This window comes from Herpailurus yagouaroundi, unplaced genomic scaffold (genome assembly GCF_014898765.1).
Source record: "Herpailurus yagouaroundi ecotype Mexico unplaced genomic scaffold, PumYag 166, whole genome shotgun sequence".
NCBI classification, from domain to species: domain Eukaryota; kingdom Metazoa; phylum Chordata; class Mammalia; order Carnivora; family Felidae; genus Herpailurus; species Herpailurus yagouaroundi.
The window spans coordinates 35248691-35320779 of record NW_024412407.1 but is presented as its reverse complement, the minus strand read 5'-3'; the positions used below and the strand labels follow the sequence as shown (position 1 = coordinate 35320779).

General features: G+C 40.7%; 2 protein-coding genes across 4 annotated transcripts in view; one reads left to right on the top strand and one right to left on the bottom strand.

Annotated features, from left to right (window-relative positions):
- Nucleotides 1–32390: 32390 nt before the first annotated feature.
- On the top strand, nucleotides 32391–59976 carry CREBL2 (cAMP responsive element binding protein like 2). The gene is made up of 4 exons (XM_040488895.1): nucleotides 32391–32689; nucleotides 52260–52457; nucleotides 53870–54014; nucleotides 56853–59976. Exons 1-4 carry the CDS (start codon nucleotides 32675–32677, stop codon nucleotides 56855–56857), a joined length of 363 nt encoding a protein of 120 aa, XP_040344829.1. The 5' UTR covers nucleotides 32391–32674; the 3' UTR covers nucleotides 56858–59976.
- An 11015-nt stretch (nucleotides 59977–70991) lies between these two features.
- Nucleotides 70992–72089, bottom strand: part of GPR19 (G protein-coupled receptor 19) — a 40094-nt gene continuing 38996 nt past the window's right edge. For all 3 annotated transcript variants that reach the window (XM_040488891.1, XM_040488894.1, XM_040488892.1), the window contains one exon: nucleotides 70992–72089. This exon is cut by the window's right edge and continues 492 nt beyond it. In XM_040488891.1, coding sequence (XP_040344825.1) covers nucleotides 71312–72089 — 778 coding nt within the window. In that variant the 3' untranslated portion in view covers nucleotides 70992–71311.

The following is a 72089-nucleotide window of genomic DNA, read 5'->3' as shown; positions in this document are numbered from 1 at the left end:
GTATAAGTAATTCAAAATAGTATTATGAGCAATGCCACCATCTTGGAATGCACATCTGTGATTACTGGTCAAACTTAGATAACGTGCTACAAAAGTTGGAACAAATGAGATTTCCCTGAGCTGGGGAAGAGACAGCCATCCGCAAATTCCAGCTCTATCACATACTGGCTGGGTGACTTGAAGGAAACTTAGTTTCCTCATCTGTAAAATGAAGGTAATTAATGCCAACTGTCAAGAGCTGTTGTGAGGTTCCAATGAATACCACATAAAGCACCAAATATAGTACATAGCCCACATGGTGAATACTGACTACTGATTCCTTCCTCTTCAGGAAAAGCTGTATGTAGAACTCACTTAGATCTGGAACAATAGATTGAATTGGGATATTAAAAGAGAATGGGAAAGCTCATTCCAGGAAGAGAAAACACACAGTCAGAGACACAGCAGGGAAAATGTGCTTAAAATAGTTTAACTGAAGCAGAACATTTGTATTGAGTAGTATATAATAAGCCTGGAAAGCAGTTTGGAGCCAGATTACATAGGGCCTCAGCCAAAGAATTTAGCTTTTATATTGTAAGTAGCAGGGAATGATGGAAAATGTGGTTCCTTTTTAAAATCACGCTTTATTAGCTTTATTTTCTATTATAAAGCAGTACCTGTGCATTGCTAAAAGTCTGTAAGTTACAGAAAAGTGTGAAGAAGGAAGTACAAATCACCTTATTCAATCTTGGGAAAGAAATGTTTTTGTTATATCCTTTGGTGGTATTGTGTTTCAGTGTTTCTTTTACCATGTACATCAGTTATTTTAATACTAATAATGATGTTTATAAATACATGGAAAACACTAAGCATATTTACATAACTACTATGTTCGTCCTAGGTTACTACGTTACTAACTATGCGAAAGCTTGTCTCTAAAAAATGGAATTGTATATTTAGGATGGTCAGATAACTAGTGAGAACTCTCTAAACTAGTGTTTGCTTATCTTTGTGCTGTATCTTGTCCTATAATTTCAACCTAAAAATTGTAACATTTTTTTCCTTTTAATTGTAATCTAATAAAGTTATTTAATTTTTCAAAAAAAAAATATTGCTACCATCATACTAAGGATGATGTCTGGGGACATTTGGCTATATGTCCTCTAGTTTAAAGGTTTGAACTTGGAAATGGATGGGATAACTGGGTTTTTAGGTGGCTTAGTCTGACCGAAGCATATTAGAAAGATCTAAGGAAGGAAATTGTGGAACATGAGAGACCATATTGGGCGCTGGCAACAATTCAGACCTAAGTCAAAAAGGGCTAAGACTGGTGCAGTGGCAATGGACAGGGAAGGAAAGCAACGAATGCAAGAAATAGTACAGAGAGAGAATTGAGAAGACTTGGTGATTCATTTGCTATGGAGGGTGGAGATGAGTAATGAAAGATGATGCTAAGGTGTCACCTTTGGCGGTTTACATAAGTTTCAATTTACGCATCTATAAAATGGGGCTAATACTTGTACCTTCCTCATAGGGTTGTTGAGAGGATTAAATGGATGATGTCTAAGATGCTTAGCACAATAACTGGAATGTGTTCTCAGGAAGTGTTAGCTGTTATTGTTTATATAGCTGTTGAGTATAGATGACTGGATTAACAATGACATTCTTAAAAGAACTAGAGGGGTGCCTGGGTGGCTCAGTCTGCTAAGCATCTGATTCTTGATTTTGGCTCAGGTCATGATCTCGTGGTTTGTGAGATCAAGCCTCACATTGGGCTCTGCACTGACAGCACAGAGCCTGCCTGGGATTCTCTTTCTCTCTCTCTGTCTGTCCCTACCCTGCATGTGTGCTTTCTGTCTCTCTCAAAAATAAATAAATAAACTTAAAAACAAAAAAAAAGAGGGGCACCTGGGTGGCTCAGTCAGTTAAGCAGCTGACTCTTGATTGGGCTCAGGTCATCTCATGGTTCAGTTGGTGAGATTGAGCCCAGCCTCAGCACAGAGCCTGCTTGGGATTCTCTCTCTCCCTCTCTCTCTCTCTCTCTGTGCCCCTTTCCTGCTCTTGCACACACGCGTGTGCACTCTCTCTCTCTCACTCTCAAAATAAATATTTTTAAATTATTTTTTTAATGTTTATTTATTTTTGAGAGAGAGAGAGAGAGAGAGAGAGAGAGACAGAGCATAAGTGGGGGAGGGGCAGAGAGAGAGGGAGACACAGAATCCGAAGCAGGCTGCAGGCTCTGAGCTGTCGGCACAGAGCCCGATGTGGGGCTTGAACTCATGAACTGTGAGACCATGACCTGAGCTGAAGTCAGACACTTAACTGATGGAGCCACCCAGGTGCCCCAAAATAAACAAACATTTAAAAAAAAAGAAATAGGAAAGTCTTGGTTGGAGGTCTGATTAGGGTAGGGGAGGTGGGTTGAGCTATATTTTAAACATGTCAAATTTAGGTTTTTGGTGAACAGTGAATTAAAAATGTTTGCAAGAAACTACTACTGGTCAGTGATGTTTTTGACAATAGGTATATTTGAGGAAGATTCATGAAAAGCAGACATCTGGAGGATGGATGTTCACTGCTAAGTATTCTCTGCACCTCTCCCCACAACTTCCATTTATTAGTAGAAACTACCCTGACTAATGCACAGCCCCTACGTGAGTTGAGTTCCTGGCCACGCAGCTCCAGGCAGGACAGATATCAAAGTAGTGAAATGCCTAGGCTCTGTAGTCAGATCTGTTTGGATCCCTTCTCTTCCACTTACTACTGTCTGATTTCAGGAGAATTAGCAGTCTAAACTTCAGTTTTCTTATTTACAAAACGGAATAATACCAGTTTCCATCTCATAGGACTGGTGGGAGGACTAAATAAGACTATTTCAGCATAGTCCTTTATAAAGACATATAAGATGTGATGTAAATAGTGAGTATGGCTATTCACAGACAGGAGGCTGTGAGTTGTATTTATATTTTGTATCCATCCCTTGTGGTGCCAGACATGAGAAGCACTCTCTTCTAACTGCTGATCACTTTGCCCCCTTAACAATGGTCTTCTGCCTCTACCTACCTCTCAGGCCCTTTGGAAACCTTGTTGCCTACGATTGTGTGAAATCCTTGAATGCGAGGCAGCATCTTTGGGGCAGGATAGTCTGTCAGCCTTTGGAGAAACCCACTGTTGTGGTTTTCTATGGCTGCTCTAAACAAATTACCACCTGCTTAGTAACTGAAAACACCACAAATGTATCTTCTTATAGTTCTGGAACTCACACATCTGAAATGCGTCTCAGGGCACCTGGATGGCTCAGTCGGTTAAGTGACTGACTCTTGGTTTTGCCTCAAGTCATGATCTCATGGATTTGCGAGATCAAGCCCCACATTGGGCTCCATCATGCTGACACTGCAGAGCCTGTGGGAATCTCTCTCTCTGTCCCTCCCTGGCCCGCATGCACACACACATGCGCGTGTTCTGTCTCTTTCTTTTCTCTCTCTCTCTCTAAAAAAAAAAAAAAAAGGGGGGGTCTTACTGGGCTAAAGTCAAGGTGTCATAGGCTATTTCCCACTCTAGGGGGAAATCCATGTCCTTATTCTTTCCAGCTTCTACATGCTGCCTTCATTCCTTGGCTTGTGGGCTCTTCTTCCATGTTCAAAGCCAACAATGGTCGATTGGGTTCTTCTTACATCACCAACCCTCTCTCTGGGTCTCCTCTGTCCCTCCTTCCTCCCTATCAAGGACCCCTGTGATTACATTGGGCCCACCTGGATAATCCAGAATATTCCCCTTATGTTAAGGTCGACTAATTGGCAACTTTAATTCTCCCCACCCCTTGCTATGTAGCCTAACATTCACAGGTTCTGAGGATTAGGACAAGGACTTTGAGGGATGTTTATTCTGCTTACCACAACTTCTATGAAGAAAACTTCAGGGAGGTTTCCCCTGCTTTGTCCCTCCGCCTTGTAGGACCTAACTGATTCACCAAATAATGAAACATCAATCACAATTTGGTAATTGTAATAGTCATAATTAAGAGACATTTCATGTTAAGATTTTTCTTCTGGTCTGATCCTGATTCTGCTTAATGCAAAGATATATTTGCAGCCAAACACAGTGAATACTAATTAAAATTTTTATTTAATTTGTTTTCATTTTTTTTTAAGCTTATTTATTTTAAGAGAGAGAGAGAGAGAGAGAGAGAATCCCAAGCAAGTTCTGCACCACCAGCACAGAGCCCCACACGGGCTCGAATTTCCAAACTGTGACATCATGACCTGAGCCAAAATCAAGAGTTGGACGCTTAACCGACTGAGCCACCCAGGTGCCCCTTAGCTAAAATTTTTAAGAGAAATAATGACCCCCATAAACCTTCTTCAGCATGGGAAAGAAACGTTCACCATAAAGTATTAAATTTTATAAATGATATGAATGTCCATTCCATTTCTGAGACTAAACCACCTTACCAGTCTGCCATGATCATTACCAGTGCATTTCTTATATCTTTACCAGAACCTCAACAGCCATGTTTTCATTTTAGCTGCAATTAATGATTAATGGACTGCAGAGTATGTCTTAAGAAAGACAGGTGAAAAATATCAGGTTGCAAGGCAAAGCATGTAAATATATCAGAGAATGGAATTTTTTTAAGGGGTAAAAGGCCATCAGTACTATTTTAAGACACCAAGAGCTCAAACACTGTTGCTGAAAAATGGGTAAAACCTCAACACCTTTGAATTTCACTCTGAAATTCAGTATTCCTGTCTTTTAAGCTCTTTCATCTCTAAGTAATATAAATGTGCTCAAAATATATTGGTCCAAACGCTCAGTGAAGATAACTTGTAATCGCTGATACTAATTTTCCAGCAGGTAGAAGGCCAGCCTTAGTATGTGGCTGAAAAATATATTTAACTTGAAAAACGGGAGAGGCCAGCACTTTAAATTTGGGCAGGACACTCAAGAAAAAGTAAGGAGAGAGAGCCAACAAGTATGAAGCATCTCTTATTGCCAAACACTGCATTTACATGTATGATCTCACTCAATTCTCACAACTCCAGGCGGTAGGCATTGTTCTCCCCCACTTCAAAGATGAAGAAATTGAGCTTTCAAGATGTGAAGAGACTCTTCCACAATCACACAGCTAGAAAGCGGCAGCACTGGGATTAGTGTCCAATTCTACCTGACTCAATGCCCATTCATCCTCTTCCTACCACCTTCAGCTATGCTTCCCTGAGTCCCAGTTTCCTCATCTACAAAATAAGGGAGTTGAGTCAGATGATCTCCCAAGGTCCCTCACGGCTCTGACTGTATGGCCTCTGTGATTGGGAGCAGAATGGGGAGTCAGGAAGGGGTCTCAGGCACCAGGCAGAACATCCTTCTCTCTTAAGTGGGAAAGCACTGGGACCATGTGTCCCACCTGTATGTCTTGAGTCCCTGACCTCTGAAAGGAGGCTGCCACTGAGGACTGCACCACAAATGATGAGGGGACTGCCAACACCTGCCACTTAAAAAAAGAAACCAGTTCCCCCTAGTGGAGCTACTTTTTGTGAATTTACATTTTCAAAAACAAATCCATCAACACTCATTGTTGGGAATCTTGCTGTGCCCAATAGAGTTAAATTGTATCGAGAGGCTCCATAGGGGACACCAAAGACAGAGAGATGGTCTGCATTCTCAAGAAACTGAACTGGGGGACACAACTCGTAAAGCAATGTTCAGAAGACAATGTGTAATGCAGGACTGAACTGGGTGGTCAAGACAGTAGGTAGTACAGGAGCCCAGAGATGGGAAGATCATCACAGGCTACAGGACAGAGAAGGCTCCGTGAGAACTAGGGCAAAGACCACGTTCTTTACCTTGCATCCTGCACTAGTCTTCCTTGGCCTTCTCTGAGATCATTGTGAAATGCTGGTATGAACCTTTCGCATAGTTCAAACATGCTCCGTTTTGGAGGCTGCAGTGATTCCCTTCATACCACGTCATCTGAATGTCGCTTCATCTTTATTGGCACATTTGGGAGGGGTAAAACCCCAATGGTATGCAAACACCGTCATGGATACTTGCTTCAAGCCATGGGAAGTTTCACACAAAACCAGTTTCTCAATAGGGCAAGTGTTGTGTAAGGTGTAAGAAGCTTGAGAAACTAGTTAAAGGCAAAGCCTGTCACAGCAAGAACCAGATGTGAATGGGGACACTTTCCTTGTCTTAGTCACCTCTTAGTCTGCCTCCAGCCCCTTACCTGCTGAGATGCCATGCTTAGGTATTTCTTCAACACTTTGCCCCCAGAGGCCATAGGACCTTGTCCCATGTAGTGGGAACTCCTTATCTCTATAACCATCTACCCCCAATCTGCCCACCCTCATGTGCACACTACTGATAAGTGACTCTAAGTCTGAAAAATTGGTTCAAAATTCTGGATCCTTCCTCACCCTTGGACAACGAAGTGTGTGTCCCTCTCTCCAAATTCTACCCTAAATATAATTAAGGAATGTGATCCCAAGAGGTGGGCTGAGTTGATACAGTAGTCTAGGAGATTAAATATTCACTATATTTACTGTGTCTTCTGAAACAATGCTGAAACAATACTGCGTATACTGAAACAGTGCTAGAGGAATATTCTCCAAACTAGTTGAAGACACAAAATGAATATACAGGAAATAGTATCTAAGTGTACCAGATGCTAAATCAAGGGTAACTGGTTCAAAAGAGTGAGAAATTGGTTAAGAACAAAAATACTAAGAGGGATGCCTGGGTGGCTCAGTCAGTTAAGCGTCTGACTTTGGCTCAGGTCATGATCTCATGGTTTGTGAGTTCGAGCCTGGCATTGGGCTCTGTGCTGACAGCTCAGAGCTTGGAGCCTGCTTCAGATTCTGTGTCTCCCACTCTCTCTGCCCCTCCTCCGCTCGCACTCTGTCTCTTTCTGTCTCTTTCTCTCTCTGTCTCTCTCTCTGCCTCTCAAAAATAAACATTAAAAAAAATTTTTTTAAAAGAAGTACTAAGAAAAAGATTTATGGAAGCAAGATTTAGAATAGACCTTGAAAAACAGGAAGAATTTAGATAGGCAGGGAAGAGAAATCATGACATTCTAGAAAAGAGAAATACTATAACCAAAGGCAAGAGAAGTGGAAGATGTATTCATGGAAAACCAAGATAGTAGGTCTGGAGGAAGGGTGACAAGAATGTGCATAGTAAGAATTAGTGGGAAATGAGATCATATAGATGTGATGAATTCATCAACAAAGTTAGCAAATATTTTTTAGGTGCCTGATTAGGTGTTCAGCACTGTACTAAATCTCTTGCACATAATCCTAATAGCTTACACCTATTAGAGTTTATAGTGTGCCAGGAACTGTGTTAAGCACTTTAATATATTGTCTCAATTTAATCATCACTATGGACTATGACATATACATTGTTAATATCTCCATTTTGCAAACAAAAAAGATGAAGCCCAGCGAGGTTAAGGAACTTTCTCCAGGTCACATAGTTATTGAGCGGAAACGCCTGAATTCAAACCTAGGGAGTCAACTTAAATGTGGTTCTAAGCACAATGTTAATTTGCTTCCACACACATTATCTCATTAAATCCTCATAAAGTTCCCTATGACAGAACCATTATTATCCCCATTTTGCAAATGGGGATCCAAGGCTCTGAGAGTCAGTGAATTGCCCAAGGTGGTTCTGCTGAGTACAGAGCTGGGATTTGAAAGCAGGCCCACTAATTCCAAGTCCATTAGACTTTCCATTACAACATAGCTGCCTGGCAGAAAGATTGTCTAGCATGGGAGCAAATTAGAGGAAACCTGAATAGCTTGAAAAGGACAAGAAACCTGTATGATAGGACAAGTTAAGAACTTCAGGGTTTTGAATAGGCATGACTTGATTAATAAAGATAGGTCTAGGCCTGGCACGGGAAATTGAGTGGGGGAAAGAGTAGATGTGAGCACTAGATGATATGAGAGGTGGTAAGGACCTAAAAATGGGCATGGGGGGAGGCAGAGGAAGGACAGAAACAATGATCAATATTTGAAGGAAAATCTGAGTGTTCTTAAGGAATGAATGGCTAAGGGCAGTGAAGGGAGATTAAATCAGAGAGGATGTTGCTTCTGGTCTAAATGACTTAATGGACTATTGACAGGGAATGAGAGGTTATAAAAGCAGCTGGTTTGTGGCAAAAAAAAAAAAAAAAAAAAAAAAAGAAGGTTGTGTTTAAACATGTTGCAATCTGGTTGGCAGAAGAATGACTGGCACATTCCAGAGGAAATGACCAGTGGGCAGTCAGAGGTGTGGGGCTGAAGCTCAGGTAGAGAGCAGAAGCTGTCAGTCACATCTGACAAATAAGCTATGCGAGACCACTGAAGGGGCAGACAAGTCAGATCCCAAGGAAAATAGGTTTTTCAGAGTCAGAATAAGCCAGGAGTCTGCAGAGAACAAAAATGCAGCATAACAAAAGAAAGCAGGCCCAAGGGCAAGCCACAGGTCTGGACAAGTTGTTAGGGCCAAGGCAGAGAGATAAAAAATTAAAGGGACACAGCAAGAAATGAGATCTCCCTCACATCAAGGAGAAATGACCCCTGAATGATTTCCTGTCACATTTCTGGTATTTTTGAGGACTTCCCTGTTGCAGGAGCTAACTAACCCAGCTTAACTGAGGAGCCCCTGCGATCTGACCCTGAAGAAATTTGCTAGCAAAGGACTATACAGTCTACATCAGTTTGGGGAGAGAACTGAAGTCATCAGAAAAGTCCTCTCCACTGGAATGTACCCTTAAAACCAATTACGATGGTAAAATTCAGGTTGTGTATCTTGTACCACAGTTTAAAAAAAAAAAAAAAAAGGAAGGAAGGCCTTCCCCCGCCCCCGAAAACAATTGTCTGTGGATCCCACAAAAATTTCCAGAAGTCCATTTAATTTAGCATCTCTTGGACTTACCCTTTTTTGTCCAAGATCTCGATTTCCCAAGTTGGTAGCTGTGCAGCTGAGGGAATGAAGGTAACTGAAGAAGTCAGGGGTGCTATAGCAGTTCTTACCTCCCTTCCAATCTGGAAAGAGAATGGACTGTGGTCAATTTGCAGTGGAAACTCCTCTCCTGGACTTTCTGCTACCTCTGTCCTTTTTCCAGAACGTTGAGAACATGATCCATTGGCCATAGCCCCACCCTCTCTGACCTCTTCTGCCTGACAGAATTAAGAAAGTGAGACACAGAGCAACTCAGCCAATACCTGGGAGGGACTGATGTGAGACAAGAACCTGGGAATCCTGTGATTTCAGTTCTTGCGTATTGCTTTTCGGACACTTCTTTTTAAAGTTCTAGGGTGCTTTTTAATAGGTCTCACAGAGATCACCTCCAAGCCTACATACGTTTCCTTTCCTGCTCAGGATACAAGCTGGTCCTAGTTCGGGGGTCCTAGGCTCTTGGAAGTAGCTAGGTAGGGTTCCTCACCATTTACAAGTAAGGAAACAGGGCCCAAGGTTGTTGAGTGGCTTGCCCAAGGGCATGCACCTGCTTAATTGCAGGACTAGAAGGAGATTCAGGCTTTCTGATCCACTGTCTAAATCTCTCTTAGCTAGACAAAGAGCTCCCAGCTGAAATATTTGGAATTCTATTTTTATTAAAGCTTTGCTGTCCCCACGATTGGTCTCTTCTGCTGCCTTTTTCTAAAAAGATGTTTGAAATGCCTGAAAATGCCAGATGAGGGGTCCAGAAGAGAATGGTAGCAGCAAGGATGGAGTGAGGGAGCTCATTGGTAACCCATAGATTACCTAGTATGTTGTGGCTAAAACTCAGGTCCATACCCTCCCTCAGCCCTCATACAGCGGAGCCTAGTAAGGGGACCTTGGGTATGAGGGCTCTCTAGTCCTTTCTGCCGTTGCCCCATATTGACCTTGATCTCTGCCTCTGAAATCCTTGATTACCAAAGTCAGTAAGCAGCCGGTTGGCTTGGGAGGGGCCCTCCGAGGCTATGGCAAGATAGAAGGATGACAGTACAGCTCATCATAAACATATTTATCAGGCAAACTTCAGGAAAAACTGGTTGCTCAAGCTCGCCACCTCAAGAAAAATAGTTTTGTATAAAGCTTGACATGATGTGAACTAGATGTACACAAGTTTATTCCATTGCCACACTCATTTTGGGAGCTCTCTGTGGGTCTCTTCACACAAAAAGATTATTTTTTTTTTCCTGGAGATAATTCAAACTGTGAAGTTAATCAGAGAAATGGATTATCTGTTTTCATCAAGCCTATAAATCTTTTCCATGGTCATTACCTGAAAATGTAGGAATTCAAGTTTAGAACTTGAAAGTCATAGTCATATACTAATAAAATAATAGAGCTGTATGGGACTTGGAAGCCATCTAATCCAGCCCTTAATTTTGCAAATGAGGAAACCGAAGATTTTCATTACTAAGGCATGCAGCCTAAGATTACACTCATTTCTTTATTTTATTTTATTATTTGTTTGTTTGTTTGTTTTTGAGAGAGAGAGAGCAAGTAAGGGAGAGGGGCAGAGAGAGAGAGAGAGAGACAAAGAGAATCTTAAGTAGGTGCCATGCTCAGCACGGAGCCCAACATGGGGCTTGGTCACATGACCCTAGGATCGACCCAAGCCAAAATCAAGAGTCAGATGCTTAACCAACTGAGCCATCCAGATGCCCCTATACTCATTTCTTTTTAAGCCAAAATTGCACTGTTGGCTCCATTTTTCATATAAACACTCCTCAGCTAGATTTTTCCCACCCCAGGTTTATACCATAAATTTTCTAAAATTTTGTTCAGGAGTTTACATTTTCCTTTTCCATTCCTTTTTTTTTTTTTTTTAATAGTTTTAACTCCATATTTCAGTCTATGGTTTGAATTCTGATTCCGTCTTGAGTTTCCTAAGGGTGTTTTGGAAAGGGGAGGATCATTTGCTAATACACACTTTGTAGTGTGCTTGGTGTCATATTTAATAGCTCAATTGTTATAAATAAAGCTCTATAAAAAGCACTCAATTTGGAGGATCTTTTAGATCCTCAAGGAAGGTGGATAATTTTTCTCCCTTGTTACACGAAACAGCTTTAGAATGAGCTTTTCCTCCACAGGGCAAAAGAATATTCTCACAGCTAGTATTTTATGGGGAACAGCTATGCCTGGGGTAATGTAGAGAAGGTCCACCCTCTCAAGTCCGGAGTAAAGGAATCTTTTTTATGTCCATTTTGATGTATCATTTAGTGATTTATATTCCATTAGCCATGAAATCTGGAGGAGGCAAGAAATTTAGGAATACGGAGGAACAAGGTTTTCCTAATCTCTTTTGTACTCAAAAGGATTACCTGTTGTATGCAAAAGGAGAATTAACTTGAGAAAATACTATGATTAGTTAATATATTATAAATAGCCAGCAACCTAAGAATTACCCTGACTTCTTCCTCTCCTTCATCCCCCATCTCTGATAATAAGAATGGCTAATACTTAACAGGTACTTGCTATGTGCCAGATGTTGTGCTAAGTACTTTATAAGCCTGATTAATTTAGTTCTCACAGCAGTTATCATGATTTAATAGATGAGAAGACTGGTACTTTGATGAGATTGAATTATTCACTTGAACTCACATATTTAGAAATGATACGACCAGGTTCATACCCAGGTTGTTGTGACTCTGGAGCCTCAAAGCTTATCCACCATAAGTTTGGTCCAGGTTCTCCGGGAGAGCATCAAACTATGATATAGGTTGGACCCTTATGAATCATGGAAGAAGTGAAGGAAGGAAGGAAGGAAGGAAGGAAGGAAGGAAGGAAGGAAGGAAAGAAAGAAGGCAGGAAAGAAGGAAGGAAGGAAAGAAGGAAGGAAAGAAGGAAGGAAGGAAGGGAGGGAGGGAGGGAAGGAGGGAGGGAGGGAGGAAGGGGACAGGGAGGGAGGAAGGGAGGAGGGAGAGAAGTATAGAAGATTGGTTGAGTGGAAAAATCTTAGAAGATTGGTTGAGTGGAAAAATTGGTTGAGTGGAAGATTGGTTGAGTGGAAATTGGTTGAGTGGAAAAAACTGCAGTGCAGTTCTGTGAAAGTTCAGCAAAGCTGATGGAACATTTGGAGCTAAAACTGCTTATCAGACAAGCCCCACATCTCCCAGGAACGGGCCTGCCTTAGTATCCCTCCAGTACTCAGTAATAAAGCAGCCTGCTAGAAGCATGACCTAAGCAAGAAGCAGTGATGGGCTTCAGACCACAGAAGCTGGGCTTATCAATCAATTGTGATTCTTTCTGAGGTACAATTTCATTGCTGCCTTATTATGTTATTATGTTACACTAACAGTTCAAGCAAATCTGCTGATTTTGTCCTCAACAGATACCTCTACCTACTTTCCTAGTTCAAGCCTATGTCATTGCTTACCTAGACAATTACAATAATGCTTTAAATTATTTCCCTACTTCCAATCTCAATTCCCTTAAAACGTTTTCCTGCAAGGCTACCAGGATGATCTTTCCAGTACATAAATCCAACTATGTCAAAACCCAGTTTAAGAAGCTAGGTAGAGACTTAATCTTAGAATAGGTGTGATGATCCTCTAACATATAAATGGCAAAAATCCCACCAGCTTTCATTAATTAGGCTAATTTCAAAATTGTCTTGTATTTTTTTGGTAAGGTCATCATTACGATATTTATATGGGGGCTATTCCAGTTACCATATATCATTCATCTGTTTAAAAACCTTCAGTCAGTCAAGCATCTGACTCTTGATTTCAGCTCAAGTCATGATCTCATGGTCCGTGAGGTCGAGCCCCACATCAGACTCTGTGCTGACAGTGTGGAGCCTGCTTGGGATTCTCTCTCTCCCTCTCTCTCTGCCTCTCTTCCTGCTCACATGCTCTCTCTCAAAATAAATAAATAAACATTAAAAACCCTTCAAACATTTGTAAGATAAAACCCAAGTTTTTGATCATGGCATACCAGGACCCTTAGGACCTAAGTACCCCTTACTTCTCCAACATCATTCCAACCATATCTTACCAGGGATTCATTGCTCCAGAAATAAAGTACTGAAGTATTTGTAGTTCCTGCTATACTGTATTGCATGTCTATGCCTTTCTTTATATTCTTCCCTCCATTTGGGATGCTAGTCTCTCTTCTTCCTCTCCCTTCCTTTTGTGCTTAGTTGAATCCCATTCTAGATTTGGCTCAGCTGCCATCTTCTTGGGGAAGCTTTCTATGAGCCATACACACCCCAACTCAAAGATCAGTTACTTCAGCTTCTGGCCCAATTCAGGAATTCTATCTAAGGAATCCAGGCAGAAGGCAATCAGAGGGAGAGCTCATGACTTCACAAGGCAACTGGCTTTGGCCTGTCCTCATGGTCGTGTGAAAGAGTCAAAGCTACTTCTTACTCTGTTTCATGAGGGAATCTATCTGTTCCTGTTTCCCCAGATCTTGTGTGGATAATGGTTACAATAGTACCCACCTGAAACTTCAAGATGAATGGGAGTTAGAAGTTGGAAGCCAAGGGGCGCCTGGGTGGCGCAGTCGGTTAAGCATCCGACTTCAGCCAGGTCACGATCTCGCGGTCCGGGAGTTCTGGGCTGATGGCTCAGAGCCTGGAGCCTGTTTCCGATTCTGTGTCTCCCTCTCTCTCTGCCCCTCCCCCGTTCATGCTCTGTCTCTCTCTGTCCCAAAAATAAATAAACGTTGAAAAAAAAATTAAAAAAAAAAAAACAAAGAAGTTGGAAGCCTAATGAAGAAATTCTCTTGGCCAATCCTGTAGAGGTAATATCTAGCTTTGAACTTCCAGATTTTGTTGAGGGGAGAGGGAAGAGGGGTGGTGGAAACGATGATGAGGAAAGACAAAGGTTGCCAAGAAGCTATTTGTCATTTCCTTCAGGTTGTAATTTCCGAACTTTTTGGTTTTGCATTTCTGAACCTCCTAAGTGTAACTCAGAGCTGTTTCAAGAGACCTTCAGAATGTCTGTGGACTTCAAGAGGTAGGATGTAGCCTATAAACCACATAAGGGTTACAGTTTGGCCACAGTGACTGCAGTTTCTGAGATTTCAGATGGTGCCTTTGTGCTTTTTAGTAAAGCTGTCTTCTACCAAGGCTAAAAATCTGCATCTCTAACTAAATACACAGATGGAAGATACCTGGTATGGAGAAGATAGTGAACAAAAGCTGATTCTGGGACCCTATACTTACTGGGATTGTGGGGTAAGAAACATGAGGAACATGAGCTTTCTTTTTTTTTTTTTTAAGTTTTTATTTATTTTTGAGAGAGAGAGAGAGAGACTGAATGTGAGCAGAGGAAGGGCAGAGAGAGAGACACAGAATCTGAAGTAGGCTCCAGTCTCTGAGCTGTCAGCACAGAGCCCAACTGTCAGCACAGAGCCGAAGTCAGATGCTTAACCTACTGAGCCACCCAGGCTCCCCAAGAACGTGAGCTTTTTTTATCCACTTTCTAGCACAGATCTAGAGTTTCCAATTTTCAGTAGGCACTGCCTGCTTTCATGAATTTTAAAGGGTTCAGTATGGTGGTGGAATAAGCACTGGGATATCATCCAGGACTCTCAGCCAAAAGTTTATTTACACAAGAAGAAATTATAATACATACTGTCAAATCAGAAAAATAGATATGAATCAATGTTGTTTATACTGCAATATTGGAAATGAAAACAACATAAAAATCACATGGGCTATAAAGAATCATTAAATTATGGGGGTGCCTGGGTAGCTCAGTCGGTTAAGCATCCAACTTCAGCTCAGGTCATGATCTCACGGTTCGTGGATTTGAGCCCCACCTTGGGCTCTGTGCTGGCAGCTCAGAGCCTAGAGCCTGCTTTGGATTCTGTGTCTCCCTCTTTCTCTGCCCCTTCCCTGCTTGCTCTTTCTCTCTCTATCTCTGTCAAAAATAAATAAAAATAAAAAAAAAATTTTTTTTAAAGAATCATTAAATTATCTCACCATCCATTGTTACTCAGCACAAACATATCATACAATTACGTTTCTAAAATTTTTTTTCAACGTTTTTTATTTATTTTTGGGACAGAGAGAGACAGAGCATGAACGGGGGAGGGGCAGAGAGAGAGGAAGACACAGAATCAGAAACAGGCTCCAGGCTCTGAGCCATCAGCCCAGAGCCCGACGCGGGGCTCGAACTCACGGACCGCGAGATTGTGACCTGGCTGAAGTCGGACGCTTAACCGACCGCGCCACCCAGGCGCCCCAACGTTTCTTATTGGCATTTGAGTACAGATCATCTGGAAGTATAAACATGGAAATAAAGTGATGAAAGGGAATTAGTTCTGTTAGAATTTTTAAATTTTAATTTCATTTAGCTTTTTAAGACTTTATTTTTCCAGAGCAGTTTTAGGCTTACGACAAAACTGAGAGGAAGGTACAGAGAATTCCCATATACCCCTACCTCTCACACATGCATAGCCTCTCCCATTGTCATCACTCACCAGAATAGTACATCTTTAAAGAAAATGTTTATTGGGGCGCCTGGGTGGCGCAGTCGGTTAAGCGTCCGACTTCAGCCAGGTCACGATCTCGCGGTCCGTGAGTTCGAGCCCCGCGTCAGGCTCTGGGCTGATGGCTCGGAGCCTGGAGCCTGTTTCCGATTCTGTGTCTCCCTCTCTCTCTGCCCCTCCCCCGTTCATGCTCTGTCTCTCTCTGTCCCAAAAATAAATATAAACGTTGAAAAAAAAATTTAAAAAAAAAATAAAGAAAATGTTTATTTATTAAAAAAAAAAAATCTGTACCCTACAGTATATTAAAAAAAAAATGTTTATCTATTTTGAGAGAACAAGTGAGCAGGAGAGAAGCAGAGAGAGAGAGAGAGAGAGAGAGAATCTTAAGCAGGCTCTGCACTGTTAGTACAGAGCTCAAAGTAGGATTTGATCCCACAGTCCTGGGATCACAACCTGAGCCAAAATCAAGTCAGATGCTTAACTGACGGAGCCACCCAGGCACCCCCAGGATAGTACTTTTTTTTTTTTTTTTTTTCACCAAGGAAGAACCTACTTGACACATCATAATCACCCAATTGCCATACTTTACTTTAGGGTTCACTCTTGGTATTGTAGTCTATGAGTTTTGACAAATGTATAATGACATATATCATTATAATATCATACAGGGTATTTGCACTGCCTTAGCCATTAGATTTTTTTCAATGTACTATAAAGCTACACTAATTAAAATAGTTGATATAGTGCTGAAATAGACAGATCAATGGAAAGAGGTAGACGGTCTGGAAATGGATCCAAGTGCAAACAAAATAAGTTTATGATAAGAGAAGCATTCCAATAAATAGGAAAAATATTCAATAAATGGTGTTGGGATAAGTGGTTCATTTTTTAGGAAAAATAAAAGTAGATCTGTACTTTTCTCTGAACATCAAAAATAAATCCCAGGTGGACAAAAGACATATAAAAATGAAATCATAATAGTACTAGAATAAAACAGTGAATTTTTTATTAAATTATTTTTTTCAACATTAATTTATTTTTGGGACAGAGAGAGACAGAGCATGAATGGGGAAGGGGCAGAGAGAGAGGGAGACACAGAATCGGAAACAGGCTCCAGGCTCTGAGCCATCGGCCCAGAGCCCGACGCGGGGCTCGAACTCACGGGCGGCGAGATCGTGACCTGGCTGAAGTCGGACGCTTAACCGACTGCGCCACCCAGGCGCCCCAACAGTGAATTTTTTAAATAATCTTGTCATGGAGAAGACTTTTTCTAAGTATGACATAAAATCCAGGAGTCATAAAGAAAAGATTAACAAATATGACTACTTAAAAATGGAACCTTCTGAATAAGAAAAAAAACAATCAACAAAGTCAACAATCTGGGCAAAAAAAAAAAAAGGTTAATACATATAATATCAGTGTAATTCCTTTAGTATATAGACAGCTTTCAGAAATCTATAAGAAAAAGAGCAACCACCCATAGAAGAATGAGCAAAAACATGAACTGGTAGTCATTAGAAAAAGAAATATGAATGCCCCACCACACACACACAAAGAATAGCTAACCTCACTGCTAATTCAATACATGCAAATTAAAATAGCACCAAGATACCATTTTTAATGTATCAAATTAGCAAAGCTTTAAAAGTTTGATAAAACGCATTGTCTGGCAAGTAGGGAGACATGTACGACTGGTAGAAGATTATATTTTGTTATCCTCTTGGAAGAAAACTTGGCAACATCTGCCAAAATTCAAGTGCACATATACTTGACCTAGAGACTCCTCTTCTAGAAATCTGTCCTACGGAAAAGTTCACACAAGAACAGAAAGATCTATATTTAAAGTTGCATATTTCTGCATTGTTTAACTAGTAAAAATAGAAACTAGAACAAAAAGTAAATTCTGAAAGGAAAGAAAACAATGCTGAAGGAAGAAGATAGTGTCTCACACACAGTGATAAGGAATAATATCCAATACATGTTATTAATTGAAATATGCACAACAGTGTGTTTTATGTAACTCTATTTGTGGGGCACCATCTGTGGTTCAGTCAGTTAAGTGGCTGACTCTTGATTTTGGCTCAGGTCATGATCTCACAATGGTGAGATGGAACTCCACATTGGGCTCTGTGCTGACATCATGGAATCTGCTTGGGATTCTCTCTCTCCTTCTCTCTCTGCCCCATCTCCCACTCACTCTCTTTCTCTCAAGATATATAAAACTGTTTTTAAATGTTAAAAAAATTAATGTTTATTTTTGAGAGAGAGAGAGACAGAGTGCAAATGGGGGAGGGGCAGAGAATGAGGGAAACACAGAATCCAAAGCAGGCTCCAGGCTCTGAGCTGTTAGAGCAGAGCCTCACGCAGGGCTCGAACCCACAAACCACAAGATCATGACCTGAGCTGAAGTCAGATGCTTAACTGACTGAGCCACCCAGGTGCCCAAAAAGTTTTAAATTAAAACCAAAAGGTTTTTTAAATTAAAAAAAAAAAGTTTCTCTCCCTCTCCCTCTGCCCCTCTCCCACTCGTGTGCGCATGTGCACATATGCACACGTTTTCTCTCTCTCTCAAGTAAAAAAAAATTCCATTTGTATTAAAATGAAAGGGAGATACCTATACTTTTTGTAGTGTGTAGAAACTTTCTGGAAAGATATACAGTGGTTAACTCTGGCGAGTGAGAGAGATGGAGTAGAGGTTTTCACCATTGACCTTATAACTTTATTGCTTGAATGTTTTATCAGGAGCACATGCTACTTTTGCAATAGAAAGCTAACTTTTTTTTTACTTTTACAAATGAAAAAGAGAAATTCCATCTGGTTAAGGAAAATTTGTGTAGAGAACATTGAGTTTTCTTTTATTTTGTCACCTTTCTTTAATATATTTTCAACTCTAATGAATAAATGGAAGATTCTAAATTCAGTCCCTCTAATCTATCACCGCCTCCATCTGCTCATCCGTCACTTGTTGGTAGTACATGTTATAGGCATGGCGTGGGGAACTGAAGAGCATTGATAATGTTTAATCCGTCTTCTATATGGTCATTATAGGTATCATCCACCTTGCAAAATGGACATAGTTCAGTAAAGCTGGGAATAAAAGGCTTCTCTGGAGTGAATTCCATGACTTACTAACATTTTCAAACTTTCTGTCCTTTCCCAGAGATATAACGTTAAGTTGAATTACAATTCTGGGTGACAGAGGGGTTAAAGTAATCTCTGGAACATACATTTGGCATGGTCGTGTAGCTGCAATGGAGACATCCCAACACTTCTTTGTCACCTGTTGCTTGTGCATGATAGACCCTATCGAGTCAGGCGGTTTGGCTTACGGCTCTGCTAATACTACTCACATCTGACCAAGAGTGAGAGACTTATGTCAGACTCTTCATTCGGTCATCACATAGTAAGAGTATAGGCCAGGCCGTTATACTCGAATATTAAATTCCATATGCCATATACCACACCGTCATATAGCATATACTACGAATATGGCATGACATAGTATAAAAAATGTTTTAAAATAAATAAAAAGTACTAAGGAGGTGTCAATTGCATGTGGAAGAGCCACGTCCCCCCAGATTTAATTATTACTCTCCTGCTTAAACTCTTTTTTTAAGTTTATTTATATTTGAGAGAGAGAGCGCAAGTGTGAGCGGGGGAGGGGAGGAGAGACAGATGGTGAGAGAATCCCAATCTGCGCTGTCAGCACAGAGCCCAAGGCAAGGCTCCATCTCACTAACCTCGAGATCATGACCTGAGCCGAAATGAAGAATCAGATGCTTCACTAACTGAGCCAACCAGGCGCCTCTCCCCTGCTTAAACTCTTGAGTGCTTCCCATACACCCTCAAATTAAGTCCCCCCTCTTGACGTTCTCTCCCGTCTACTTCTTTGGCCCTAGCTCTTTTTTTTTTTTTTTTTTTTTCCCAGCGTTTGTTTATTTTTGAGGGACACAGAGAGAGACAGAGCACGTGCAGGGGAGGGGCAGAGAGAGAGGTGGACGCAGAATCTGAAGCAGGCTCCAGACTGTCAGCACAGAGCCTGACTCCGTGCGGGAACCCACAAACTGCGAGATCATGACCTGAGCGGAAGTCAGATGCTTAATCGATTGAGCCACCCAGGCGCCCCTTTGGCCCTTGCTCTCGACACTACTCTTCCCATTTCCTGAGATGCCTGAGTTACAAGGTAACCAAACTGTTTGCAGTCCCCCATTGTTATTTCACACCGGTATGCCTTTGCCAATGTTTCTTTGCTTGCCTGCTTGAAAAACGTGTACCCACCCTTTGAGACCTGGCTCAGAAATCAGCCCTTTCAGCAAAGACTTCCCCTAGGTCCTCTTTATATTTTATATATACCTTTGTTATTACACTTAATGCGCTGTCATGCACTTATTCATTTACATACTTTAGAGAAGTATGCAAATGAACCCCCCTTTAGTGTGTAAGCTTCTAGAGGGCAGATCTTTGTGTATCTAGCTTTTGGCACAATGCCTGGTGAGAAGGAGCTACCCAGTACATTTCTAAATGAGTGGATGGATTAAAAAATGAATTAATCATACTCCAACTGAAGGATTTCTTGGTAGCATGACACTTCTTAATAGTATAGTGACAAATCTGATAAAGTCACATCTCTCTTGGATTCTGTCTTATCTCTACCTCAACCCCAGTGGAACAGGCACCACCGAAGTCATTATAGTGACGTTCTTGTAACAATTGCTTGCGTGTCAACTGTTTGCGGGTGCAGTCTTGCATAGGGAAAGGTTAGCTTAAAAACACAAGTCACCAAGTATATATCATTTTAATCTTGACAGTGTACTTTTAAGCAGATGCCCAAGTTTTTCTTCCCTCACATAACTAGCATCTCTCCAAACAAGCTTAGATAGCAACCTGTTTTCTTTGGCAAATTGATTAATGGGGACATTACTCATATGCCTGGCTGTATGACATGTCCAATAACATTGTCATTTTGTTTATGGGGTGTTGGGTAAAAATATCCAGGAATTCACCTCCAGTGGAGTGACCACCTGTTTGCTGGAAACATTAAACAGGGAAATCTGGGGAGGCAGCTCCCTTGAAGAATGCCGAGGGGGCTCTAATTCCATCACCAGCCAGCCTCCTCCCCCACAACAAACTAACTGCCTCCTCCAAGCTTAGCAGTAGCACCTGTGGAAATAAGAGAAGCGCCGTGCTGGGTACCTTACTTAGCACTTTGGTTGGCTGGGAACTGAGCTGCCCTGCAGGCACCTGGGCAAACTGCTCAGGGACCTCTTCCCAAGCCTGAAGGATGGCAGAGCTGGGGGAGCGGCCAAGTGTGCTGCGTCCGTGGCAAGGAGAGAAGTGTTCTTGATTTAGGAGTGAAACAAGGGAGGAAAGTGTGAATGAGAGAAGACATTGGAAATGGGGAGGAAACACAGCTATAGGGCAGAACACTGGGCCAGCGATCCCTACTTCCTCCTTTCCTGAGGGATCCTACAGTGTAGGTGGGAGAGGGGGAGGGAGGAGAGGGGTTACCATGAAGAGAAGGTGTGATCTTATCCTCTGGAAGCCATGGCCAGGTTCAAGGGAGCAGGCATGTATTTGCACCTCACCTGAAGCCGCCAGAACTGACCAGGTCAACAGACAAATTCCATGCTGAGTGGGAAAAGAGGCTATCTAAGGGAAACAGAAAGCCTGAAGCTTTCTAGACAAAACAGACTGGAGAAAATCTTACAGGATTAGGGAAAGGATAACCCTCTTCCAGAACCTGCTGTCTGAAAACACAAAAGGGCAAAAACAACACAGCACAAGAGCCATGTGGAAGAGGGGAGAGGGCCAAGCACAGAGGGGAGAGGGTAAGAGTCCAGGCTGACAACTGAGGTACAAACATGCAGCAAAAGATCAACGTTACTTGCACAATCCCTAGCTGCATGTGCGTCAGCCAGCACAAGGCCATCTTGAACTGGCACCGGGACAACTCAAAAAGCATATTTGAGGGGCGCCTGGCTGGGTCAGTTGCAAGAGCTTGCGACTCTTGATCTTGGGGTCATGAGTTTGAGCCCCGTGTTGGGTGCAGAGATTACTTAAAAAAAAATTTTTTTTTTAATAAAAAAAAAAAAAGGCAGCTTATTTGAGGAAGGCAGCATTACTTAAGACAAAATGACTTTCTATCCTAGTTTAGAAAGCTATCTAGAGGCCACAGCTTAGATGTAAAGTAAATTGTATAAAATTCACAATGACATGTATGTACTCCTGGTAAAAAGTGGGAGGAGGGTGTTGTTACTTTTGTGTTTCGAGTCTCATAAAGGCACCAGGAGGGTCAGGAGAGGCTCTACCACCAAATTCTTAAGACTTTTACATTCCTAAAATGAAGAATGAGAATTATGAAACGAGAATAGTTGTATGAACTCTCAGTTCTGATAATACTATCTGGTTGGAGACACAAGGTGGCTGTCTAAAGATCTAATTTAAGGGGAAAAAATGAAAGGGAGCATGGGTGGCTCATTCAGTTAAGCATCTGACTTCAGCTCAGGTCATGATCTCCTGGTCTGTGAGTTCAAGCTCTGCGTCAGGCTCTGTGCTAACAGCTCAGAGCCTGGAGCCTGCTTGATATTCTGTATCTCCTTCTCTCTCTGCTGTCCGCCCCCCCCCCAAATAAATGAATAAACATTAAAAAAATTTAAAGGGGAAAAATAGCTTAATATTTGCGTTGAAAATATATAGATGCCTATGCCAAGTTCCTATAGATCACCCAGCTATGTGGTTATGTGCCCTAAAAGTTCCAGTAGAAGGCCCCAGAAAATGTAGGGCAGAATCAAGTCCAGAACAGAAATAAAAACAGAATAACTATTTCAATCAGATTAAAACACAAACAAACAAACAAACGAGAACAACCTTGGTTCCTCCACACATCCACACACAGGGGATGTTATTGATGTCTTGATGTCCTGAAGAAGAGGTGATGGCATCAGAAACTGTTCTGAAAAGGCCACTGCAAAACTCTACAGGACTCGGGCACGGGGAAAGACTTTTTAAAACGGTATGTTTCGGGGCGCCTGGGTGGCGCAGTCGGTTAAGCGTCCGACTTCAGCCAGGTCACGATCTCGCCGCCCGTGAGTTCGAGCCCCGCGTCGGGCTCTGGGCTGATGGCTCAGAGCCTGGAGCCTGTTTCCGATTCTGTGTCTCCCTCTCTCTCTGCCCCTCCCCCGTTCATGCTCTGTCTCTCTCTGTCCCAAAAATAAATAAACGTTGAGAAAAAAAAAATTAAAAAAAAAAAAACAGTATGTTTCATCTTGGATAGGTGAAGACCGAGAAATAGCATAGTGTGAATCTGTAAAAATCATAAACAGTGAGGGTAGAATCAACATAGACTTATTTACAATACAAGGATCAAAGGGTGTCCTTTGAACCTTGATTGAGATAAATTTAGAATACTTATTTTAAAGTTCATTTATTTAAGTAATCTCTACACCCAATGTGGGACTCAAACTCACGACCCTGAGATCAAGAGTTGCATGCTCTTCGGACTGAGCCAGCCAGGCACCTCTGGAATACACATTTTATTTTTTTAATTTTTAACATACTTTTTAGGGGCACCTGGGTGGCTCAGTCTATTGGGCGTCCGACTTCGGCTCAGGTTATGATCTCACAGTCCGTGAGTTCGAGCCCTGCGTTGGGCTCTGGGCTGACAGCTCAGAGCCTGGAGCCTGCTTCGGATTCTGTGTCTCCCTCTCTCTCTGCTCCTCCCCTGTTCATGCTCTGTCTCTGTCTCAAAAATAAGTAAAAACATTAAAAAAATAAATAAAATGCTTTTTAAATGTTTATTTATTTATTTTGAGAGAGAGAGAGAGAGAGAGAGAGAGAGAGAGAGAGAGAGAGGCAGAGAGAGAAGGAGAGACAGAATTCCAAGCAGGCTCTGCACTGTCAGCACGGAGCCCAACGCAGCCTCAAACCCATGAACTGTGAGATTCTGACCTGAGCCCAAATCAAGAGTCAGACACTTAACTGACTGAGCCACCCAGGTGTCTCTGGAATGTACTTTTTAAAAGGACTATCTCACATAGCATGGAAAGAAATCTTTTACTGATTTGGACACGTTTACGAATGACAGAGACCGAAATGGCTACCCAGCAGAACTCTGCTGTCTAGCTGTGAAGGATAACCTTAGCTAGAACAAACATGCCATTCTCCCAAAGGACTGCTGTTGGTGGGAGAAATACTGTTAGCACAATTGGTTGGATTCCATGTGGTAAGACTTTCATTCTTATCAGATAATATCCGCACAGACCTTTTTGGAAACTGTCAGGTGACACTACCACTACTAGTACTATATGTTATCACACAAAATGTTAGGTGCTATGCCGTTCAGGTAACATTGTCTTGACCCAAGAAATTGACATTAGCCACCTTCAGACTGAAATGTTTTTTGGAAACAACTCTAGGTATAAGCAAAAAAAGTTTAAAGCTATATCCTGGAATGGAAGTCTTACACAGATGAGAGAACCCTTAAAATCAAAGGAATTGAAAATATGCTTTACAAAAATTCTTAACCTAAATATGTAAATGATCAAAAAATAAATGAAAATCTATGATACCAAACAGAAAACTCAAAATATCCATAATATTAAAAGATAATACCAGAAAGAAAGAATCAAAAGTATTTACATCTAGAGGCACCTGGGTGGCTCAGTCGGTTGAGCGTCTGACTTTGGCTCAGGTCATGATCTCAAGGTTCGTGAGTTCAAGCCCCGCATTAGGCCCTGTGCTGACAGCTCAGAGCCTGGAGCCTGCTTTGGATTCTGTGTCTCCCTCTCTCTCTCTGCTCTTCCCCTGCTAATGCTCTGTCTCTCATTCTCTCAAAAATAAATAAACATAAAAATTTTTTTTAAAAAAGTATTTACATCTAGCAACAGATAGCATCTAAGCAGATGCATAAAACATTGTTAACACTTACATTGTCATAAATATTGTTTGTGCCTTCTTGAAAATATCTTTAGGGTCATAAGTAGGTCTGATAGGATCCCAATAGTAAATTTCAGGTTGCGTTTTGTTTTTTATTTTTCTTAGAAATGGAGAAGAGGGGCGCCTGGGTGGCTCTGTTGGTTAAGCGTCCGACTTCGGCTCAGGTCATGATCTCATGGTCCGTGAGTTCGAGCCCCGCGTTGGGCTCTGTGCTGACCACTCAGAGCCTGGAGCCTGTTTCCGATTCTGTGTCTCCCTCTCTCTCTGCCCCTCCCCTGTTCATGCTCTGTCTCTCTCTGTCTCAAAAATAAATAAACGTTAAAAAAAATTAAAAAAAAAAAAGAAATGGAGAAGATTGGGGCGCCTGGGTGGCTCAGTCAATTAAGCGTCCAACTCTTGATTTTGGCTCAAGTCATGATCTCATGGTTCTTGAGTTCAAACCCCATGTCAGCCTCTGCGCTGACAGTGTGGGGGCTGTTTGGGACTCTCTCTCTCTCTCTCTCTCTCCTTCTCTCTCTTCCCTCCCCCTTCTTCTCAAAATAAATAAATAAACTTAAAAAAAAAAAAAAAGAAATGGAGAAGATTGAAGCAAAATTTGGTGCAGTGAAGGCTATTCATAAAACAAGAGGTAGTTCCCCGGCTGCTCTCCTGGAATCTCCAGGTATCAAAGCCATGCTTCCTCCTGGATAACCCAGGAGTCATTGTTCCTTAAGAACGCAAGATCCAGAAAAGGAGCCCTGTCAGATTTCCATTCAGCAAACAACTCTAGGTTTACCAAAGCTTATGCCGGAAACCGTAACGTCAAAAATGAACTTTGAGGGGCGCCTGGGTGGCGCAGTCGGTTAAGCGTCCGGCTTCAGCCAGGTCACGATCTCGCGGTCCGTGAGTTCGAGCCCCGCGTCAGGCTCTGGGCTGATGGCTCAGAGCCTGGAGCCTGTTTCCGATTCTGTGTCTCCCTCTCTCTCTGCCCCTCCCCCGTTCATGCTCTGTCTCTCTCTGTCCCAAAAATAAATAAACGTTGAAAAAAAAAAATGAACTTTGATGGAAGAAAGCTGTTTTAAAAAAAAAAAAGGCATTGAGCTTTCAATGCAGGTTGAGTTTTTTTTATTTACCCCATTACATGTGTCATGGTAAGTTTACACTTCTACGGGTCTGAGTCAATAGAGTAAAATGTGCCTGTCTTATGTGTGTCTGTTGGGTAAGCCCTCAGGAGAATTGTGAAAGAAGGTACCTTGGTCAGCTCTTCATTCTTTATCGCTCTCCTATCTCCACTGCCCTAATCCTCATTAGCCATTTACTGCTTTTTAAATGCTCAAACCCGTGCCATGGCAATCAGATCTACCCAGATCTCTTCCCCTCTTATGACACCTATCCTTCAAAAGCACATATTCCTCTTTTCCCCCACACCTCAATCCCACGTGAAACTAATCTTTAGGCAGCAAATAAGAAGGAAAATAAAGAGGTACATTCACACTAAAGTGTAAGGGACTAATAGTGATGCTTAGCAAGCCATCTCTTACAAAGAGCAGTTCAGCTTTAAACAGTTGCTTGCTGGCCAAATAATATCATATTTCTTCAAATAAGGACACACTTGATTCTTTCCTGCTGGGTAAGGTATACTTTTGGCTTAGGAATAGCAACGGTATTTAAGTAGAAATGGAGGGTAGGACATATTAAGAAAAGCTGTTGTTTTGAGAGAAGTTCTCTATGTTGGTGAAGGGGAAGAGGTAAGGGAAAGTTTGAACATGGAAGGTTTTGGTTCCGTGAGCTCCAATTTCTCTTCCTTATTTTTATGCTGATTAGGCCTTTTTTTCCTTCCTTTTCAGCAGACTGTTTTAGTCCTTCTTGGCCTTATTTATTTATTTTGCTCCTGCTGACAAGCTGCAGGCTGAATTATGCACTCACTCTTAAAATGTTCCTTTAGGTTCTTGCCTCTGAGCTTTCTAGCCAATGTGAAGAGTAAATAGGTACTGTGCTGTATGCAAATGTAGACATATTTGTCCGTGTAGGCCAAAGGAGGGGAGGCATTTTGCAAAATGCCTTAAGGACAGAAACCAACTTCTGAGTTGGAATACTTTATAGCCTCATGAAAATAAGCTCAACTTTTCAGAAGCAAAAAGTACAGAGGAATACTTATCTATAAAATAAATTGGAAAAAAACCACACACAAAACGAAACATGACTAATACTTCGGCAGTGAGTTCACCTCAAGCATTTCATGAATTTCACATGACCCACCCACTTTTTCTCTGTACCTCTGAAGATTACCATATCAGCAGCAATAATACTCTGTTGTTCAAGTGCCAGATTTACATATCAACGTAGCCATGGCATTCCTGAATGTAGAATATTGTACTGTTCCCGTTGTTTGTGGTTTCTATAATAAGGTTAATTTTTGTTCCCTTGCCCTCCTCACTTAATCTCATGCCACCCCCTACCTCTCTTCAATCAGTGGTTTGTTTTTTCCTTTGAATGAATAGTGATCCTCCTGTCCTCTCTCAGCCCGTGTCATAATTGGAGCTACCCACAAATTCACTGTACAACCACGCTGCATTTTAAAATCTTTATCATTCAGGGGCGCCTGGGTGGCGCAGTCGGTTGAGCGTCCGACTTCAGCCAGGTCACGATCTCGCAGTCCGGGAGTTCGAGCCCCGCGTCGGGCTCTGGGCTGATGGCTCGGAGCCTGGAGCCTGTTTCCGATTCTGTGTCTCCCTCTCTCTCTGCCCCTCCCCCGTTCATGCTCTGTCTCTCTCTGTCCCAAAAATAAAATTAAAAACGTTGAAAAAAAAATTAAAAAAAAAATCTTTATCATTCAGCCACAGATGATCAACTCTTTGAAAAGACAAGCGAGGGACAGAGAAGTCAAAATGGGTCACTTCTGGGCTGACTCTGGGATACCTTCTTCCCCACACGTATGGTGTGTGTTAAGGTGGGTCAGAAGTTACCATGGTAGATTTCATGGCCACCTTCGTTTCTTTCTTGATAGCCTTTGTTTTTAATTATTGCTATTTCTAGATTGGAGATGGGTCCAGCAAAAATCGCCATGCCAGAACTGAATCAAACAATCTTCATTCCCAATGAAACTTTGGAAAGGGCTGGATAATTTTTAAATTCTTAGACTCGTGTGTCAAACTTAGTGGGAAGCCAGCTGGAGCCTAACAAGTTATTTTAATGAGCTTCCTTTCTCTCTGATGTTCCCCAGGGGATATGTGCCAAGCAGACCCATGTGGCTCAGGGAGCAACTTGATCGTCTTGGCTCTGTTTAGACACCTGTGCTCTTTTAGCCTAGTGGTAAGGGGAACAGGGGAGAGAGAGATGAGGGCATGGAAGGCATGCACACTTAGTGGCAGTGGGTGTGTGCCATGCTGCTTAGGAACTCACTGCAAGAAACTCCACAGCAGCAGAGGCTTGATGCATCATAGGCCAACAGTGCCTCTATGTGGGGTGTCTGGGAGTATATGAAATGTGCTTGTGTGTGTGTTGGGGAGGGAGGAGTGTGGAGGGGAGGGAAGAGAAAATTATATGCATTTTTAGAAGGAATTGCATGCCTCAGAAGTTCCTTCTGAGAAGGCAAGATAGGAAGAAAAGATTGAAAACCACGAATACAAAGCAGGCCCAGCACCCTGAGAAAAGATTCTTCCTCTAAGCTTCGTTCTGCTCCTTCAAAAATAAAAAAATGCATTTGCTGTGTTCACTTTACTTCTTTCAGGGATCAGTCTGACGCTCGGGGCTCCCTACCCCCTCCGAACAATTTAGCACATGGATATTAAACTTGGTCTGTATGATTTTCACTGGATGCCTTGTTTGGTGATTGTTCAGAGTCCCTTATACGTGTGAATTTCTCCTTCTTGGATTATAAAGTCCTTGAGGATTTATACTTATAAAAACTAATACTCTCTTGTTCTCCCTCCCCTCTTCATTACCAATTCTGGGTACTTTCAGCAAATGTTTAACATATGACTACACAATACTTCTCCTTGAGAATTTCTTTCCTTTACAAAGTCTTATTTTATGATGTGATTAAGATTTATTTTTATAAATTAAATTAAAAAAATTAAAGTAGTTCCACACCTTCTAAAGTGAGCCTATTTATAATTCTTAAACTTAAATTTCTACTTTAATTGTATAATATTTCAAATGTACAGAAATATAAAGACAAAAATACAACACACACTCCACTTCCAGAGTTAACACATTTGCTTCATCTCTTTAAAAGTTAAATATAGGGGCGCCTGGGTGGCTCAGTCGGTTGAGCATCCGACTTCGGCTCAGGTCATGATCTCACGGTCTGTGAGTTCAAGCCCCGCATCAGGCTCTGTGCTGACAGCTCGGAGCATGGAGCCTGCCTCGGATTCTGTGTCTCCCTCTCTCTCTGCCCCTCCCCTGCTCATGCTCTGTCTCAAAAATAAATAAAAACATTTAAAAATAAATAAATAAATAAATAAATAAATAAAAGTTAAATATAGGGGCGCCTGGGTGGCTCAGTCAGTTGAGCGTCCGACTTCAGCTCAGAAGTCATGATCTTGCCATGCATGAGTTTGAGCCCCACAATCGGGCTCACTGCTATCAGCCTGTCAGCTCAACCCGCTTCAGAACCTCTGTCCCCCTCTCTCTGCCCCTCCCCCACTTGTTTCTCCCCAAAATAAACATTTTTTTTTTAAAGTTAAATATACAACTAACCACTCCCCATCCCAAACCCTTCCCTCCCCCTTCCTAGAGAAAAATCACTCTCCTGAAGCTGGTGTAAAGACTTTCCTGTATGTTTATAGATTTCCACTGCATGGTTCAAAAGGTCCTAGTCTTCCTTCCTGAGGGGCTGGCAATGGGATCTGCAAACCGCTCATACACAGCCTCTCTGTAAGGACAGGGTGGATAAGTGCCATTACAGAGGACTGGACGCACTTTTGTCAGCCAGGATGCAGGAAGAGAGAGTGGTGGAGGATTAACCCAGGGAAAAACAGTTTCACCTCAAAGAAGAGGACTTAGTGACAAGGGCAGAGCTAGGAAGCAGAACTGAGGCCAGGCTGGGCACAGTAGAAGGAAGCTAGAAAGGGGTAGAAAGCAGCCCCTGGAGCAGAACAGAAGGGGTATTAGGTGAGGCAGAGGAGGAGAGCCTGTATGAGCACAGACTTTTGCTCCCATGATCATCAGAAAGGAAGTGGCTAGATGTCTCTGAGACCTCCAGGAATGCAGCTTGGGGGTTACAGGTGTACCTCTGGGGGACCCTACTGGTGAAACCCCAGCATGACAGACCCATTACCAACGGCATGACCTGGCTCTGTGGCTTTTATTTGGAGGAACTGACCTGCTTTAGTTCCTCTGAAGCGTTATATAGATCAGTCAGAGATGACTCAACTTTCCTGTTACAGGCATACCTCAGAGATAGTGTGGGTTCAGTTCTCAGACCACTACAATAAAGCGAGTCAAATGAATTTGTTGGGCTCCCAGTGCTTGTGAAAGTTATGTTTACACTATATTGCAGTCTATGAAGTGTGCAATAACATGGGGTCTAAACAAAAGTGTACATACCTTAATGAAAAGGTACTTTATTGCTAAAAAATGCTAACCATCATCTGAGCTTTCAAGCAAGTTGTAATCACTAATCACATTGCCATGACAAACATAATAATAAGGAAAAAGCTTGAAATATTATGAGAGGTACTAAAATGTGACACAGAGACACAAAGGGAGAAAGTGCTGTGGGGAAAATGGCATCAACAGAGTTGCTCAAGGAGCATTGCCACAAACATTCAATTTGTAAAAAGCGCACTAAAATGAAGTGCAGTAAAACAAGGGATGCCTATATTATTCTTCCTCAATTTGGAGTTAAAAAATAAAACAGGGGTGCCTTGGTGGCTCGGTTGAGCATCCCATGACCCCAGCTCAGGTCATGATCTTGCAGTATGAGTTTGAGCCCCATGTCAGACTCTGCATGGACAGGGTGGAGTCGGCTTGGGATTCTTGCTCCCTCTCTGCCCCTCCCCACCTCTGCACACGCTTTCTCTCTCTCAATAAACTTAAAAAAAGGAAGATAAAATAGAAGTCACTCAGTTAAATTTGATTTTCAGATAAACAATAAATACTTTTTTTAAAGTAAAAGTGTGTCTTAAATATTTTATGGGACATACTTATACTAAAAAGGTGCTTGTTTATCCTAAAATCAAGTGTGAGTGTTCTGTATATTTATTGCTAAATCTAGGAACTCTACCTCAGTTGAATTTTGGGATTTAAGGGTCTTTGAAAAGGACTCGGTCAATGAGTTCTCCAGAATAACGTTAATGAACGTTAATGAATTTGTGAAGTTCTCAATGGTTTTTAAGCTAAAACAACAAAAAGTTCACTAACTTTATTAAATCAGAAGGATACAAAGGCATTCTTATTTTTTTATGGTTTTATTGAGATATAACTCACATACTTTAAAATTAACTCATTTAAGGGGCACCTGGGTGGCTCAGTCGATTAAGCAGCCAACTTCCGCTCAGGTCATGATCTAGCGGTACAGGAGTTCGAGCCCCGCGTCGGGCTCTGCGCTGACAGCTCAGAGCCTGGAGTCTGTTTCAGATTCTGTGTCTCTCTGACCCTCCCCTGTTCATGCTCTGTCTCTCCCTGTCTCAAAAATAAATAAAACGTTAAAAAAAAATTCACTCATTTAAAATGTACAATTCAGTGGGGGATTTTTTTGTTTGTTCTGTTTTGTTTTGTTTTTTAAGTAAGCTCTATGCCCAACATGGGGCTTGAACTGAAGCCCCTGAGATCAGATGTAGCATGCTCCACGGACTGAGTCAGCCAAGGGCACCACAATTCATTGGTTTTTATACTCACAGAGTTGTGCAGACATCACCAAATCAATTTTAGAACATTTTCTTTCCGGCGTCCCTGGGTGGCTCAGTCAGTTAAGCATCCAACTCGATTTCGGCTCAGGTCATTATCTCACAGTTCATTGTGTCAGGCTCTGCGCTGAGAGCGCAGGGCCTTGGGATTCTTTCTCTCCTCTGTCTCTACCCCTCCCCTGCTCTCTCTCACTCTGAAAATAAATAAGTAAACAAAACAAAAAAAGAACATTTTCTTTTTTTAAAAAAGATTTTATTTTTAAGCAATCTCTACAACCAACATGGGGCTCAAACTCAGAACCTGGTATCAAGAGTCCCATGCTCTACCAACCAAGCCAGCCAGGCACCCTTAATTTTAGAACATTGCCATCACCTCAAAAAAGAAAACCAGTGCCCATTAACAATCTCCCCCATACATGCCCCCACCTCCCTGCTGTTCCTAACCCTGGCCGGTCAACTGCTTGGTTTGTTTCCTTTAATGTACCTACTTAGACCTTCCATTAGAAATGGAATCTACAATATGTAGGCTTTCACTTAGCCTATTTTCAAGGCTCATGCACACTGCAGCATGTATCAGTCCTTCATTCCTTTTTATGGTCTTCTAACATTCCTTTGAACATATATACCACAGTCAGTTGTCCTGTCCATTCATACAATGATGGGACATTTGGGTGGTTTCCACTTGTTCGCTATTATGAATAATGCTTGTAGGATACAACATTGGTGTACACGTTTTCACGCAGAGGTATGTTTTCATTTGTCTGGACTTGTTGGCCATATGGTAACTCTATGTCTAATATTATGAGGAACTGCAAATTGTTTCCCAAAGCAACAATTTTTTGTTTTTGTTTTAATAAAGAACCTTGAGGGTTTCCTCGGTATCCCTAAAGAGGGCCCGCTCCCAATGCTCCTCCTTCAGGGGCGCCTCTGCAGGGCCTCAAACTCGCGCCACCGGCGCCCACAGCTCTGGAAGTCCAAAAGAGCACACTGTTGGAAACGTAGTCTGATCTCCTGGCTAGCCCCTCCTCCGCCGCGTTCAGAAAGAAGCAAGAGGAAAACAGACGCCTTGCTGAGGCTATATGGACATTGTAGTTTTCTTCCTAGTCAGCCTTGCAGACGGTGCGTTAGGGAAAACTACAATCCCCAGAATGCCGCCGACTACGGCAACTGACGAGGCCATTCCGCGTGCAGTACTCCCGCCCACCCTCCCGTCCGGGCGGCTCTCCAGGGAGTCTGTAAACACACCCAGAGACTGTCATGGAGGGGGAGGAGGAGGCGGCGGCGGCAAAGGGAGGCGTTTTGGGCCGCCTCCAGGGTCCGCTCTGTCATTCCTGAACTGGTCCCTCGTCCCCGTGACTGTGGCCTCAGGGAAGCGAACTGTTAGGCGAGAGGAGGAGACAGTCAGAACCATATCCCCTTCTTCCCCCGGGGCGGGGGCCGGGCCCGGCCAGGCCGGCTGAGCCGGGAGAGGGGAGGGGGAGGGAGCGCCTGGCCAGGCCGGCCTGTCCGCCGAGATGGATGACAGTAAGGTAAGTCCTGTGGTTTGCACGCGCAGCTGCTGCCGCCGCCGCCGCCGCCGCCGCCGCCTGCTTGTCGCTAAGTGCTAGACTCGCCGCCGAACCTCAGCTTGGTAGCCTCGCCAACACCCGGGAAACACCTGCCTTAGACATCCCTGCGCCTCCAGTTGTTACCCCCTGTACCCAGCCAGGAATTCAGGCAACAGGGGGCTGTGTTTTTCCAGAAAGGGCCTTCTCCTCTGGAAATTTTTCACTCCCCGGACAAGCCTGTTTGTCAGCTTTTCCAGGTAGCGCAAACCCTAGTCCTTGACTTGCCTAGCGAGATAAGTGAAGAAACTACCGTGTTTTCTCTTTTTGCCTTCCCCGGCCCTCTCCCACACTTTCTCCGGTGTGGAGACCTTAATTAGGGCACCCTGAACCAGCCCTATTCCCCTTGAAGGTTCCCCTTTCTTCTCTCAGGCTCCCTTACTCAATGCCCCATTCATATAATCAGTTCACTCCCCCTATGAGCTATTTTCCTGTGGTTGGTTGGAACACTCTGCGAAGCTCCTGTTGCTATTCGTCCAGAATCTAACCTCCTCTAGAAAGCCTTCTCTAGGAAAAGTAGTGAATTCCTTCTTGGTAATGTATCTTAATATTCCACTTCCATCCGTCTTTTGCCATTAAAAAAAAAAATCACTTATCCCTATGATTCTAGCAGGCATTATTCATAATTGGGTAATTCACATAGTTTATGTATACCCTGTCTTTCTGTCTATCCACATTAGTGTTGTCCAGTTTTATTTCATGAAGATATAGGGATGGTCAGCTCATTACTCATCAGCTTACTGATGTTCTGGCATGTTTAAGAAATTGGACTTTTTTTTTTTTTTTAAGGACTCAGACTGCTAGACTTTGCCAGTCTTTGAAGTAGAAGTTACTCCTTCTCTTTGCCTTTCAGAGGTCCTACTTTCCACAGGCTCTGGCATACTGCTCATGCTAGCTTTTTCCTTTGTTTGGGTGCTCTTGTCCCCCTCCACTTAACCAGTAACACTTTGCTGCGGTCACATTTTTGTTTCACCCATCCTTAGAATGAAAACACTTCTCGCTTCTCTGTGCTGTTTGTGTTAGTCTACATTATCGCCTCTTCCCGTTCTTGCAGAAGGCTCTGAGAAAAGTGATAAATGAAGGGAAAGCCCACTGCAGTACTCTGAAATTGAGACTCACCTAGAGAAACAGTTTGCTTGTGAAGTAGCAAACCCTAATAGGAAGTGATATTTCCAAGACAGAAAGAGGGAGTTCTGAAAGTTTTCCAGGAACATTAGAAAATGATTTTCCATAAAAGTCTTGCTAGCTTGACTGTTCAGTATTGATTTTGAAAGTAAATCTGAATACCATATCCCTTCTCTTTTGTAGAAAATAATGTTACAGCTCTTTAAGGATGCTAAAATAACATTGTTCTTTAATTTCCTTAATTTGAGGCTCTCACAGTATATTCTACATAATTTTTAGTTTACTTTTCAGACCTTTGAAACATTTGATAACTTTCTCAAAGTCGTTGGTAATCTCAAATTAAGTCCCAAGAAAAATACATTGGATTTTGAGTTATTTGACTTGCCTATAAAATCACATAGGAGTTATTTCTAAAACTAGCAAACTGTGGTGGAGGGTATAAAATTGTATTGTTTTCCCTAAAAGCGTGAAGTTAAATTTGGGGGGTAGACTATCCATAATTTATTTCCTGTAGGGTTCACAGGGAAGCAAAACGAACTCAGTTCTCATTCTTTTTAATTGATTGTTTTTATGAGAGTATTTAGAAACCAGCAGTTTCTTAAATCTTTAATGATCATGCAGAAGGAAATCCCTTCAGAGGTCTCTGGATGGATAGTGCCTCTGTAAATACACTACTTTCACTTTGAGTACATATCGTAGTTGTGGATGAGTAATATTTAAATGCCATGTACAGCAAGACTGGACCGCTCTTCCAGCAGTCAGGCAGTATGAAACAGCCCTTAAACAAGTCTTTGGCAGCTCCCAGGCCTGCCTTTCTCTGTGCTCTAGTTGTTACAGTCCTGCAAAATTGTATTTTCCTCCTAGCATATACATGTACTTACACACAAAACACATTTCCCCTCTCATTATGTTTAAGTGATGGAGTCTCAGGTTCCCTTTTTTCCTGTATAAGGGAAGGTGAGAGTTGGGGCCTGGAATTGTGGTGACAGGAGGGCAGAAAGGATGACAGACTGGCCAACAGCAAGGCCAGGGGAACGGGAAGAGGATGAAGCGGGCAGGAGCTGCAGTTCTAGAGAGACAGTAGTTGAATGAGCAGGTCAGGAGAAGACGGTGATGATGTGAGGACCTCCCTTTAAAAAGATTCTGTATTCTGAGTTGTTTTCATCAGTGGCAACAAGTGAGTGTTCCAGGAGCTCTCCACATTCTGCCGTCCAGCTTTCTGGAGTCAGAGTAGGACAGATTTGAATGGGAGTGCAGCTTTGCCTTTCAACCGACTAGCAGTGTGCCTGACACAGCATAGAGTACTTGTTAATAGTGACTGAAGGAAGTGGGGACAGAGTGTCATTAAGGAGATTGCCCTGACGTACCTGGGCTTTGTTAATCCATGTGTTCTATTGAGCCAACCACCCAGAGTATACAGACAATGGCAAATAGCAAAAAGAAAGCAAGAGATAGATTGGGCATCTAAAAGTGGGGGCTTGGGAAAGTGTTAAGTAGCAGAGATCGAACACTGACTGAGTAGATCTCTACTAAGCTAGTTGGGAAGGAAAAATCTTGGCCAATTAACCTTTCTGAGCTTCCATTTTATCTGTTAAATGGCCAATACCTTTTTCACAGGCTTTGCTGAGGATTAGAGGTACTACATTATCATAAAGCATTGAATACAGAGTCTGACATATAGTAAGCACAAAAAATGTTATCATCACCAAGGAGTGACTTCCTTGGTAGTTGACACAGTGCAGTAGGTACCTGAGATGCTCATTTTAGCAATTCTTAATTGCACGCTGTTGCATAACATTTGGAGCCATGTTTATATTTATACCTACACTACCCTTTGCTCCTAACTATGCCCCCAATGGGACAGGGCAATGGGATGGGGCTTGAAATGAACTTAAACTCTGCATTTAACTGTCAGATTGTGAGAAAGATAGTCTCCTGAGCCCACCTGCATGTCTACTAGTAAAAAGTGCTTGTTTTTATGAAAGCTTCCTCCTGATATGCTGCATCCAATTACAAAGAAAATTAACGTATGTTATTTTCAGAGGCTTTGATCATAGAAGGTTCTTACTTTTTATTTTACATTTGACTTCTATGTTTATTGAATGAATGACTAATACAAATTGAAATATCCTAGACTAGATATGTTCCTGCCTCAGACTAAGCTGGTAATAGACTACCATATTATATTGCCTGACAGTTTAGGGCACCAAGCTTCAGTTGAGTGACTGACAAGAGAGTGGGTCAGACACTGGCCAAAATATGCTAATATGAATACTGTTCTCCATCGTTCTTCCTGTCTACCTGTATTACACACGATTTTCTAAAAATGAGTTTTCTTACACCTTCCTTACCTCTTAGGTAAGAAGACAAGGTCTTCTGTTCCATTCAGTTCTGAGTAGTGTTGGTTCTCACAAAAATTTTAACTTGGCCAAAGAATCTCTTTGACATTCCTGGACCTGTCCTTTGGCCCCTGAAGTCCCTCCTATTGACCCTTTATCCATCTTTTGCTACAGTTGGAACCACCTTCCTTGAGCAGTGCCACAAAACTCAGACATTCTCTGCTTTTTCTTCCGTCCTCTTCATCAGTGCTTTCCACGAGACTAAAACAGAAGAGCCAGCTCATCTACTAAACAAATCTCTGACAGATTTAATGTACCTTCCTTTCCTCTCTAGGCTGCCTGCATATATTTTTTTAAGATTAAAAAAAAATGTTTAAGTTTATTTATTTTGAGAGACAGAGGCAGAGAGAGAAAGAGTGCACGAGCAGGGGAGGGACAGAGAGGGAGAGAGAGAGAATCCCAAGCAGGCTCTGCACTGTCAGCACAGACCCCATGTGGGGCTCAAATTCAGGAACCATGAGATCACGACCTGAGCTGAAATCAAGAGTCGGATGCTTAAACAACTGAGCCACCCAGGCACCCCTATACTGCCTGCATATTTTAACTAAGGTACCTCAAAAGATGGTTTAACCCTAAGGAGCAATTTTAATACTACAGAAACCAGCTGAAATCTAAGTTTACATATCCTTATTTAGAACAATTCACTCTCCTAAGGTTTTCAGAAAAGTCTGTTTATTCATTAATTCATTAAATATTTGTTGGACACATAATATGTAAAGGCATTGTGCTAGACAGAGACACAAAAGTGATAACGTTTATAACTATTCTTGGAAACTTACATTTCAGTGGGCTAAGCAGACAGAAAGAAAAATAATTACAATATAGTGAGGTATAAAATAAGGGCAATAGAGGTAAAGTGCTTTTGGAGCAGTAAGAGTAGATGCCTGTACTAAATAAAGCATATTGCACTGAATAAGTACTATGGTAGAAGTTAGAGCAGGAATTAAAAATTTTTCAGTAAAAGGTCAGATAGTAATTATTTGCTGGCCATGTGGTCTCTGGTGCAGTTACTCAGCTCTGCCATTTTAGCACAGAAGTAACCATAGGCAGATTTAATGACTGGGTGTGGCTGTGTTCTAATAAAACTTTATTTACCAAAACCGTCAATAGGCTGGGCTTTGCTTTCCATCAGCGCTGTCGTTTGCTGACTCCTAAGCTAGAGCATAAAGCATAAGTAAAGGTGTAGGCAGAGATAAGGTTGGAAAAATAATCTGGGGCCAGATCATGATATGCCTGGCAAGTTAAGCTAACACATTTTGGTCAGTATTTTTTCAAAATGTGGAATAAAGAAACACCTGCTGACCCAGGATCTTGGGAATAGGGCGTGGGAATCTGAATTTTAATTAGGCTCGCCAGTTGACTGGCTCATATGCTTGCCGAAGTTTGAAAACCAAGGCTATAGATGTTGGGGAGCCATCAAAGGATTTTAAAGCGGAGGTGACAATATCAGATTTGTGTTTTTAAAGGAAAAAAATGCTAATGGCTATATGGAGAATGGATTAGGGTAAAGATGTAGGAACCAGCATAAGACTAGAGGCAGAGGGTCCGATTAGGGAAGAACATGGATTTTGGCATATAACCAAAGACCAGATCTCATTTCTACCACTTTCAAGCTGTTATGATTTTGAACAGATTATTTAATCTGTTCCAAACTGAATTTCTTCACTGGATGGATTAATAAAATTTTAATGAATTATTGTGAGAATTAAATGTAATAACAGTTGACCTTTGGGGCACCTGGCTAGCTCAGTTGGTAGAGTATGTGACTCTTGATCTTGGGGCTGTGAGTTGAAGCCCCACCGTTGGGCGTAAAGCTTACTTAAAAAATGAACAGTTGACCCTTAAGCAACATAGGTTTAAACTGCCCAGATCTACTTACACGTGGATTTTTAGAAAATAAATATAGTACTGTAAATATATTTTCTCTTCCTTATGATTTTCTTAACATTTTCTTTTCTCTAGCTTTATTGTAAGATTACAATATGTAATACATATGACATACAAAATGTGTGTTAATTGACTATGTTATTGAGAAGGTTTCCAGTCAACAGTAGTCTAGTAATAGTTAAGTTTTGCAGGGTAGTGAAAGTTACAGATGGTTTTTTGACTGTTCGGAAGTTGGCACCCATCACCCTTGCATTGTTGAAGAGTCAGCTGTATATATGTGAGCCCATATCAGAAGAACTTAGTACATCACGGGTTCTCAGTAAATGCTAGTCCTTTCTGGCCCCTCATCAGTTTAGATTGCTCGTAAGAAAGGCCTGAGCTGAAGACCATATTGAGGCTATTGTAATTTGGGTTGTGGTTGATGTAGCATGCATAAAATCCTTCAGGGATGAAGAATGTGGACAGAAGAGAGAGCTAAAAAGACAGAACCCTGGACTAGAATGATCAGAAGAGGCTGAGGAACAGAACTCCGCAAAATAAAGAGGGTTAGTGATCCAGGAGAACCAGAAAAAAAAGGGGGAAGGCAGTTCTGCCATGTATCTAAGGGAAGAGAAAATTTTAAAGAGGGGACTTTAATATGAGATGCCACAAAAAAAGTCAAACAGCAAAGGGGGGGTTGGGGAGGAGTATCCGTTCTATTTGGAAAATAGGGGATTATTTATGATCCTAGCAAGAGAATTTTCCCTGGAGTGATAGGGTAGAAGCGAAAATGTAGCGGTTGAGAAAGAGGTGGGCGGGGAAGCAAAGACAGTTAGGTATAGACCCGCTCCTAGTGAGTCAGTTTGTAACAGTTTCAGGCATTGCTGAAATCTATGTAGTATTATATTTAGCTTCAAACAGGCATAGGTGTTGGGAGAGGAGAGGCAGGAGTTAACTCTCAGTTCAGAGAGGCCTACTTTATCTTCTTTCTCCTTCCGTTGACTAGAAAAACTGGCAGAAAGGTTAGCAGCAGGAAGATGTGATTAGACTTTTGTTTCTGAAGATCTGGTAAATAAAAGGCCTAACCACAGCTGTGAAGGAAGTTACGGGAGTCTTAACACCAAATGAAAATGCAGCTACCTGTTTTTTCTTTACAGTGGTAAAGAGCAGTAGCTGGGTACATTCCTATCTATCTTATTTTTCTTTAATCAGTTGGAGATAACTTTTCACTTTACGTTTTAAAAAGAGTGAAGTGAACCCCCTTGCTATTTTTTGTCTTTAGCTGGGGCTGTTGCTGCCACTTCATGTACATGCAATAATCCTCTTAGACTTACTTAACAGCTTGAAACTTTTATGAGTTGCCTTAAGAATTAGAGCGTTAGGATGTAAGTAAGTGCAAAAAGGGTGGTAAAATAGTTAAGAGTTCTTCATTGGTTTTTCAGATTTTATATCCCTTATGAGGGAGCTTTTTTTTTTCTTTCTCTTTTTCTTTTTCATTTTCTTTTTCTTTTTTTTATAGCTTCTATAAGTTGGCAGTCCTGATAATGACATCGATTTCAGTCAGTTTTGAATAGTCCTAATTTTTCTTTGCATTTATTCATTCAATTATCAGTCTTTTAATAAATGCCTCTTAAATTTAGCCTGTCTCAGGGCTGGATACAGTGGAGATTGGGAAAGCAGAAAACACAGCTTTTGTGCCCGAGCAGCTCACGTTACCTGGAGGAGATAGAACTTAAATCTGTGAGGCCACCAAAAAACAAACAAACAAAAAGCAATATAACATATAAATTCAGTGTGTTCAGTATATGTTCCAGACATCTGGAGAAGAAAAATGACATATGGGAAGACGGTGATTGTCAGGGAGAGCTTCAGAGAAAGAAGGCTAGAGCTGATCCCCTAACCAAAGAAAGCATAACATTTGCCATTCTGGATGGTAGAGAGGTGGAGGGAACATTTAGAGAAATGGCGATATTGAATAGATGGGAATGGAGGGGATGAGGCAAGGTCCTAAGGAGGCATGACTAGATATGATTCCCCTTTGGGGAATAATGAAAGAGAAGATTGCCTTGGTTAGCAGGAGCCTGGATATAGTGGGCTGACTAGTGGCCCCTGAAAAGAAATATCTGTGTCCTAATCCCTGGATCCTGTGAATATCACCTTATATGGTAAAAGTGAATATTACCTTATGGGGTGGGGGTGGGGGAGTGTGATTAAATTAATGGTTTTGAGAGGAAGAATTTATCCTGGATTATCTGTGTGGGGCCTAAATCCAATGACAGGTGTCCTCATAAGAGTAAGGCTGAGAGAGATTTGGCAGACAGATATGGAGGCGGTGTGACCACAGAGGCAGAGATTGGATTGACGTGGCCACAAATGAGGGCATGCTGATAGTTCCTAGAAGCTGGAAGAGGCAAGGATGGATTCTCCCCTGTGCTCTCCAGAAGTAGTGCCGTCCTTCCAGACTCTGGCCTGTAGAACAAACAGAAAGAATACATTTCTATTGCTTTCATCACCACCAAGTTTGCGGTAATTGTTAGAGCAGCCACAGGAAAGTGATATACTGGATATAGTGACCTAGTAAGCAGTGCTGAGTCAGAGGTCTTCTCTTGAGCTGGAGAGTGACATGGCCAAAGGGAGTTTGTTCTTTCTGTAATGATCAGATACTGCGTTTTTACAATGAAGGAAAATACACCAACGTTATTTTAATAAACTGAAAAGAAAGGTTAATTTGGTAGCTCTTTGCAGGATGGATTAACTAGGAAGGTGGGAGTGGAAAAGGAGAGATGGTAGGGAGCCCTACTGAGAACTTATTGTGATAATCTGTGAGTAGAGCTCTGACTAATATAGGCAGTAGGAGGAGAGAAGAAGCGCTAACTCAGATTTTATAAAGGAATAGATTGGCATGACTTCAGTTGGTGGGTATGGAGAGCCACAATAGTAGAGGGAGATTTCAAGGAAGCATAAAATGAGAAAGTTTGTTAGTTAACCTCCTCACCACCACCCTCCATCAAGTGCCTAATGCCACAGTGAGCTGGAGTAAATGAAAGATATATGGCATTAATAGAGCAGTGCCTATAAAGCACCTGTCAGTTTTCGAGCCTTTGCAGGGCATGATGTGATCAAGTTAATGAGTCCTACCATGAAATCTGGAGGGGAATAGTTATGCTTATGATAGTGAGTTACCTTGTGACAAGTTGCTATGATGCAAATCAGGGGTCTTAGGTCCTAGACGCTGCTCTGACACTGAAATTCTCTGAACTAAAATGTTGCCATCTATAAAACAAAAAGAGATCACTTTGCATATCTGTGTGTGGGTATGTGTGTGTATACATGTATCCTTCTACCACCATCACTCCTGTATATCTTGATATCCTGTCTTTTATTATGTTATTGCTTTTTTCATGTCTTCTGCATCTTATGAGTCTATATACATTACAGTTTAGGACCCTATGTTCTTATATCAATATTCCTGGAGTTTCACAGAATTTGGGGACATGGCAGGTGTTCAGTAAATGGTTGTTGAATAGAGGAAATAATTTTCCCCTCTTTACCTGAAGAAGATGGCTTTTCCCTCACTGAAATGGTGTGAAATAACATGAGATATACAGGTAGAGTGCCTCACTCAAGGCCTTGTCCATGGTGAGTGCTCTCTTCCTGCATACTCCAGTTTGGCCTTGAGTTTAAGTGTTTGTTGTTAGCTCCTAAAAAGCTAGAAGTAAAATGATCCAAGAATCTTTGGAATAGGGTTTAATCTGGACACTGGAGCCTTCCTAATAAGAACCCCTGGAGAGCATGCAGCTCCTCTTTCTACAAAAGTTAAACCTGTTGACTGGGAAGCCTGTGCCATCCACACTCAGGCCTTTGCAGGCTAAGTTCTATTTTTTCTCTGTAATGGTTAAATTTAGAATTATCAGGAACTCCTTCTTGGCTAGATCCAGTCGTTGTATGTTAATTCTCAGCCTTTTTAAGCTCCAAAATTAGAACCCTTATGCTTGACCCCTCCCCTCTGTAATATTCTTTCTCCTCATAAGCTTGTGTCTCTATGCCACATTGATTCTTCCTTTTCTATTATTCTTTCCGCTTTTTAAGGTTCACATATTTTTTTAATAACAGCTGTCTTTTTAAGATAATGCCTTTATTGAAAAATAATTCACATCCCATAAAATTCATCCTTTTAAAGGGTACAATTCTGTGATTTTTATTAGTACAGTTGACGCTTGAACAACATGGGTTTGAACATGTGGGCTCACTTACATGCAGATTTGTTTTTTATAAATACAGTGCCATGCTATAAATGTATTTTCCTTATGATTTTCTTTTTTTTAATTAAAAAAAATGTTTAATGTTTATTTATTTTTTGAGAGAAAGAGAGACCAAGCATGAGTGGGGGAGGGGGAGAGAGAGAGGGAGACACAGAATCTGAATCAGGCTCCAGGCTCTGAGCTGTCAGCACAGACAGAGACTGATGTGGGGCTCGAACCTATGAATCTTGAGATCGTGACCTGAGCTGAAGTCAGATGTGACTAAGCCATGCAGGCACCCCATCCTCGTGATTTTGTTAATAATATTTTCTTTTCTTTAGCTTACTTTATTGTAATAATACAGTATATGATACATATAATATACAAAATATGTATTAACTATGTTATTAGTAAGGCTTCCAGTTAACAGTAGGCTATTAAGAGTTAGGTTTTGTGTGGAATTGTGACTGCTTGGGGGATCAGTGCTCCTAACCCTTGCATTGTTCAAGGGCCAACCGTACATTCACAGAGTTGTGCAATGGTTACTGCTATCTTCCCAGAACATTTTCATTACCTTAAAAAGAAACCCTTGTAAACAAACTGTGGTATATCCATGTAATGTAATATCGTTTTTTTTTTAATTTTTTTTTAATGTTTATTTTTGAGAAGAGAGAGACAGAGCATGAGCGGGGGAGGAGAGAGAAAGAGGGAGACACAGAATCAGAAACAGGCTCCAGCCTCTGAGCTGTCAGCACAGAGCCCAACATGGGGCTCAGACTCACAGACCGTGAGATCATGACCTGAGCTGAAGTTGGACACCCCACCAACTGAGCCACCCAGGCACCCCAGTAATGTTATTAAGCAATAAAAAGAACTGAACTATTAAACCACAAAAAGGCATGGCGGAACTTACCTGCATATTGCTAAGTGAAAGAGGCCAGTTTAAAAAGGCTGTCTACTATGTGATTCCAACTATATGACATTATGGAAAACGTAAAACTATAAAGGTAGTAAAAAGATAAATGGTTGCCAGCATTTTGGAGGAAGGAAGAAGGGGTGGGACATGGGATTTTTAGGGCAGTGAAAATATTCTGTATGATACTTTATTGCAGATACACGATATGTGCATTTGTCAAATCCAGAGAGCCATACAACACAGAGTGATGTAGACTATGGATTTATTCATAACATATCAATGTTAGTTCATCAGTTATAGTGAATGTACTACACTAATGCAAGATTTTTTTTTTAATTCAATGTTTATTTTTGAGAGAGGGAGAGGGAATGGGGGAAGGGTGGGGGAGTACTGAGGATCTGAAGCAGGCTCTGTGCTGACAGCAGAGATCCATCCCAATGTGGGACTTGAACTCACAAACCACGAGATCATGAGCTGAGCCGAAGTTGGACACTCAACCAACTGAGCCACCCAGGCACCCCTACAAGATGTTAATAATAGGGGACACTGGGGGATGCCTGGATGGCTGAGTCGGTTAAGCGTCTGGCTTTGGCTCAGGTCATGATTTCACAGTTCATGATTCGAGCCCCACATAGGATCTGCGCTGACAGCTCTGAGCCTGGATCCTGCTTCAGATTCTGTGTCTCCTTCTCTCTCTGCCCTTCCCCTGCTCATCCCCTGTCTGTGTCTGTCTCTCTGTCTCTCTCAAAAAAATAATGATAGGGGACACTGGGAGAGTGGAGAAAGAGGAGATATGTGAGAACTCTACTTTCTGCTCAATTTTTTCTAAACCTAAAACAGCTCTGAAAAGCAAACTATGTTAATTTAAAAAAGAACAAAAGAAACACTTTAGCAGTCATTCCTCATTCTCTCCTCCCCTGCCCTAAGCAATTACTAATCTACTTTTTATCTCTTACCGATTTCCCTTTTGTGGACATTTTAGCTCCATGGAATCACACCGTATGAGGCCATTTGTGTTTGGTTTCTTTCACTTGGCATAATGTTTCCAGTGTTCATCTGTGTTGAACCATGTACTTCATTCCTTTTTATGTCTGAATAATGAATGTTCCATTGTATGGACACACCACATTTTGTTATATACTCATCAGTTGATGGACATTTGGGTTGTTTCCACTTTTTAAAAAGCTATCATGAAAAACGGTACTATGTGGGGCGCCTGGGTGGCGCAGTCGGTTAAGCGTCCGACTTCAGCCAGGTCACGATCTCGCGGTCCGTGAGTTCGAGCCCCGCGTCGGGCTCTGGGCTGATGGCTCAGAGCCTGGAGCCTGTTTCCGATTCTATGTCTCCCTCTCTCTGCCCCTCCCCTGTTCATGCTCTGTCTCTCTCTGTCCCAAAAATAAATAAATGTTGAAAAAAAAAAAAAACAAAAAAACGGTACTATGAACATGCATTGTACAAATTCTTATGTGGTCATATGTTTTCATCTTTTGGGGGATATACCTAGGAGCAGAACTGCTGGGTCATATGGTAATTCTAGGTTTAATATTTTGGGGAACATGCAAATGGTTTTCCAAGGTGGCTACTATTTTATATTCCCACCAGCAATGTATAAGGGTTCCATTTCTCCACATCTCCACATGTTATTGGCTGTTTTTTATCATATAACCATTCTTGTGGGTATAAAGAGGTATCTCTTGGCCTTGATTCACATTTCCCAAATGACTAATGATGTTGAATGTTTTTCATATGTTTATTGGTCATTTATATGTCTTCTTTCGAGAAATGTCTATTCAAATACTTTGCCTACACTTTAATTGGACAGTTTATCTTTTTGTTGAATTGTAGGTGTTCTTTGTATATTCTGGATACAAATACCTTATCATACATATGACTTACAATTATTTTCTCCCATTCTATGTGTTGACCTTAATGGTGTTCTTTGAAGCATAAAAAAATTTTTTTAATGTTTATTTATTTTTGAGAGACAGAGAGCATGAGTGGGTGAGGGGCAGAGAGAGGGAGACACAGAATCTGAAGCAGGCTTCAGGCTCTGAGCTAACAGCACAGAGCCTGACGTGGGGCATGAACATGCCAACTGTGAAATCATGACCTGAACCAAAGTCGGATGCTTAACCAACTGAGCCACCCAGGCGCCCCTGAAGCACAAAATTTTTAATTTTGAAGTCCAATTTTTTTCTTTTGTTGAGTATGCTTGTGGTGTCATATCTAAGAAACTGTGGCCTAATCCAAGGTCACAAGATTTATCTCTATGTTTTCCTTTAAGAGTTATTGTGGCTATGGGGCGCCTGGGTGGCGCAGTCGGTTAAGCGTCCGACTTCAGCCAGTCACGATCTCGCGGTCCGTGAGTTCGAGCCCCGCGTCAGGCTCTGGGCTGATGGCTCAGAGCCTGGAGCCTGTTTCCGATTCTGTGTCTCCCTCTCTCTGCCCCTCCCCCGTTCATGCTCTGTCTCTCTCAGTCCCAAAAATAAATAAACGTTGAAAAAAAAAATTAAAAAAAAAAAGAATTATTGTGGCTCTTACATTTAGGCCTTTGTTCTATTTTGAGTTAATTTTTGTATGTGGCATGTTGTAGGAGTCCAACTTAATTCTTTTTGCTTGCAGATATTCAGTTGTCCCAGCACCATTTATTGAAAAGACTGTTCTTTTCCCGTTTCTCTATTGTTGTGGCACCTTACTGAAAATCAGTTGACCATAAATCTAAGGTTTATTTCCAGATTCTCAATTCTTTTTCATTTGATATGTGTGTCTACCCTTGTGCCAGTACCACATTACCTTGATTATTGTAGCTTTCTAATAAATTTTGAAATCAGTAAGTCAAGCCCTCCACCTTTTTGTTTTTTAAAATTGTTTGGCTATTTGGGGTCCCTCTATTACCATATAATTTTTTAAATTATCTTGTCAATTTATGCAAAAAGGCAGCTGGTATTTTTTAAAGTAATCTCTGCACCCACTATGGGGATCAAACTCATGACCCCAAGATCAAGAGTCAAATGTTCTACCAACTGAACCAGCCAGGCAACCCCAGCTGGGATTTTGTTGAATTTGCAGATCAATTTGGGGGAATATTGTCATCTTAACAATATTAAGTCTTTCAATCCATGAATATGGAATGTCTTTCTTTTTATTAGATCTTTAGTTTCTTATAATGATGTTTTGTGGTTTTCAGTGCATACGGTTTGCAGGGTTTTTTTTTTTTTTTTTGTTAAATTATTGCTAAGTCATTCTATGAGGCCAATATTATAGCATGTATCAAAACCAGAGATACCATAAGAAAACTATAGACCAATATGTTCTCTGAATATAGATGCAAATACCCTCAATAAAATGCTGTTCCTTTTTTAAATGTTTATTTAGAGAGCAAGCAGGGGAGGGGCAGAGAGAGAAGGAGAGATAATCTCAAGTAGACTCCGCATTGTTTGTATAGAGCCCGACTTGACCTGGGGCTTGATCTCACGAACAGTGAGATCATGACCTGAGCCGAAATCGAGAGTCAGATGCTTAACTGACTGAGCCACTCAGGTGCTCCTAAAATGTTGTTCTAAATGGTATGTTTTTATGCTATTCTCAATGAATGTCTTTATGATTTCATTTCAGATTGTTCATTGTTCAGAGCTAATTTTTGTTTATAGATCTTGTCTCTTGCAACCTTGCTCAACTCATTTATCAGCACTAATAGTTTTTTGTGGATTCCTTAGGATTTTCTACATACAAGATCATACCATCCTCAAGTAAAAGTAGTTTTACTTTTTCCCTTCCAGTATGAATGACTTTTCTTTCTTTTTCTTGCCTAATTGCTGTGGCTAGATCCTCTAATACAATACAGTGTTGAATAGAAATAATGAGAGAAGGCAAGGTCCTTGTCTTTTTCCTGATCTTTGGGGGGAAAGCTTTCAATATTTTACCTTTAAGTGTGATATTAGCTGTGGGTGTTTCATAGATACCCTTTATCAGGTTGAAGAAGTTCCCTTTATTCAGTTTGTTGAGTGGTTTTTTGTTTTTTTGTTTTTTTTGTTTTTTGTTTTTTTGTTTTTATCATATGAGGGTGTTAGATTTTGTCAGGTGCTTTTTCTGAGTCTTTTGTGAAGAAAATGTAACTTTGGCCCTTTTTTTCTTTTGAGATGATCTATTATTACAGTATTTGATTTTTGGGTTGTTACACCTACCTTTAGTCCTGTGATAAGTTGCACATAGCTATGGTGTAAATCCTCTTTATATGTTGTTAGATTCAATCTGCTAGCATTTTGTTGAGTATATTTGCATCTATATTCGGAAAACATATTGGTCGTAGTTTTCTTATGGTATCTTTGGTTTTGATATCAAGCTAATAATGGCTTCATAGAATGAATTGGGACATGTTGTTTTCTCTTCTGTTTTTTGGAAGAGTTTATACAAACTTAGTGTTAATTCTTTAAATGTTTAGTAGTATTCACCAGTGAAGTGACTTGGACTTTTCTTTGTGGGAATTTGTTGTTGTTGTTGTTGTTACTAATTCAATCTCTTTATTTGTTATAGGTCTATTCAGATTTTCTATTTTATCTTGAGTCAGTTTTGCTACTTTGTGTCTTTCTAGAAATTTGTCCATTTCTTCTAGGTTATCTTGTTTTGGGCATATAATTTTTCATAGTATCTCATGTAACCATTTCTATTTCTGTAAAGTTGATAGGGATGATGTCTCTTTCAGTCTTTTTTTTTTTTTTTTTAACCCAGTCTTTTTATTTTTAAGTTTATTTATTTTGAGAGAAAGAGTATAAGCACAAGCAGCGGAGGGCAGGAGAAAGGGGGAGAGAAAGAATCCCAAGCAAGCTCCACACTAACAGCACGGAGCCCAACACAGGGCTTGAATCCCACGACCCCAAGATCATGACCCGAGCCGAAATCGAGTCGGATGCCTGAGCCACCCAGGCGCCCCTCATCTTGACTTTAGTATTTTGAATGTTTTCTCTTGGCCAGTCTAGCCAAAGGTTTGTTGATTTTGTTGATTTTTTTGAAACTTTTGGTTTCATTGATTTTCTCTATTGTTTTACCAACCTCTATTTTATTTATGTCTGCTTTGATACTTGTTATTTCCTTCCATCAGCTTGCTTGGGATTTAATTTGTTCTTCATTTTCGAGTTTCTTAAGGTGGAAAATTAGGTTATTGATTTCAAATCTTCTTTTTAGTTTAAGCATTTACAGCTCCCTCTGAGCACTGCTTTAGCTGCATCTCATAAAGTTTTGGTGTGTTGTGTTTTCTTTTCATTTCAAAGTAGTTTTCTAATTTCCCTTGTGATCTCTTCTTTGACCCATTAGTTACTTAGGAATGTCTTTTGTCTTTTTATCTGCCATATTTATTAGATAGTTATTGCTGTGTACTAAGAATTATATGACAGTCCCTGGTGCTTACTTTCTAAAAATCAGAACATCCAGTTTTAGCTTGTCTCAATGGAGAAAGTGTTTATAAAAAAACAGGTAGTTAACAGAAAAGTAGGACCTTCACTCTTACTTGCTTATAATAAACAGACTTGAACATTTTAAACATAATAATGAAGACAGATGTGGTATTGCAAAAGCCCTATTAAAATCTAGCATCTCTACTATTTTACCTTTGTGTAATAAATTCTCTGGAGAGTAAGGAAAAAATCAATGGCTGGCAAGTTTCTTTATATGAGAGCTAGGGAGACAGACTTTCTGAGTGTTTCCCTTGGGGCTTCCTATTTCCAGCTCACAAATGTGTTTGGGGGAGTAAAATGGGTAATGGATAAAGAGGTTCCACTGTTTTAAAGACAGCTATTTATATTTTCATGTGGCTCTATGTCAATAGAAATAAGACTAGAATAGAAAAAGCTAAATCTTATATTATTTTCATAGTTTTCTTTGGAGTTTGTGTTGGTGCATAAAAATCAGTACTTTTACTTAGCAACATTAATGTGCTTCCTCACAGAAGAAATAGGAGAGCAAAGGGACAATATGGTTGTCACTGAGTTTGTGAAAATTTAATGAAAATTGGTAAGAATGCTTTTTGGCCAGAGATATTTAAGGAATTTGTGAGACTGATTTCAGTTTTAGTTTCTGGTTCCTTTCACTAACTTCTCCCAAGCTTCCCCTAATCATTATGGCTTATGAATATATGCAGTTCAGTTGTTAAGGCAAGTAGTCTACTAACCCACATTTGTATAATACCTTTTTCTTTACCTGGTGCTTTTATACTTAAGACTTACAGTAATCCTGCAACGTACCTCTCTTGAAAACTGGTATACTAATCAGATTTTAGCTGACACCAAAAGCTAAAAATTCAGTCTACCATTGAGGAAAAATTAAACATATGGTTTTAACGTAATTTTATAGGAGGTGACATAAAATACAGGAACCCTGGATTCATTTACTCTGCTTTCTAATTTAAAAAAAGGTAGTGAAATAATTTTACTATCATGAAAACTAAACAAAAGGATATAACTTTTGTTTGATTTTTATGACCGTGCTCAGTTTGTTTCAAAAATCATTGAAGTCTCTTAAGTACACTGTGTCCTCTTGCTGGCTTCTCAAAGGCAGCCTCTCCTGAATTAATTAAAAACAGCAATATTCGAAGTATTAGATTACAGTGTTGTATGATTGATGATTCACTTTACTACATAAAGAATAGATATGATTATCATTTATGTCTCTGTAGACTCGAGTTTATGCTGTAAATATATTGCTTTTTAAAAACTAGCAATAGCAAATATACTTTGTTTTAATGTAGGATGATTTCAAAATATTTTATTAAAATTGTGCAGTTTCCTGAGGTGTATATTATTATGTTGGAATAAAAACATGGTGTATAATATAAAAAGCTTAAAAGATCTGTTTTTGAAACTAATTTGGGAATACTGAAGCAGCTAGCTTTACAAGAGTGGTGGAAAAGAAAGTTTTTTCCCCAGAGTCTTAGAGAATTCAGTCTCATTTCAGAGCTGCCTTATAAAATGCTTGATGCAGTGGTTGGCCATCATGTTATATGACACAGGGTCTAGTCAATGTGGTTCATTCATATTTACAGTTTGGCTTTCAACCTAACCATTATACTTAGTAATGATCTGATCTTTATAGGGTATTGGGCATTGTTCATGTGTGATATTAATAGTGATCGCAACAAACAAGCAAATGAGAGTTTTTATACCCACATGAATATTGAGTTTGAGTTTTGTTACTGGGAATGCTTCTACTTTTTTTTTTTAAGAGTTTTTTTTTTTTCTTAAGTTCATTTATTTTGAGAGAGAGAGAGAGAGAGGGAGGGAGAGAAAACGAGCAGGGGAGGGGCAAAGAGAGGGAGACAGAATCCGAAGCAGGTTCTAGGCTCCATGCTGTCAGCACAGAGCCCAACGCGGGGCTTGAACTCATGAACTGTGAGATCATGACCCAAACTGAAGTCAGATGCTTAACCAACTGAGCCACCCAGGCGCCCCTACTTTATTCCAGTGATTTGTCAGTATTTGAGTTTTGCATCTTCTCTTTTATAATTGCCTTTAAAGCCTCAGCAGTATTCCTCAGCAGTATTCCTTTCAGAATACTGAAGTTATGTCATTTTTATTTTCTGAGGGTAGTTTTCAGAAAGAACTAGACATAATTCAGAATTTTGTCAGATAAAGTAGATAATCTGAGGCCAACTCGACTGTATTGTAGCTTGTAAGAAACTAGCTCTAAAAGCACTTTCCCAAAAAGCTTGTTCTTTGGAATAAATGTAACCCCTTTCAAGGTAATTGCTTTAAAGAAAATTTATTTGATGTACAAGTTCAGGTTCGTGTATTTAAAAAATCATCACATTTACCTCATAGTTACATCTTGTGTAAGAACTTGGGGAGGTTCCAAAGCTAAACAATGAAGAAGATTAAATTACTTTGCTAGTCACCAAAAAATTGTGCCTGTGCAGGTAAATGAATAGAGATATTGAAAAGATGTCTTATGACCAGTGGGAGCAAGTTGAAATCTCCTGAGACAGTCTAAGGTTATAATTACAGGCTTCTAAAATCAGGAGAGAATTATCCTGAAGATGTCAGGGACTTCTGTGTGTTCCTTTGGGCTCATCAATGTTGAAGAGGGAATTCATAGCCAAATTTCTTAGGATACATATATATATATATATATATATATATATATATATATATATGAAATGTATATATATACGCACACACAATTTTTGTACAAATTTTATGTTTTTTTCTAACTATAAACATTTAGAAATAATAAAAAATATAGACGAGAGAAAGCTGTCAAAGAAATCCTCATTGAATTTTTAATAAACATCCTTTCTTCTATGTGTTTTATAAGGTTGAGATTACACTGAACTTAAAATTTTTAAATCTTTTTTTTTAATGTTTATTTATTTTTGAGAGAGAGACAGAGCGTGAATGGGGGAGGAGCAGGGAGAGAGAGAGAGAGAGAGAGAGAGAGAGAGAGAGAGAACCTGAAGCAGGCTCCAGACTCTGAGCTGTCAGCACAGAGCCCGACATGGGGCTCGAACTCTCAAACTGTGAGATCATGACCCAAGCCGAAGTCAGATGCTTAACCAACTGAGCCATCCAGGCACCCCTATAATTTTAAATATTGATTTTTCTACCTATTATTTTCACAAGTCAGAAATTCTTTGTGAACACAATATTCAGTGGCCATCTTTTAGATTGTAGCATCTAGCCATACATGGTTCATAAAATTTACTGTTAAATGACTTAAAATTTATCATTGAAGAAATAATGAAAACTTACAGAATTTCTTCTCTCACACTCATAGTATTAGAAGTATCAGAAAGAAAACAATAACATGAAGCAAAGACTCATGAGGCATGTCATGGGATTATGCTTTCTTAGTTTCATAGGCTTCATTTATTATTTGTAAATGTTTTCCTTGCTAATGTGCAGCCATAGTCACTTTCCTAGAAACAGAACTGAAAGAAAAAATTCTTCTCTCTCTTGGCAAAGGTGGTTGGAGGTAAAGTTAAGAAGCCCGGCAAACGTGGTCGGAAGCCAGCCAAAATTGACTTGAAGGCAAAACTTGAGAGGAGCCGGCAGAGTGCAAGAGAATGCCGGGCCAGGAAAAAACTAAGATACCAGTATTTGGAAGAGTTGGTATCCAGTCGGGAAAGAGCCATATGTGCCCTCAGAGAGGAACTGGAAATGGTAAGAAAGTCTGCCAGTAAACACCTGAAAAAATCAACCTAAGCTTAGTAGTCAAAGAAATATATATTAAAATATGAAGGTACCAATTTTCACGTATGTGTTTGACAAATATGGGAAAGAGTATTAGTCTGTTAGCCAAGACGTAAGCAAGGAAGCAGTTTTGCATAGTAGCTTGTGGGAGCAGAATGTGACTGACTATTTCACTGAGGGATTGTTTTTGAAGGAAAAAAATGGAAAATAACACAAATGTACAATAATAGGGGATTAGTTAAATTATACTGCATTCATAAATTGGACTACTTTGCAGGCAGTAAAAATCACAATGCACATGTATATTTACTAATGTAGAAAGGCATTTACAATATATTGCTAAGTGGAAAAAGCAATATAACAATATGTAACAATATGCATAGTATATATACCATTTGTGTTTCAGCATATTGATTTATTTATTTGTCATGTTTTGGTCATTTATTCATCCAGACTTTGGGTGGTGGCTGTAGAAATGTAAAAGAGAATAGAAATCTCACTATAAGCTCAGGGGAGGAGGTGACAGGTTGGAGACGAGAGAGAATACTACTATGATCATCACAAAACTAGGACCTCAGCATTTTAAATGGTAAGAAAATAAGGTTGGGGTCTGAAGAGAGTCCAGATAAACACTATTGAATAGATTTAAAAATATATATATTGAATTTGACTCCTGCTGCAAGTTATTTCTTACCTTCTGCAGTGGAAGCTACTTGAGGGCATGATCTTTGAACTGACTGATCTTTGTATACGTCAAAGTCCATACTACACAGTCTGGCAGAAAGCAGATGCTTAGTGAATGTTTATGAAAGAGAAGGGAAATTATAAAATTATTTATTTTAGGAGTAGAAATGATAATGTGACAGCAAAAAGAGATGAATTCTAATTAGTGGCACACTAGGAAGAGAGAATCTTTTAACCAGAGGAGCCTTCTTTTTTTTTTAAGTTTATTTACTTTGAGAGCAAGAGAGTGTAAGTAGCAGAGGGGCAGAGAGAGCAGAATTCCAAGGCTTCACACACAGCACAGAGCCCAATGCAGGGCTTAAACCCACAAAACAGCCAGATCATGACTTGAGCCGAAATCAAGAGTTGGATGCTCAACCGACTGAGCCACTCAGGCACCTCCCCAGAAGGGCCTTCTTAATCTGAGCACTACCCACAGTTTATCACTAGAAGATTCAGCAGCAGTTTCCTACCCTCTTCTGAAAGATGGCAGGCCTCATACATGTCCTAGGTTATAAACAGGAAATACAGTGGAGGGATAGGATTCCCACCAGCCAGTGTGCCTCTAGTTACGGGAGTTTTTCTGTCTGGGATTTCCACCCCTGGTTCCTGAACTCTGACTAGTAAAATGTTACTTAAATATATTTTACATATTTCAGTACAAGCAGTGGTGCATGGCAATGGACCAAGGAAAAATCCCTTCTGAAATAAAGGCCCTACTCACTGGAGAAGAGCAGAGCAAATCTCAGCAGAACTCAAGCAGGCACATGAAAGCTGGGAAGACAGATGCTAACAGCAATTCCTGTGAGTACCATGAGTGGGAGAGTTTATATTTAGAGGAGTGTTTTAAGGTAGGGTTTCCATTGACCACTTTCCTTATGTCATTAAATAAAATGTTGATGTCATTTGTAATATACTAATAAGCAAGTGAAATGGTGTTAGATTCTAAATATTGAGATGAATTTTACATGAGCTCGATGAACAGCAACTGAAAAATGTATGGAAAATTTTTAAAGTAAACTTAGTCCATAAATGGGAGTATACATTCTAGTTATTGTTAATAAGAATTTTATTTGTATTTTGATTTACAGCCTAAAGAATCCTTTCACTTATATTTATCTTATGTTTTTCCTCCAATAATTGTGTTAAGGAATGACACTTTTTATTTTGTAGATGAAGAAATAGCAGAGGGGTTGGTTAAGACGCCCAGGGTCACACAGCTATAATGGGAAAAACCTGTCTTCACCTAGTCCAGGCTGTATCTAGTACAGGAGCCCATCATTGCAGGGTTTTTTTTTTCATTATGGTGAAATTCACATGAAATTCATAAAATTAACCATTTTAAAGTAATAATTCAGAGGCATTTAGTACAATCAGTGTTGTACAACCACCACTTCTATCTAGTTATAAAACATTTTATCACCCCAGAAGAAAACCCTGAACTCATTAGGTAGTTACTTGTTCTTACTCCCTCCCTCCAGCCCTTGGCAACTTGTCTCTATGGATTTACCTATTCTGGATATTTCATACAAATGGAAACATACAATATGTGACTTTTTGTGTCTGGCTGTTTTCACCTAGTATATTTTCAAGGTTCATCCACACTGTAGCATATATTAGTACTTTATTCCATGTTATGGCTGTATAATGTTCTGCTAGGTATGTGTACCACAATTTATTTGTTCATTCATCTGTTGATGCTTGTTTCTCCCGAACAGTATGATATGAAACATGAGTGTACAAGTAGGTGTTTGAGTACTTGTTTTCAATTCTTTTGGTTATATACCTAGAAGTGGAATTGCTGAGTCTTCTGGTAATTTTATATTTAACTTTTAAGGGAACCAAAAATTGTTCTCCACAGTGGCTGATATATTTTGCGTTCCCACCAGCAGCATATGAAGCTTCCCATTTCTGTACATCTTGCTAACTCTTTTTATTTTCCCTTATTTAAAAAAATTTATTTTTAAGTAATCTCTACACCCAAATGGGGCTTGAACTCACAACCCTGAGATCAAAAGTCGCATGCTCCACTGACTGAGCCAGCTAGGTGCCCCTCTATTTTTAAAAACTATAGCCTTCCATCCTAGGATGTGAAGTAGTATCTGATTGTGGTTTTGATTGGCATTTCCCTAAAGACTAATGATGTTGAGCATCTCTTCATATGCTTGTTGGCCATTTGTATATCTTCTTTGAAGGAATGTCTAAGTCCCTTCCCTAAGTTTTTTTTTTTTTTTCTTTTTTTTAATTTTTTTTTTCAACGTTTTTAATTTATTTTTGGGACAGAGAGAGACAGAGCATGAACGGGGGAGGGGCAGAGAGAGAGGGAGACACAGAATCGGAAACAGGCTCCAGGCTCTGAGCCATCAGCCCAGAGCCTGATGCGGGGCTTGAACTCACGGACCGCGAGATCGTGACCTGGCTGAAGTCGGACGCTTAACCGACTGCGCCACCCAGGCGCCCCCCCTTCCCTAAGTTTTAATTGAGTTGTTTTTCATTTTGTTGTTGAGTTGTAGGAGTTTATATTTTTCCCGGATTCTAGACCTTATCCCATTCTGTAGGTTGTTTTTTTCAAATTCTTTTTTTTTTTTTTTTAAAGTTTATTTATGTTGAGAGAGAGAATCCCAAGCAGGCTCTGCACTGTCAGCACAGAGCCTGATGCGGGGCTCACTCTCACGAACCATGAGATCATGACCTGAGCCAAAATTAAAAGTCAGACGCTTAACTGACTGAGCCACCCAGGCGCCCCTTCTCACATTCTTGATAGTGTCCTTTGGTGCACAAAACATTTAAATTTTGATGAAGTCCAGTTTATCTATTTTTTCTTTTGTTGTTCATGCTTTGGGTGTCATATGTTAACAATCCATTGTCAAATCCAAGGTCATGAAGAACCTTACCCCTATGTTTTCTTCTAAGAGTTTTATGGTTTTAGCTCTTATATTTTAGGTCACTGATCCATTTTGAGTTAATTTTTCTATATGGTATGAGTTAGAGGTCCAACTTAATTCTTTTGCATGTGAATATCCAATTGTTCCAGGACCATTTGTTGAAGACACTGTAAAGATTTTATAATGAAGATGTCATGGATTGGTTTCTTTATCATTGTGATTGCTTTGGGAGCACTTGAAACAGTTATAAGAAAATGCTGTAAATTTTTTATCTTTTAAAATATTTTTGTAAAAGCGAACGGTTTGGTTTTTGATAGCTTTTATTACATGAGGTAACATTTGTTTAAAAAAAATTTTTTTTTCCAACGTTTATTTATTTTTGGGACAGAGAGAGACAGAGCATGAACGGGCGAGGGGCAGAGAGAGAGGGAGACACAGAATCGGAAACAGGCTCCAGGCTCTGAGCCATCAGCCCAGAGCCCGACGCGGGGCTCAAACTCACGGACCGCGAGATCGTGACCTGGCTGAAGTCGGACGCTTAACTGACTGCGCCACCCAGGCGCCCCGCATTTGTTTTAATCTAAATTGAATTAATGAAAAAAAGCCAAAACAGCTCAATTTTCTTGCAATCTGTATTTTTAAAAAGCCTTTCTGTAGATCCTAAACAAACAAAAAATGTATACATTTTAAAACAGATTAAACAAACTTCATTGACTTACAAACATTCTTACATTGGTAACTATGATTTATTTTTTAGGGTGAAGATTATATAAAATGATGAGTAGCTGATTGAAGCCAATATTCTGATTCCTATGGAGGATGAATGGGCAAGATTGTACTTCTTGGCTCCATTTACTACCTACTGCTCAGTAGTCATCTCTGTAAATCTGCAGTTTCTACCAAAATGTGTGATCATAGATTCCAAAGGATTTTGCTTTAACTTTCAACACTTAGAAAATTTATAAACATTCAGACCTGTTCTGGTTGGTATTGCCACCGGTGGCAGTTAACATGTTGTAATGCTTGAAAACACAGGAGTAGAGAGAAGTGGGTGAAGATTGTATTTTTGCACCTTAACTCCACATTGCTTTATTGGTTAATTTATATTCTTTCCATGTATTTCATGTCATTGTATGTGTATGTATGTTTAGGTGTCACCTTCTTTTATGTTTTTGACTGCCCTACAAAGAGAAACCAAATGGGCTGATTATTAAGTTCTCAGCCTTAATGGACCTAATCTTATTTGTTTATATTTACTTGAGTAATGTTTATTTTCTGCATGAACCATGATTTCTCCTGTGAGCCATTCCAGCATAAGCTGTGAATATGTATTAACAAATATATACAGTTCTATTTTTATAATCCATAATGATATGCCTGTTTTGAATAATGTACGTGTTAACAAAATCCATCAGGAAAGCCCTCAAGACAGCCTCTATTTAAAACTTTCGTTGCTGTCTTCTCGAACTATATTTATAAAAGTTTGCTAGGGCCTAATCCATACTTGGAGAATAATTAGTCAAATTTTCTTTTTAAGCAAGAAGTAACCCTTTAGGCATTTCATCAGCATACACCATCTTGACAACTTAGAGAATGTATGTATGTATGTGTTTCTATTGTATGTCTATATATGTATGTGGGGAGGGTAGGAGTGAATGTTCACACACATTTCCTTGTGTAGTCAACTAACTCAGACACTTTTTCTAAAGAATATAGGATGAAATTAGCTGCTGAGATCGAGTTTCTGCCTCAAGAGATCTGGAACAAAATGAGGGAGAAATTGCTAGTAGATCTAATGGCTGTAGGCATAACCAGAACACTTAGTTTCTCCCCTGACATGAGCTTCGTGATGAATGTGTTCTGAGCCAGGAAGAAACACACTGTGGGTGTGCCTCTGGTTCGGCCCTGACCGTGTCTACACTCTGGAATGAAGCACTGAGCTAGAGTTGTCACAGCACCACGGCCAGATGGCCTGGTGGGAGCACAGAACGGCAGAGTAGTTCTTTTCAGCTCCGGTTACAGCTACATTGACCTTCTTCCTGACTACCCAACAGAGCAATGGCTGAGGAATCAAGCTCATAATATTTTACATGCAAATAGACTAGGTATCTTTCAGTTTCCCCAGTGAGACACCTTATCACTCTTTCTTCTCTGTCCCATAGTTAAATCAGGAATTGTGTTCTCTGTTGCTGCTAAATTATAATTGTTCTTTGCTCTACCGAGGCAAATATTTGGCTTCTACACAGTATGTTTTGTTACGAAATGGCAGTTTAAGAGGAGGCATCATACTCCAGACTGAGGTGGAACAAGAGATGGACCACATAGTTTCAGATTACAAGGTACTCTCCCCTCTTCTCTTAGGCCATGTTTCAATAAAGTGCTTCCCCTTAGCCTACGTTCCTGAAGATCTCTTGTGTGTAGGTTGCAAACTCAGATCTAGTCTAGTCCTGTGTGACTACTGATATACCACTAGCCCAACCTGTTGGGTCTCTCTGTGTTTTGGAGGACTGGGGGTTTAAGAGTATTTAATGTCTTTCTAGGATCACAAATATAGATAGATTGAGGATAGTTAATATCCAGACCTTCAGAGTTTAAGTGTTTTAAATATAGTGTTCAGATTGTAATGGGTATGGTTTTGCCATCTGGTCTACTCAAATGTATATTTTTATTTTGCAAAACAACCCAAGATTTACTACGTGTTGCTTTTTGTTCAGTACCTTTTGAATTCCCCAGAAGAGTTGTTTTCAAAGCAAACATTCCGAAATGAATGTGGCTCTTCAATGGAATGTCTCCATTGTGCTTGAAGTATTTCTTCTCTGGTTGTAATTTTAAAGTACAGGGTCATTTGAGCTACCCTCTGTCCCCACCCCCAGTATCTTTACAAGAGCAGTGACTTTGTCCTCAGGTAGAGGATGTGTAATTTTGGATGAAAGTTAAATTACAACTTATATAAAGTTTATTCCTAAACCTATCTTTTTGGTATTTTAAAGTAGATCATACCAAGACAAAGTTTCTTGGTCTTAAAAAGGAATGTTTTGATTGCTTTGGGTGTTGTGCTGGCTGCACGCTTTGGCCACTTGAAGCATGTTAATAAATGTCACTGATTAAAACAGCTGGAGCATTTCTTTTCCCATTCCAGTTAGGAAGCAGCAATACTGAAATCCTAGCATCTCTCACTTTCTGTAATGACAACATACAGGCTGAGAGAGAACAGAAGAGGGGGAGAGAATCACTGAGCTCGGTCCCTCTGGATCAGCGCTGTTCTTTTTGCTCCCTGAGTAAAAAGAGTAATGTTGTTGTTGTTGTTCCCAAAGAAAGGAAGGTAAGGGGAAAGTATATATTTGTGTATTTAGACCAGTCATATTCTGTCATTAACTTAGCATAGACCTGCCATATATTAGAGCAACTGAATATAAGATGGAATAAGTTTGGCCAGGTCACGTTTTAGGAGATAGTTGATGTTCTTAAATTTTTTTTTCTATTTCGTCTAAAACCTGTCTGTTGTATCTAAATCAGAATCTGTCTTACTGCAGCAAATTCATATCACTGTTTTTCAGCTACTTGACAGTATTTATCAGCATCACCATTTAGCATTTTATTTCATCATCTTTGAATTATGATAGAGTTGATTTGGTTCATTACAAAAAGCATAGGTTTAAACTGGATTTACTTTTAGTTCAAACAAAGGCAAAGAAATTTAAAACATCAATGCTATATTTCACAAGAAATCAGTTGCATATTATCAATTACATATTTAGTTTTGAAAGAGAGGAAGATTATTAATCCATGTGGTATTGGGGGGCATTAAGGGTATTTTCTTTCTCTGAAGAGCATTGTACAATTATATTTTTATGAAAAATAAAATATCTTCACCAGAGAAATCTCAAGTGGTCTGTTTTGCAATACTGAAATATGTTTGTGTGAGCACAGAACAGTAAAAAGAGTGAGATTTAGGCAGAAGCACTGGTCTTGGATTCATTTTTCGAGTCACCTTGAATTCTTTGATCTCTCGGCCTGTTTTCCTCATCTATAAAAAGGGGGGAGGGTAACTTTCACAGAGTAACTGGCAGGGTAAATAGGAGATATGAGAAACTGCTTCTTAAGTAGTAAAGAACTATATTAAATTTAAAATATTAGGATATGCCTGCATTTGACTATTGTAAGGATTTAAATCATGGAAGATAAATATATTTAATGAGCTGGAATTTAAACATGTAGGGTTGTAGGTATCACATTTCTGAAGTCTTTTAAGCTTTATCACTATGTCTATCCTTGGAATGGTGTAGTTGGAAGGCATTTTTTAGCAATAATAGCCTTTGATTAATTAAACTAATTTTAAGAACAATTAGTGTTCCAACTGGTAATAATCCTATAATCTGCATAAAGCAGGTTTCCAGACTGCTAGGTAACTTAGTTCTCTTTTCCCTTATTCCATCCATTTTACTTAACTATAGAGTAGTCCTGAGTCAGAGCCAAGGCTGCCATGTAAGGTTGGGCTGATTGTGCACTGCACAAAGGCACCCAGTTGAGGAGGTGAATGGATCTAAAATCTAGCTCACATTTCCTACAACAGGCCATGTGCAGAGGAAAGGGCACCTGCTATCTGCTCACCAGGGCACCTTTTGCATCGGTCTGCCCAGAGAGGTGCTTTTTTCTAATTTGACCTCACAGGGTTGGGGGGGTGGGGGGGAGTACCTTTCTTAATTCCTCCACCCAGAGGGTGCATTTTTAAAAATGCAAAACAGTGCTGTGCTGCAGCTGGCTTATGGCAGGCTCCCCAGAGGAAAGCCAATTGTGTGCATCTCTTCTCAACTCCACATTGAGTGACATCAACTTCGTAGCTTTTAATTGGCAATGATTGGAGTATTGACACATAGAAATCAGTAAATGCTACAAATCAGCGATCCCCGCCCCCCGCCAGACTTGGTTTCCAGCACACTACTGAAAAAGGCCTAGTATAAGCTAGAATGGCCCAACCAGGCATATTGGAGGCCTGGAAAATAGATGGCTAGAAGACCTATGGAGCTGGAAGGGCTCTTTTTGTAAGTCTGTAGGCAGCTTGGAGATGTCCATATCAAATTCAGATTTGTGTTGACCCTTGAACAATACAGGTTTGAACTATTCAGGTCACACCTTTTTCAACGTTTATTTATTTTTGGGACAGAGAGAGACAGAGCATGAACGGGGAAGGGGCAGAGAGAGAGGGAGACACAGAATCGGAAACAGGCTCCAGGCTCTGAGCCATCAGCCCAGAACTCCCGGACCGCGAGATCGTGACCTGGCTGAAGTCGGATGCTTAACCGACTGCGCCACCCAGGCGCCCCAGGTCACACCTTTTTCAATACAGCACAGCACGCACTTTTCTTCTGATTTTTCTTAACATTTTCTTATAGCTTACTTTATTGCAAGAATAGAGAATAGAATATGCAAAACATGTGTTGACTTTATGTTATCAGTGGTAAGGTTTCCAGTCAACAGTAGGCTATTAGCAGTTAAGTTTTGGGGGAGTCCAAAGTTGTATGTGGATTTTTGACTTTGTGGAATGTTGGCACCCCATCCCTTGCATTATTCAAAGATCAACTGTACTTCACGAGACAGATGATAGTTGTGTCTTAGAAACTGTTAAGGATTGCAGAGAGATACCCAGCCCCACTCTAAAAATGACTAAGAGGTAAATCAGCTGGATTCTTAAAGCAAGCCCTGGGGTCAAAGTGGACAAACTAATTCACCTATTGTGTTGTGACAGTTCCCCCAAACACTCCTTGGCTGGGGGTTGGGCTGGAGTTGGACAGTGAGCTTTGGCTTGCAGGCCATTTTGATTCTGTAAGATACATATTTGAGCAGGAAAATTCTCCTGTGGTCCAACAGAACCGATTCCGAACCTGCCATGCCTCAGTGCCCCTTTGCTGAGAAGGAAAGCAATGCCTGATTAGCACTTCACAGCCCCAAACCCAACATGGAATCAAGTTAGCAGGCTGAAAATGACAACTATGTGTACACTGGGCAGACTTGGATAGTCCAGAACCAAACAGGCTAAATGGCCGTCCCAGGCCCACATTGACTTTTGGATCGTACCGCTTCAATGGAATGAAGACCATGCCTCCCAGCACCACAAGACAAGAAAGTATAGGATTTATGGCTAATAATAATAATACCCCTCAAACCTCAGGTCAGGACAGCCCTGAGCCCCAAGTGCCACAAAAAGAGAAGAAAGAGCATTGAAAAAGGAAGGAAGAAAGCCAAAAAAAACGATGGCCAAGCCTTCTCCCAGAAGAAGGCATTCTCATTGACGTCAAGTACAAAATGAAAGCTGGCAGTGCCTCTTCCCTTGTGAGAGTAGCCCCGTGTTCTTCCCACTCCAGACAGAAAAAGGAAAACCCATGTGCCCTGGAGCCTTTTTTTTTTTTTTTTTTTAGGGAGGCAGAGTAGGAACTCTACCTAGCAGCAGCCAGTGCAGTGTCTTTAAACAGAGCTACACTAGCATCACTCTTCCTGGAGTGAAGAGGGCCAGCCCTGGTGGGGAAAGGAGTCTTCAGTACAAATCAGAAGCACACAAACACAACACATCTGGGCTCCGGAGATGCTGACTCATTTCGAGGACAATGCAGTACCCAGCCAGAGCTGCTGGAAGCATGAGATGAGAGAAGGTTCATTTTCAAATACAAAGGACTCATCATGGAGTTCCTTTACATTAGCACTCCTTTGGTGAGATAAATGTTTCATAGATCATTAACCACATCATTCTATACCTGGGGGTGACAGAAACACATCAAGCTAAAATGTGCTCATTCATTTGTTATCAGATAAAATGAAAATAGAATATCTCTACAAGTGTAATATGTACAATCGCATTCTGAGTAAGATGGCTTTTTAGGAACATTTTTGTTGATTAAAAAGAAGTAGCCAGTTGTGTGCTGGTAGATGTTTAACAACTGACTCTTGGCTGGGGGAGGTCCGATTTGCAGTATTTACCCATTTCTGGGGTGGAAATATTCCCACCATGGTTGATTTCATGCTACTATGTTGTCAGTCGGCAACCAACATTTTTGAAAATTTAAAAATTGACTCTTGCAACATGTATGAGCCACCTTGACACCACTGGATAATCTATATAGAATGAGAATAGGGAATCTGTTAGGACTCTTTCAGGTACAAGTAAATACCCAACTGAAGTTGGTATAAACAATAAGGAGACTGAAAGCTACAGTGGCTTGATAGTGTCAGTAAAGACATTTAAAGTCATTAAAGACACAATATTTCCTTCTGCTCTAGGTTCTTGTCAGTAGGTTGGCTTTCACCATTGGTTTAATCCTCTCATAAACATCCCCAACAGGAAACCCATATATCTTTTCTTTAAAAAAAAATTTTAAGCCATAAACCGTTCTGTTAAATTTTTCTTCAAAATAAACTTAAATGTTGCTTACAATGTTTGTGTTCATAAGTTTGAGTCTATGGCTTTTCACTGTGTTTCTTTCCCCTTCAACTCCCCAGTTACCAAGAAGCTTTTTTTCAATACCTTCATTTCGCTTTCATTTGATATCACTGAAATTTGATTTCAATGAAATTTCATTGATTTCTAGTTATAGTATAATTCATATGGTTTAACTGAAAATATACAACTGTTACATGTTTTAGCTACATAGTTGCCTATGATTGACTATGACCAAGAGTGACCTGGGTACGTTTCACTGGTTTTTCATATTCTACTAGAATGATAGTTAAATTAACAGGCAAAACTGATTCCCCTCCACTCCCATCAGTTTTCTCTTCTGTATAAAGTGGAAATCCCAACAGAAGGGTGACAATAAAAGTCTACATCCTCAAGTATTTTGTGTATCCTGTTTTGGACCATTCCTCCTTTTTAAAATTATTTTTTAAATTTTATTAATTTGAGAGTAAGAGAGTATGCAGGCAGGGGAGGGGCAGACAGCAAGGGAGAGAGGGAATCCCAAGCAGGCTCTGTGCTGCCAGTGCAGAGCCAGACCCTGGGCTTGATCTCAGGAACCGTGAGCTCATGACCTGAGCTGAAATCAAGAGTCAGTTGCTTAAGTGACTGAGCCATCCAGGTACCCCCTGGACCATTCTTTCTTAAGAAATATTTTCAGGGGGAAAAGTTTCCTTTGGGGTGAGTAGTGAAGTAGCCCTACCACTTATGTCCCTTCCATTCAAGTTCCTGCTTCCAATTGTTCCTTCCACCTTGAGTCTGTAAAATCTTAACTTAAAAAAAGGAAAAAAAAAGCTACAGAAGGAAAACAATGCCACAATTTGACAGTAACATTAAAAACCCATTTCTACTAATGTTAACACACAGCAATAGGTGCCAAGTAACTTGCAAAATGGGAAAATTCACCGGGTTAGCAGTGACTAAAGTAAAATAGCATTAGAAAACCTTTATTAAGGGCTTCACATGTGTTCAGTAATACACTGATGATTTACATGAGTTTGGGCTCATTTTATTAGTGCAACAATTCTGTAAGGTGGTGTGATGGTTAGTCTCCCATGTCAATTTAGCTAGCTATAGTACCTAGTCATTTAATCAAACACTAATCTAGATGTTGTGAAGGTATTTTGTAGATGTGGTTGACATCTACAATCAGTTGACTTTAAATAAAGATTATCTTTGATAATCTGGGTGGGCTTTATTGAATCAGTTAAAGGCCTTATGAACAAAAAATGAGGTTTCCCAGAGAAGAAGCAATTCTGCCTCAAGACTACAACATCAAATGCTGCCTGCTGGCCCGGCCCATAGATTTCATAAACCGCAACCCCAGCCTGCCTGCCTGCCCTAAACATTTCAAGCTTGTCAGTCCCCTCAATGGCCTGAGCCACTTCCTCCAAATATATCATCTAGCTAGCTAGCTATCATCTAACTACATCCTATTAGTTCTGCCATTAGGGTTCTAGAGAAGTCTAGTACAGGTAGATACCGCTACATTCCCCATTTTAAAAATGGAGAAGCTGGGGTTTGAGAATAATTTTCTGGGTAAACGAGTGGTAAGCAGAATCCAAACTTCAACCCACAAGTTGACTTCCGAGCCCTTGAAAGCAACCATAATACTATTTATGACTAAGGAAAACTTTGCTGGCTGGATGTATCGCTGGAATGTTGTGCCTAATTTTCAAAGCGTCGTTCAAGTAGAATATATCTTCCTGGACAATCAGATAGCCCAGAAGTGTACATGAATCTAGACTGATGGACAGAGTATGTATCTTTTCTTCTCAGCTAGTGTGCTGCCCGTTGTCTCTACCATACAAATCCTGCATCTACTTTTCTGTTGTCCAGGTGTCTCTGCCATGTCCTCACCCAGCACGCTCAGGGTCCTATTAGCAGAACACTAATAGACCTAAGACCTTAGAAGACCTAAGCCTACTCGGTCTTCTTTTTCATTTTTTGAAAAATTTTTAATGTTTTATTTTATCTTTGAGAGAGAGGCAGAGACAGAGCATGAGCAGAGGAGGAGCAGAGAGAGAGGGAGACACAGAATCCAAAGCAAGCTCTAGGCTACAAGCTGGCAGCACAGAGCCCGACACGGGGCTTGAACTCATGAACCACGAGATCATGACCTGAGCCAAAGTCAGATGTTTAACCAACTGAGCCACCCAGGTGCCCTGGGAATATAGTCTTCTTAGACTGTTCTTTGGAAGATCTGTCAGGGAAGGAGAGTAGAGAAGATTCATTCAAAATTCCCTTAGAGGAACTCTTGGGTGGCTCAATTGATTAAGCATCTGACTCTTGGTTTCGGCTCAGGTCATGGTCTCATGGTTCATGAGTTTGAGCCCCGCATCAGGTTCTGTACTGATGATGTGGATCCTGCTCGAGATTCTCTCTCTCCCTCTCTCTCTCAAAATAAACAAATAAAACTTAAAACAAAACTTCAGGCTGCCAGAACCAGAATCCTCAAACACTTAAAGGGGAATCAGGGAATGTTACAGCTACAGTTTAGATTGCAGACTTAAAAAAAAAAAAAAAAAAATTCCCTTAGAGGAGTGTTAATCTGTATTTAGCTATTGTGGGCAAATACCTGGGACTACTTTATTGCTGCCTGCTGAAAACCAGATTATATTCGCAAGCTTCCAGACCTACATTATAATCCTGGAACCAGATATACATGCACCCCTCATTGCAGAGGCCAGGACTTTTGGGGAGTCATTTTCCTGCAGAAGTGAAATCGCACATTCTTCAAATTATAGGTGAATCCTAATTGTATAGCCCTAATTGTATAACTCAGGGTTGATGGGGAGTTTTAAAAGGCAATCTTTTATTTATTTATTTTTTTTTAAATTTTTTAACGTTTATTTTTTTGGGACAGAGAGAGACAGAGCATGAACGGGGGAGGGGCATAGAGAGAGGGAGACACAGAATCAGAAACAGGGTCCAGGCTCTGAGCCATCAGCCCAGAGCCCGACGCGGGGCTCGAACTCACGGACCACGAGATCGTGACCTGGCTGAAGTTGGACACTTAACCGACTGCGCCACCCAGGCGCCCCAAAGGCAATCTTTTAAAGAGGCTTCTTCTGGAAAAGAATACAGAGCTTTGTTCGGTTGAGCAAAAAGTGCAGAATGGCCCAGATTATAGGGGATCAAAAAACTAAAGACGGTCTGAGGGAAATGAGAGGGCCCTAAAATAAATTCAACCTAAAATAAACTTAACTGCCTAGGAGCATAGGGACATTTACTTTTAGGAAAAGTCTAGATTGCACTTCTATGAAAAGGGCCATGAATTCTCAGAGTCAAATGGTAAAGGGAACAGAAAAGACAGAGGCCTCGGTAAGTGTGGGTGGCACTCCCGCCAGTTTGGTGTCTGATGGGGTTTTGCGAAAGTGATACCATTTGCAAAATGGATTTAAAATAATATTTTGACTAGTGATTTCATGTCTGTAAAGAGTATTAATTATTTTGGAATTTCCTCCAAATGTTTAGATGCTCTGTCTTTTGAATACACTGATTGATCAGTTAATCTACAGCTGCTTCTTGTGCTCAGCAATTTTCCCTGACTTGTTGCTAGGAGACCAGGACCTCTCAGAAATTGCCCATGTGACAGGCATCAGGAAGAGGTGGTGGGCTCTACCTACTAGCCACAGTGCCACCAAGCGGTCATTCTGCAAAACACTTAGACAAAGTCCGTTTGTCTCCCCTGTTCTCTAATTAGAGTACGCCAAGGTAGTCTCTGTTCCAGATGAATTAGCAGGTTAACTGAACAGTGGGGAATTGTTTATTCTCTTCATAGACTTCTGCACACAGGGAGGATTTTTTCTCCAATAAATGAATCATGCCACGGCAAGCAGAATGGTGAAGTTAAAAGAATGTTGGACTGGGGGGCGCCTGGGTGGCTCAGTCAGTTGAGCATCTGACTCGATTTCAGCTCAGGTCATGAGTTCACGGTTCCTGAGATTGAGCCCTGCGTCGGGGTCTGCACTGACAGCAACGGAGCCTGCTTGGATTCTCCCTCTCCCTCTCTCTCTGCCCCTTCCCCACTAGTGTGCATTCTTATCCCTCTCTCTCTCAAAACAAACAAACTTTATATATATAAAAGGATGTTGGACTGGTTGGTAGAAGGCATTTTAGTTTACCCCTAATTTGACCTCCCTTGGTTGTAATTTCCTCTCCTAAACAATAAGAGGCATCGGCTAGGTCTCTCAATGTCCCTTCGAATCCAAAATTCTGTAATTCTTCATTGCTTTTACATGCAGTTCTTCCAGAGGAGCTCATCCTCGAAGCTGATCCTGGTCCAGTAGCTCCAAAAGATCTCAGTTATGTTGTTTCACAGTGAGTTTGGGCAGGGGGCAGCAAGACTGGAAGGGAAAAGGGAAAGACTGTGCCCACCCCAAGACACAAAACTGCCCACCTTATCTGGCAAATGACTGCTCCCACATATTTGGTGGAGGCCCCCCTGGGTAAAGTTGTCCTTCCTGAGCAAGGAGCTCTGGCCCAGGGAATCAGCTCCAGCCATCTTGGGTAAAAACCTGGCATGTCAGGTCAACTGAGAAGCACATATGAGCAGGATGTGCTTGTGGACTTTCAGCAGCAGGCTGATTCGACTAATGCTTTCACTGAAGATTAGAAGAAAAGGAACAACTTGAATTCCACCTTAAAGGATGCGTCCCTGTCCCTTCCTCTGACAGTCTCTGGGAGCCAGGTATGAGCATCACCTCTACTGTGAACCCTGTTCCCCACTATCATTTTTCTTGAACTCCGCTTCGGAGGCTACATGAACCCAGATTCATGGCGTGCCTCATATGTACCTGGTAAGGAGACTGGGGTAATGTTTTTACTGTCTCCAATAGGCTGCCTCCCTGTGATTTAACTGATTCTTGCTAGGCAGATATGAGTTATGGAGAATGTTGTTCTTGTACTGTTGGGACTTATGCAAAGCCTCATCAATCTGTGAATTATATCCAGTTTCCTCTATTTCAGGATCAAGTGAGACAACAGGAATCCTGAATATTAAATAAGACTAGGGGTGCCTGGGTGGCTCAGTTTGTAAAGTGTCCAACTTCAGCTAGGTCATGATCTCATGGTTCATGGGTTTGAGCCCTGCTTTGGGCTCTGTGCTGAGAGCTGAGAGCCCAGAGCCTGCTTTGGATTCTGTTGTCTCTCTCTCTCTCTCTCTCTCTGCCCCTTCCCTCAAGCTGTCTCTCTCTGTCTCTCAAAAACAAATAAACATTGAAAAAAATTTTTTAAAAACAGACTAAACAAAAATACAGTGAATTATCAACATGCTCAGAGAATATAGCTGGATTATTATAGGTCATGAGACTATGATTTGGTTGACACTTTTGTCATTATTTGGGAGATTCTTTAAAAAAAAAAACCTTAAAGTGTCAACCAAATCAGTCTCATGACCTATAATAATTCAGCTATGAAATTGTCTCACTGAATTTCCACCGACTAGGATAAACTCACAGAACATTATAGATAGAATGGAGCTTAGAACTCTTTTAGTTTAAACTAAAACCTAAAAATATATATATAAACAAAATTGAGATGAATTAAATTTAACTTTTTACAATCTTTTAAAAATATTCCTTTTAAATGGACCAACAGTATGGACCAAAAAATGGACAAAAATGCAAGGGTTTTCTCTGTTTTTTAACAAGTCTGAACCATAGAATTCGAGGGCTAAGTGAGAGAAATGTCTAGCTTCTTTTGTCATTTTAGAGTGCCATCTGCTGATGGGATAAGGAAGAAGAAGATGAGGAGGAAAAAGAAAAAGAAAAATATGAGATGTTCTTTTTGCCTTTTGAACTTGACTGAAGGAAGCAGCTCCATTTAAAAACACCGGCTCTGTAGATGTTTCGTAGATGAAACGCTTTCTTGTTCTTGTTCCTTGTCCTAATTATTGAACCCAGTCTTGTCTCGTTTCCCTTTGTCTGTATCTCTGACATTCAGCACAAGTCCAACAACCTATCCACAGCCGAAGAAAAGGTGAGGGCCAGCTCATTAAATTCCACCTAGACTCTTCTTTTAAGAATGGGCGGATTCTCTTAGACCTTAGATTTCTACCAAAGCAGCAGCCAGAAGACCCACGGAGGCCTGGACGGGTTTGGCCACTCGTGTGTTCCTTAGAGAGACATCTGTAGTGTCAAGGAAAGAGTGATATACGTGCAGTTAGAGGCCCTGAGTGTGAATACCAGCTCTGTCACACTCCAATGTGGGCAAGTCACAAAACAGCATTCCAGGTTCTCATCTATGAGGCGCAGATGACAAGTAGTACATCACAGAATTCCCAAGAGGATAAAATAATGCGGGTAAAATTGCTGAAGAACTGGAATTATTATTTGCAGCTCTTAACTGGGATGTGAAAATGCATACTGTCTTGCCTGTAAGCCCTTTATTATTTATTTTTAACATTTATTCACTTTTGAGAGACAGAGAGAGAGCATGAGTGGGGGAAGGGCAGAGAGAGGGAGACAGAATCTGAAGCAGGCTCCAGGCTCTGAGCTGTCAGCACGGAGCCTGATGCGGGGCTCGAACCCACGGACTGCAAGATCATGACCTGAACTGAAAGTCGGATGCTTAACGACTGAGCCACCCAGGTGCCCCATGTAGGCCCTTTACTGTTTAAATAGGAACATTTTAAAAATGTGCTGGACCTAGATTTGAAACAACAGAAAGCTGACAAGCAGAGAAGAAAACCTAGAGATAGCACAGGCAAAGAAGAGTCTGAATTTGGCCAGGCTATGAAGATGTATCCTGGAGAGAGATGAGGGGAAAAAGGCGCTGGTTGGACGTATGGCCTCAGGTCAGAGTATCAAGGAGGATGAAGCAGGTGCTTCTCGTCCTCGCTATATCTATTTATAGAGGTCGGGCCAGGCAGCCAAAGCCCTCTGCCTGAAGCGCAGAGCACAGAGAAACGCCATGTGTCATTTCTCCCACTGGCATTTTCTAAAAGGCTTGCCTAGCAAGGACACCTACTCATTTGCTTGAGTTTAACTCATAGAAGGGAAGTAAACATCCTAGACACAGCCCAGATGGGACACAGATGTGAGAGAAACATATTGACCTCGGAATTTTCAAGACCTCATCAACTGCTTAGGTTAAGGGAGAATGAAAATGAGAGATGGGGAGGGAGAGAGAGAGAGATATTAGGCAATTTTATAAGTTTCTTTCCCTAAGAATCCTGAGTCAAATTTAATCACAGAAGACTTCCCAGAAAGTTCCAGTGTATTCCATCATACGGGGTGCTTTCCACAGGAGATCCGGACAGCGATCACTTGGAAGAAAGTAATGTAAAAACATATACAATATTAACACTCCCTCAATGTTACTTAGTCGCAGAAATACAAGTCTCTGAAATGTGTGTGACAGATTTCATTTGGAACAGAAGCCCATAGTTATAAAATTTCAGTAGGGAGGAGAAAAAGGAGACAGAATAAAACAAATTTGAGTCATTAATCAAAGGCTGTGTGTATGGTTTATGCTTTTTGGACCTAATGGTAACTAAAAAGTAGGAACGCATTCTCTCTTTTATGCACGTAACTAATAGAGTAAAAGAACTCTTAACTATAGCTCAAGGTGAAAGCTTCCCCTAAAAGAAAAGGCAACCAAAAGAAAACCACAGAAATTCCAATCAATAGTTAAATGCATTTTACAAAATAAAACATTTCCCTCAGAAAGTTGACAGAAAAAAAATGCATATAAATAGCTTCTGTTTTTAGAGTTAAAAGCTTTTTAATCTCTGGCAACATAACAATAATTGAAAGAACTCTGCGAAATTAGACAAAAGTATTTGGTGGATTTGAATTAATGGGCCAAGCAAGCTTTTTTTCCTTGGCTTCTCTGTCAAATGAATCATAGATTGAGTCTTTGGTTATAGTTTTGGCCGTGGGAGGAATTTCTGAAATGCCAACGTAGTTTTTTTTGGCCATCCTTGAACTGGTTGTGATAGTATAGGCATTGCTTCGGTAACACTTCATTGAGGACATGCAAAAAGTTTCTTTCATTCCTCTCCTAAAATTGGCATTATAAATGGAATAGAGCGTAGGTTTAGAGGCTGAAGAACTAAAAGATATCCATGTGATAGCTGTGAAAACAAGGGAACTTTTCTTAGAGTCCCGTTCGGGGGGGTGCCACAGCTGAGCCACGTGAAAAGGTAGCCAGGAGAGCAGGAACAATAGATTTAAAATGAGGAACATCTTGATAGTTTTCACTTTTGTCCTCGGGACAATGTTCATCGTCCTCCGCACTGTCCGACCATCGGTGCCTATTCTCCAGATATACTTCACGACCTTCTGGTAAAATAAGATGATGAGGACAGAAGGAATCACAAAGCTCACCAAGAAATGGATGACAGTGTAGGCAGTTCCTTCCCAAGAGGCAGGGAGGAAGTAATTGCAATGACTGTCCCAGTGGGAGCCATAGAAAAAGAACACGGGGGTCACGAAGGCTGCATTGAAGACCCACGACGCGGCAATCATTTTCTTGGCTTTTTCTCTGGACACCTTGAAGCTCAGGGGATAGACAATGGTGTAGAACCGGTCTATGCAGATGGAG

Coding starts and splice junctions, on each gene's coding strand:
- CREBL2 (XM_040488895.1), top strand. Junction 52,458..53,869: donor TCAGAGAGGAACTGGAAATG/GTAAGAAAGTCT, acceptor TACATATTTCAG/TACAAGCAGTGGTGCATGGC.